This window comes from Dermacentor variabilis, chromosome 1 (assembly GCF_050947875.1).
Source record: "Dermacentor variabilis isolate Ectoservices chromosome 1, ASM5094787v1, whole genome shotgun sequence".
In the NCBI taxonomy this organism is placed as follows: domain Eukaryota; kingdom Metazoa; phylum Arthropoda; class Arachnida; order Ixodida; family Ixodidae; genus Dermacentor; species Dermacentor variabilis.
In genome coordinates this window covers 114,900,208-114,972,296 of record NC_134568.1, presented here as the reverse complement: position 1 = coordinate 114,972,296, position 72,089 = coordinate 114,900,208, and the positions used below count along the sequence as shown (strand labels likewise).

Sequence of the window (72,089 nt, the reverse complement as noted above, 5' to 3'; positions counted from 1 at the left end):
AAGAATGCGCGCGGCGGCGCGCTTCGGCCAGAGGGAAGCCCCTCCCGGCTTTAAAGAATTGTGAACTTTTACGTGCCAAAACCACTTTCTGATTAGGAGGCACGCCGTAGTGGAGAACTCCACAAATTTTGACCACCTGAGGTTCTTTAAAGTGCACCTAAACCTAAGTGCACGGGTGTTTAAGCATTTCGCCCCCATCGAAATGCGGCCGCCGTGGCCGGGATTCGATCCCGCGACCTCATGCTCAGCAGCCCAACACCATAGCCACTGGGCAACCACGGCGTGTCCCCTCCCGGCTTTGGTGTAAGAATATACGCCGCCTGTGTAGTCCGAGGGGTCCCGTTCGCGGTCCTTCTTTTTGACAGTTTAACGACGTCGCAGAACCGGGACGCGGTTTGCTTGCTTACGAACTCACAACTTCCTTTAAAGAGATACATGTCAGAATATATATCAGATTGCACACTTACATTCGCCAAGGCGACCTCGTATACTGCCAGGAAATATCGCCACGCACAGAGCAACACCCTGCGCATCTGCATCATGTGGCTCTCGTTCGTGTGCAGGTGCGACTCATCAGAGGGAACTCTCTCAACAGTCGGCAAACGGTATGCGCGATGAAAAAAAAATAATAATAAAAAATATCTGGACATTCGCCACAAATAAAACAAATTTGAACATAACGCAGAAGTGCTAAAACGATATAGCGAAGTATGTAGTGAGAGGAAAAGGGTACTGCAATATCGTATAGATCAGCAATGAATGAAGAAAGAAATTACGCAGTAAGAAGCTAATACAACAAAATATATGCGCTTAAATAAAAGCCCTACGCAAGACATGGACGATTACTTTGCATACTGATGGTATATACATTGTACACAAACTAGCATAGTGTCACAGCCGTAAGAAAACTCTTTTCATAAGATTAAATAAATACTTGGTTAAGACGCATCAGGAACGATATGAATTAGAGCTCTGCGAAACATATTACATACATCGACATCCATGCTAATAAATTTGTTCGAAACACGTGGTAGTATGTTACCTGAACTTTGAGTTCCGTGGTTAGTTCGGCATATCGGAACGTATCAAAGCTCCGAGTGTCTGCTCTTCTACACGGGTACATTAGTATGAAGAGGCTCCAGAGTGCATAGGTTATTGCGATTAGCTCTTATTTCTCTCCTGTAACTATCAATAAGACTAATGCGGTAAATGTCAGAAAGTTTAATAAAACCAAACCCATGGAACAGCTCATCTGGGTGTGTTAAAATACTTGCACTTGATATTGAGCACAACACATTATTCTGTAAACAATTTGTTTTTGCAATTCAGTGACAGTCGTTCCAGATTCAATCTAGCAATAATTCAGGTGTGACAAAAACATAGAATTATAAAATAAAATCTGGACTTTAGCTGGAAGGAGGTGTCGATGCCGATCTATTGTTCGTGTTATACGCGAGATCTTGGCTACAACTGTATTTACATGGTTATCCCAACTCAGGTAACTCGCAAAATGCCCATCTAAGACTTGTACAATATCTATGAAGTCAATTTTTTCCGGAGCCAAAATATAAATAAGACCATATTGAAACTTGATTACTTTTAGCCGTGAATATTGTTGCGTTGGCTTTGGACACATTGATCTTCAGTTTATTCACAGCTGACCAACCCTACAAACGTTCTAGCGCTGACTTCCTTCTTCAATCATGCCGCCTACTGTATTTGATGAAAAAAGTAAAGTTGCATCATCTGCGTAGATATTATATTCTGCACTTGTAGACATGTTAACTATATCATTTATGTATAGGTGGAAGAGGTGAGGACCAAGAATACTGCCCTGTGGGACACAAGCTGCTATTTGTTAGCCCGAGGATTTATAGTCGTTTATAGTGACATATTGAATGCGGTGTTCAAGATAGGACGAAACAAGTGCAAGCACCGGACCCCGGAAACCATATGTGTCAAGTTTTACTAAAAGCCGTTTATGATTGATGTAGCCAAAAACTCGGGGGAAATCCACTAGCATACCTAGCACAGCTTTTCTATCCTCAAGCATCGCATAATTTATTCTTTTAAATCAAGTAACAGCGATTTCTGTCGATTTGTTTTTTCGTAAAACCAAACTGTGTTTCGGTTTCACAAAATTTATTCATGCGAGTGTGAATTACTTTTTCTAAACCTTTACGAAATATAGGTAGGACCGAAACCAGTCTGCACTTTGACAAACAGTTCTATCGCCATTTTTGTAGATCGCAGGAACTGTAGCTATTCGCATACGGCGAGAGAACACTCCCGACACAAGGCATACATTAACGATGCGGGAGATCACTGAGGTTATTGCATCCATTACGTGCTTTATTGGTCTAATCTATAAATCGCCCGCATCGCAGCTCTTTCTGTTTTTTTAGGCTCACAAATACCGTGAACACCTCAGAACACGTTATTGGGTTCATGAACATTGCGCCCATATTGCTAAAAGGGCGCGGAATGTTAGTCCACTGATAAGCGCCTGCAATATACCTCGTCACAAAAGATGCATTAAATCTTCTAGCACTGTTTCAGGTGGATTTTCGCCATTAACACTGACCTCGTCTGAAGTGCTACTTTGCTGCGGTGGCACGATAGTAGTATCGACTCAGAGCAACTACGGGCTGTCCAGAGGGCCTGCGACAGGGCGGAGACCACGATCTTCCTACCCCGACGTGGATGCGGCCCGCGACGGCTACGGGGACTCCCTGAAAGGGAGGTACCCTAACGCTGTTCCTTAGGACCATTAGTAAAGTTCTCTCTCTCTCTCTCTCTCTCTCTGTCTGTCTGTCTGTCTGTCTGTCTGTCTGTCTGTCTGTGTCTGCCTGTCTGTCTGTCTGTCTGTCTGTCTGTCTGTCTGTCTGTCTGTCTGTCTGTCTGTCTGTCTGTCTGTCTGTCTGTCTGTCTGTCTGTCTGTCTGTCTGTCTGTCTGTCTGTCTGTCTGTCTGTCTCCTCCACAGTTTTTGTTTGTCCCGACAAGATTGAAATGTGATGTCATAATACTCTTGCCCAAATCTCTTGCCCACCTTAGCTGTTTTCTTAGTTTGTTTCTATAAAATTTGTATGTCACAGGAAGCCTGGGATCAAGTGCATAAATAAATATTTGGTACATTTTATCTCTGCACTGTTTCTGCGCAGCAAACTTCGCGTTACCCATTCCATGCGGGCTTTCATCGGTGGAATATCTTTGTCTTATAAAGCAAATGCTTGCAATAAATTGCTCTAAATCTACGAAACACTTTAACGTACGCGCTGCTTGCGTCCATAAGCAAAACAACATCAGACACACTAGTATTCATAAGTTCCTGTCGGAAGCAGGCAAGGCTAGCATCAGTAGCGAGAGAGAGAGAGAGAGAGAGAGAAGTTTAATGATACGAAATGCAGAGAGGTTGGCCTGAGGTATATTCCTCTAGCCAGCTACTCTGCGTTGGGGGAAGGGGAAGAGGGAAATAAAGGGGGAAGAAAGAGGCGCATGATGGGTGACGATGACGAAAGAAGGAATGTAAAACCTATTGCAAGAAATTTGGCGTACTCAAAGCCTACAGTCCAGGTCCGTACTTTTTAAAAAGTTCAGTAATGCCTGGATGGCCTTGAAACTCGATTGAGCGTCTGGCCAAGGGCCTAAAATAACCTCCCCTGACAACGGTGGGCTGTCGAGACGCGTAAGGTCATTGTTCAATTTTTGACGCTCTTCCACGTACTTAGGGCGGTCACAAAGCACATAACCTATAGTCTCATTCACATTGCCCAGCTCACAGTCTGGAGACTCAGTGCGTCGCATGAGGTGCACGTATCAGCGCGTAAACGCTACCCCGAGTCTTAGTCTGTGCAGAAGACTGGCACAGCTGCGTTAAATTTTCAGTGGTAGCCTAAATTTCATGGTAGGGTCCAATCTCTGGAGTCGTTTCTAGTGATTATCCGGATTGTCCCAGTGTTTTTCTGACGATTTTCGGATGACACTGGAGAGGAGACAGTTGGTGTCCGCTCTTGAAAAAGGAATTGCAAGCAGTGACTCTGGTTCTTCGAGTGCTTTCTTCGCTTCGGCATCGGCCATTTTGTTGCCGTGTGTACCACAGTGACTGGGAATCCACTGAAATGTGATGTGGTGACCGTTTTCCTGCGCTAAAGGGTAGAGCTCGGCAGTTTGAAGAGCCAACACTCTGTAAGCGCTTTCTTTCAGCACCACTCTAAGTAGTTACAGAGCCGATTTTGCGTCACTGACGACTGTCCGTACTTGAGGAGGCTGTCGCGAAATATAATGAACGGCCTCTCTGATTGCCACTAGTTCCGTAGATGTTGTAGTCGTCTTATCACACAGACGAAACCGTCGAATGACTTGATGCGCAGACACGACGAAAGCCGCACCAGACGCATACGACGAGACCGATCCGTCTGTATACACATTCACCGAGGAGTCATATTATTTCGACATATATTCAAGTGTTAAATATCTGAGGCCGACGGTAGGTATTCGCGATTTTTTAGAAATTCCGCGAATAGATAGACGTACCCGTATTTTGGACATTACCCATGGGGGTATACGTGGGCAGTCAGCAGGGGCAAAGTATAATGGTATGGTAGATTCTTGGCATTTGATGGCTCTTGAAAAAGTGGAGTCCGGCCGTATATCGGCAAGTGTCGATAAGGAGTGGTGTCCATGACGGCACAGCAGTCGCAGGAATACTCGAAGAGATTCGCATCGTAGATAGACAGGTAAAGGGATGACACGAGCCTCCTCAATTGTTCCGTAGGTTGAGATGCAACGTGTAACACCGAGACTTGTTTTCAGCATCTGTGCCTGGGCATTTTCCAGCGTACGCAAACATGACCGGCTCATACTTGATAAAACTGGCAGGCTATACCGAATGTAGCCGACGTAGAGAGCCTCGCACAGCCGGAGTAGCGAATGCTCAGATGGACCCCACTTCATACCGGCCAGAAAGCGAAAAACTTGAGCAAGCCCAGTTAATTTTTTTTGTTTAACATTGCCACATGCTTCGATCATTAAGTACCGTAGTCAATGACAACGCCGAGGTATCTGTGGTGGGTCACATATTGGATGACATTGTCATTGATCATAATTGGATACCAGGACATAAGCTTCCGTATGAACGCTATCGCAGCGCACTTATCTGGGGCCAGTTGCAGTCCTTGGCACTGTAGGTACTGAGACGTTAAAGAAACAGCTCGCTGCAATCTTGCACGAATTCCATCAGTAATCACTTCATAAACACGAGGGTATTGCTGCTTCTTTCTTAACGGCGTACTTCGCTTGCAGTATTATTGGAAAATGGTCGCTGAGGTCACATTCGAGAGTACAGGTGGGGCATCAGTGTGTGTCAAAATTGGTAATAGGCAGATCAATCAGCGACTGTGTAGTGTTTGTGACTCTATTATATGAAGTAATGGTATTAAAGCAGCCATTTGCTGCACTTAATGAGATAAAATCTGTGAAAATGCTACCGTCGGCTACAAGGTTGATATTAAGCTCACCTCCCGCAATCACATTATCCTTATTTCCATTTACGTAAGCAAAAAAGCCATCCACGAAAGAAAGAAAGAAAGAAAGAAAGAAAGAAAGAAAGAAAGAAAGAAAGAAAGAAAGAAAGGTCGATAATAAGGCCATCACGAGGGTGATAACACAAGGAAATGAGTGATTCGCCAAATTTAAGAAAAATGACCTCAAAATCAGTAGTTATGCATGAATACTCGGATATTATTTCACAAGCGTGAGATTTACATACTAAAACACAAACACCCAGGCCGCGGCCGAACGACCTGTTTACAAAACATTAGTCATATTCTTGTAGCCTTATTAAATCTTCACCAGTTTTTACCCACGTTATTGTCATAGTCATGACATCTGTCGCAGCAGATGGCTAAAAAAAATTCGAGATCAGCTATTTTGTTTACAGCAGTGCGATCATTGACATGCAAGTACCACAAAAAGACTACCTGTTACGACCATATTCTACTTAAATTCATTTAGTGAGGTATAATCTGTATCACACATTCCCCTGACACGCCAATGTAGGCACCAAGATTTATCTTTTTCTACGTTTCCAATTTGATGAAGTCGTGTAGCACTGCATCACACGCGCCAATTCCCACTCCTGACGCTCTACAAACACCCACGGCCACTTTTGTGACATACAAACCGATAACTCTTCGTTCAGTTTGAGGTAAAAAGCAAACCTGTGCCTTGTCTAGTCCTGTTTTTCACAATATGTACCTTCGCTCAAGCCTTACTTAATTTGCTGTGATTTTACGAGCAAAGGTCACGAGTTTCTTGGTTCAGAAACCTGACAATTGTGACTAAACTTTCCCTGGTTTTGCTGACAAGTGGTGAATAGCCGCAATTTCACAAGCGTTCAGAGAGGGAAAAGTTAACTTCGAAGCACGGTCATTGACTTCTGACAGCAAATTTTAGCGTTTACATCTCCAGATTGCCATGAAATGCCAAGTTTATCGGGTGGCTGTGCCATTCGAAATCATTTGTTTCGACATTTAGGTACGCTACTATGTCCAACACGTCTGCCCTTTCAACAATACTTTCAACGACCTCCAGGTGTTTTTTCACAGCTTTCACCTCATCATCATGCTGAGAAAGAGTCGTCAATACATCATCGTATTTGCTTCACAGTACTGCGATATTCTCTTCAATAGCACCAACAGCATTCACTACCGGCAGGAGCGTTTCTGGTTTTGCATTCATGTTTGTGAGCATTTTCCGTATGTCGCGATCTTACCGAGCACTGTCAAGTGCATCTGTAGGAAGTTGAACATTTCCATGTTTTCTGCGGCGCGATCCTTTTTTTGCCGCAATTGTTGGTACAGCAATGCCTGAACATGACTCATGGTAGGACAGGCGACATTTAACGTAGGTCAAGAAGGCATCGCACTCAAGAATTTCTTTGGTGCACTCCGGACACACAGCATGATTCGAGTTCCCGTCTATCATCGCAAACGTATAACCGCTACTGGGAAATTGTGGCACAATACACAATTTCGATACGCTAGTGGTGACGGGGCAGTACAAGGAGAAAAAAATGCAGTAGGAAAACAAACCTGAAATGGCAGAATGAGAGCACCTTGTAGATTTATAGCTGCTACTGATGCCACCGCCGCCACTGGTCTGAGATGCTGAGGCCAACTAGCATCCGCGTTGAAACGCCTTCACGGGTTCTAGTCGTCTTTTATCGTTGGCATCGTACGTTGAAGACGACATGCCTAGAGCACTGATGCACCAATGACGGATCGCATTTTCACAGTACGTAGTTCACCGATCGAAACTTGTAGATTTGGCGCGCGCTTCCACAGGCCGGGTCGTCGAGGTGAGGTCTACGAAATCATCATGTGAGGCTGAACAATGGCTCACCGACTTTTATCGATAGGGGACGCCGCCCTTAATGATTCACCTTGCGTTGGCGACACAAGACACAATTAGTATGGTAAAGCAAGTCGCACACTTGCGCTTCTGATCTCCTCCTTATATGGCTCAAACCATGTCGCAGGCTCGTACGTTGGTTTGTAAGATGCTTTATTTACGAACAGGGTTAAATTTCGGCGGATACTCGCTGAGCCGAGTGATTAAGACACCTGCCGCGGTGGCTTAGCGGCTATGGCGTTGCGCTGCTGAGCACCAGGTCACGGGATCAACTTCCGGCTACGACGGCGGCCGCATTTCGATGGGGCCGAAAAGCTAAAACGCCGTGCCCTGTGCATTGGGGGCACCTTAAAGCTCCCCTGTTGGTCAACATTATTCCGGAGTCCTCCAATACGGCGAGCCTCATAACCAAATCGTCGTTTTGACATGCAGAACCTCATAATTCAATTCAATTATTCATTAGGAATGCCTACACTCCCACTCAAGCAGTTTCATCAAGCAGGCCAGAATTATTTAAAATTAAATTATGGGGTGTTACGTGCCAAAACCACGGTGTGATCATGCGGCATGCCGCAGTGGAAGACTCTGCATTAATCTTTAGCACCTGGGGTTCTTTAAGGATCACCTAAATCTACAAGTACACGAGTGTTTTCGCATTCCGCCCCCAACAAATTAGACCGGCGCGGCAGGGATCGAGCTCACAAGCTCGAGTTCAGCAGCACTGCACCATAGGCAACGGGCTACTGCGGCATGTATCAAGCAGGTCACATTTCAGCCATTTGTTTGGGAAAGGCTCCTGAAACCAGATTTAAAGCTTCCGCAACTTCGAGCAACCAGACCGCGTTTACAACGGAGAGCGAACGCTCACAGCGGCCACCAGATTCGATTGTTTATAACCGCCTAGGCGCAACCGCCCGAAGGCACTCCAAGCAGCTTCGGAGAAATTTTTGTGCAGGGTTTCCCGTCACGCAAGAAGCTCACAGCGGCTTACAATAGATATAGAAGATCTTCCACGCGCTTAGCTTCCGTGAAATGTAAAGTTATAGCCGTTGTAAATATTGCCACGTAGTAGTGAAGGGTCAGAACAAAGCAGCAAAACTTTGAATAACTTAACTTTTTATAGGGCTAACCTGTGCCCACAAACGGAAGTTACAAAGCACAACGACAGCGGCGAACACAGTCGGCGATCGTCAAAATTCTTATCAGCCGGTGAAGTGCGTTGGCTTTTACGCATGAGGCATCGAAGGTTCCAGAGTAATCGCTGGTCCCCGCGTGTCTTCCAGAAAGTACTATGCACAATTCGAGTCACTCATGCAATCAGATTACACAAGCTTCGGTGACATCAGACAACGGGAAGAACCATCGATAGCATTCGAGAAACTTCCAATACATGCAGGCGCGTATTGCGCAGAGCGATAATGTTTAACATTTGTTAGCCAGTGAAAAGCGGCCACCGGTGAAAGATAAACACGTACACGTGCCAATATCCTGGAGGGCAGTGAGTATGTAAAACTGGGCGAAGGCAGGTTTTATGTTTCAGACACGTGCCGCCAAAAGATCTCGCAACTTTGTCACGACAGCCCAAAGATTGAAGGACGGGACGGCTTCTGGAAAACATATGAAGGTACAGCAATGTTTTGAATGGGAAAACATAAATTATGATGACTGCGAACATGTAGAAACGCGGTATGAATGTCAGCTAGCAAAGAAGAAATATGTGAACCATGCACGTGGAACGGAAATGTCAATTTTACCTAACTCAAAGGCGCCTTTCGAGGTTGTGCACCTCGACATTGCGTAATTAAGGAGTGACACTATAGCGTCGAACGCAAGCCGTTATCGTTTTCATTGATTAATGCAGCAGGATGGCGATAGCGAAAGCAAGGAGCGAGGACGCTATGCAACTGCTATTTAGCTCATAAGCCATGACATGCTTAAGGACACCAAGGTGGTAGTGTGAAACAATGTACCAGCCTTCAGTTGTGAAAAGCTTTAAATAATGGGCAGAAGGGAAAGGATTTGCGACTCAATATCATTCAGAAGGGAATGCTCTCGCTGAGTAGCTGATCCGGGATATTCTTAGAAAGCTAAGAAAATCTCAGGTTTCTGCCAAAATCTTCATGGAGGCTTGAAGAGTCAACTATAAACCGCCGCCGAACAGAGATAAAAAAATAAAGAGAGAAGGCAGGTACTTTAACAAGAAAAACGTCCAACAGGCTACCCTACGCTGGGGAAGAGGAACAATTAAGGGAATGAAGGATGAGGAGGAGGAGGAGGAGGAGGAGTACGAAGAGGAGGAGGAAGAAATAAAGAGAGAAGGCAGGGATGTTATCCAGAAATGCGTCTGGTTGGCTACCCTACTCTGGGAGATGGGAGAGAGGAATAGACAGATTAGATAGAGGGAGGGGAGGGGGAGGAAAGCTCTGGTGATCTCGCGCACGCATACGGAGGGCCTGACTGAGTCAAAGGCGTTCACATAGGCCAGTCGCCCTCAAGAAAGAAGTGCCTTCACAGCTTTGTGGGCCGACGAGCGACCGGACGGCCTTCAAGCAGCACCTGCACATACAACGGCCGATCGTCCAGTCGTCGCAATGCGATAGATAATGTTTGTCTTTCCGACTCAAATCGACGACATTGGCGCAATAAATGTTCGATGTTCTCTTCGACGCCGTAGACTTCGCATGCAGCACTGTCGGTCAGACCAATCATAGTGTAAGCCTTCGTGAAAGCCACTCCCAGCCATAGCCGGTACAGAAGCGATGCCTCACCTCGGTGAAGTCCTGGTGGAGGTCGAAGTTGGAGCGAAGGGTTCGGTTCGTGCAACTATATTTGGGGTGTTCCACTCTGTTAAAGAGAGCTCGCGCGCCAGGTGATGAAGCTGCCTTGCAGCGTCTGTCCTGGAAAGAGGAATGCGAACGCTGTGCTGTTCTTGATGTGACTCTCGGGCAGCTTTGTCTGCTTGATCATTTCCACTGATTCCGCAATGGCCAGGTAGCCACTGGAAAATAATTTCGTGGCCTTTCTGTTCGACATCGTGGTGAAGTTTGACAACTTCGTATGTTAGCCGTTCGTCGGCTCTCCGTCGGAGCTCACGGCTGCAGCGAGACTGGCCCGCAACAGGGCGTTAAGGCACGTTTATAGTCCGACGTTATCGGCGCGCGGGCGAGCGTCGTTCGCGGTCAGACACGCTACGTCGGTTGCGCTGCGCCAGCCGAGATTGCATGCGCCGTTGGCTGCTATCTTCGGAGCATGCGGAGAACGTTCGCCAAGTCGCGCGCCGTCCGCAAAAGCCGTCTGCGGAGTTGTGTTGGCGCCTTTTTCTTCGCGCGCAATACATTGTGACGCGAGAGGTCCGCCGAATCCGACGCGCGAATGGCTCAGGAGCCATATCGGCGCCGGGCCCGTCGGGGCGCGTCGGAAGCCGCCGGTTACGTTGGCTGCGCCGGTGCGCCCGACTATATATAGAGGGGTCGTTTTCGCCGGTGTGACGTAGCGTGCGCGCGCGCGGGCGTTACATCGGACTATAAACGGCCCTTTATGCCTGGTGTAGGTATCTGGGCGCTCTTATCGCATGACGGTGCAAATGCATGCTGCTGGCCGAGCGTTGCCGACCTTGTTCATCCATCGCACGCGTGACAGCAGCATAATAAGTGAGCAAGAGCCCCGTCACGTGGTATTTTTTTTTTTTCATATTTCGCGGGATTTCTTCGGAACGTGGAAAAAAGTATCACGTGAGATATATCGCGTTGGAAACAGTTTATTGAGAGGTTTCTCAAGGTGCTCTAAAACTCTGCATATCATACCTGGGGTCTGCAGCCAATACTTAAAAAGGTTAAATAATTAAACATAACTAATCTGTTAAGGGGAAAATAAAAAATAGTCTGAGTAACTCTAGGCCACTGTCAACATTAGGCATCATTCGGTTCAACTCGCGTCCGGAGTGCCGTTCATTTTTAAAACTTTGGCTCAAGTTATGTAGGACAACCTGTATACATCCCACATCCCACTATTAAATTATTTTCCTCTAAAGAAACAAATTTATTCCTGAAGCTCGATCCAGACTGATTCGCATTTGGGTGAATGTGTTAGGCTTTAAATCAGAACGTAAGCGTAAGCTGAAACTGGATGAAACAAATATGGCAGAGCCACCGCGATTACTGTTATTGCGATTACAGTATACTGGATAACTTAGAAAACTGAACAAATGTCTATCATCGCTTAGCCATGTTTCTCTAAGGCGCATAATCGAGAATTGGGGTCCTCCAACGTAAAGCTATTCCAATCTCTTTTTATTCCAGTCTCCTGACGTCAAATTTACGTAACGACTGACGCAAACAATAGTCGGTAACGCCCAGCGTTGTTTGAAGAGCCCAGTAAAACACACTTTACAATTATAGGAGGTCACTTTTGTTAGCTTTTAAAACTAATGGCATTGTCTACACCAAGCGGGGTTTTTTTTTCCTTTTAACTGACTGACAAGAGGCGAAGAGCACGCTGATGTGGAGAGAGTTTTGGTAGGGCGGAGCTAGTGCAGTGAAATTAGGTGACCGGATGAGGAGGGTGGTGCCGGCGTCTGCGATTGCTCCACTTTCCCTTGCTTAGTTTGCGGTGGATGGTCGAAAACCACGACGGCGTGCAACGGAAAGATAAAAATTCCGCTAGAACCGATCCTCAGTGAACAAAAGTTGGCAGAGCGATGTCGTATACATGCCAAAAGGGCTCGGTAACGTTACACTGCCACACAAAAGTTTTTATTATGAGCAAATAAATACATACAAAGACCTGAAAAATTATAGACCGATCAGCTTACTGTGCGTTGCCTACGAAGTATTTACTAAGGTAATCGCAAATAAAATCAGGAACACCTTAGACTTCTGTCAACCAAAGGACCAGGCAGGATTCCGTAAAGGCTACTCAACAATAGACCATATTCACACTATCAATCAGGTGATAGAGAAATGTGCGGAATATAACCAACCCCTATATATAGCTTTCATTGATTACGAGAAAGCGTTTGATTCAGTCGAAACCTCAGCAGTCATGGAGGCATTACGGAATCAGGGGGTAAACGAGCCGTATGTCTATCCATTTGGCTATAGCGGTTCCAAAGCCACCGCAGTCCTCCATAAAGAAAGCAACAAAATCCCAATAAACAAAGGCGGCAGGCAGGGAGATACGATCTCTCCAATGCTATTCACACTGTGTTTACATGAGGTATTCAGAGACCTGCATTGGGAAGAATTGGGGATAAGAGTTAATGGAGAATACCTTAGTAACTTTCGATTCGCTGATGCAAAGCAGAGGGATAGGTCTAAAAATTAATCTGCAGAAAACTAAAGTAATGTTTAACAGTCTCGGAAGAGAACAGCAGTTTACGATAGGTAACGAGGCACTGGAAGTGGTAAGGGAATACATCTGCTTAGGACAGGTAGTGACCGCGGATCCAGATCATGAGACTGAAATAATCAGAATAAGAATGGGCTGGGGTGCGTTTGGCAGGCATTCTCAGATCATGAACAGCAGGTTGCCACTATCCCTCAAGAGAAAAGTATATAACAGCTGTGTCTTACCAGTACTCACGTATGGGGCAGAAACCTGGAGGCTTACGAAAAGGGTTCTACTTAAATTGAGGACGACGCAACGAGCTATGGAAAGAAGAATGATGGGTGTAACGTTAAGGGATAAGAAAAGAGCAGATTGGGTGAGGGAAAAAACGCGAGTTAATGACATCTTAGCTGAAATCAAGAAAAAGAAATGGGCATGGGGAGGACATGTAATGAGGAGAGGAGATAACCGATGGTCATTAAGGGTTACGGACTGGATTCCAAGGGAAGGGAAGCGTAGCAGGGGGCGGCAGAAAGTTAGGTGGGCGGATGAGATTAAGAAGTTTGCAAGGACAACATGGCCACAATTAGTACATGACCGGGGTAGTTGGAGAAGTATGGGAGAGGCCTTTGCCCTGCAGTGGGCGTAACCAGGCTGGTGATGATGAAATACATGCTCCCCGGCAGCTTCGAGTAGCCAGCGCCAGAACTATCGCCAGGTAGCCATCTTCTATTCCTTTCGGAACGGGGCAGTCTCCGGCTTTTCACAAAATATTCAGTTTTGTTCGGCATATTAATGCATCTTTCTGCTTGCACGTCACTTTGACATGCAAAGTGGGCGCAGCCCGAAAACCTTTACCAGTGACAGAGGGCTAATGTCGAAAAAGGCGTCGAATGAGGAATAATTATTTTTCATTTGTTTGGTATAATCACGCGTTATCAGTGTGTACACGTCATATCAGATGGGGAGTTTTCGCGGTTTTCGTGACGTTGCGGGGCAGACAAGCGAAGCGGGTACATGGTAGCCCGAAAATTTTTTTACCTATCGCGGAGGGCTGATTGCATAACTGGAATAGAAATAGTTTAGAAGAGCTTTACGTTATAGCGTCCTTGTTGTTGAATGAACAAGAGATAAGATATATCGTCAGCATGTTTACGCAAACTGCGTGCATCGGAATCGATTATGGATCTATTTTGAGAAGAAATGTTGGTCGTAAGCTCTGATGGCAGAAAATACGACGCCAGCTCGTGAGGTTGAAAAGCTGACAATGAATGAAAGCTGATGACGCAATGAGTTGTGCCTTCATCTCCTTTTTGTCATCTCTTGTTCAAGTGGGTGGACGTGGTGTCCATTTCAAGATACGCGGATATTCCAAATACCTAGCCACTGACAACACCGGCCACGTCCGTCATCTTGATTACCGCGCAGCTTCGAGGCTGGCTGCAAGTAGTGAGGCTCGGCCACCGTCACCGTACGGCTATTCGGGACGGTAAAATGCTAAAATCGCTGTCATCGTCCAGCGATTAATCCAATGTCCAACAGCAAACTTAACTGTGCTGCTACGAATCGACGCCGTTAAGTCAGCGAGTATTTTTACCACAGGATATCCTTTCGAATGGCATCCACAAGAGACGTATTGCTTTGAAAACAGAACCTACGCTGAGCCTGTTTTCGCGGCGATGTGCGCTTCGAATCTGAGCAAAGTGCGCTGAAAAATTGCTCACTCCCTCTGGATTTTTCGCGTCAAGTCATTAAAATGACCTTATATAGCAATGCAATGCCCCAGATTCCAATGTTTCGTCGGCAAGAAAAGGTGTTGTCTGTTAAAAAAAATCGAAGCTGCTGTACTATAGTGATGTCATCGAAGGCGAATTAATTAATTAATTATTTTACGCACCAAAACGACAATTTTATTATAAGGGACGTCGTAGTGGCGGACTCCGGATTAATTTTGACCACTAGGGGATCTTAAACTTGCCCCCAATGCGCAATGCAAAAAAAACGTATGAAAGAGAACCAGATAAAGAAGGAGCTGGTGCTGAAAAGTTTCAACTGGAAGAAAGCCGAAAATAAAATTCCTAAGCGCACAGCCACAGGGCTAGGCGAGGTTCCCGTTAGGCTGATTAATGAACTAGGACAAAAAATAAGGAAGCTCTGGTGAAAGCAGTGGGGAAAACTTTCAAAGATAGACGAATACCAGACAATTGGCGACAAAGTAGAATGAACTTAATTCATAAAGGTAAGGGAGCCAAATATAGAATTCACTCGTATAGACCGTTGACCATTACATCGATAATATACAGGCTAGCAATGCAGGCAATTAAAATAAAGCTGCAAGCATGGGCAGATAATAGTGGCATTTTGGGAGAACTTCAAAATGGCTTCAGAATAGGTAGGCGTTTGGATGATAACTTATTTGTCCTTACTCAGTGTATTGAAATATCAAGATTAGAAAGCAGACCATTATATGTGGCCTTTTTTAGGCATTACAGGAGCGTATGACAACGTATACCGCAACATTTTGTGGGATATTCTGGAAGCGGAAGGCTTAAGAGATGATTGTCTACAGCTTTTGAGATATATTTACCTAGAAAAATACCGTTTGCGTTGAATGGGAAGGGATGAGAAGCGAGGAAAAAGTTGATATCAACAAGGAACTGAGGCAGGGGTGCCCTTTTTTCCCCGCTGCTGTTTATGATGTACACGGTGAGGATGGAGAGGGCGCTGGAAGGAAGTAATATCGGGCTTAATCTCTCATACAAACAGGCGGGTACAATAGTAGAGCAGCAGCTTCCAGGTTTATTTTATGCGGACGACATTGTGTAGCTAGCTAACAAGCAACGTGATTTGCAACTTCTGGCTAATATCTGTGGACAGACAGGCGAGAATTTAGGTTTGAAATTTAGTGTTCGAAAATCAGCTGTTATGGTATTCAATGAAAACAGTGAGCAGATAGTGGCAATACAGGGCCAGGAAATACCTCGGGTAAAAGAATATAAATACCTTGGTATATGGATAAACGAAGGCAATATATATATATATATATATATATATATATATATATATATATATATATATATATATATATATATATATATATATATATATATGGAAACACAGGAAAAAACAATAACAGTAAAGGAGAAGAGGAATGCAACCATAATGAAGCACAGAGCGCTATGGGGATACAATAGGTACGTGGTGATCCGGGGTAAGTGGAAAGGTGTAATGGTTCCAGGACTTACTTTTGGAAATGTGGTTGTTTGCTTGAAATCAGGGGTACAAGCAGGACTCGATGGGAACCAAAGGTCAGTGGGGCGCGTCGCACTGAGCGCTCACGGGAAGACTACAAATGAAGCTGTGCAGGGTGATATGGGCTGGACTAGTTTTGAAGCGAGGGAAGCTCGCAGTAAGATTGATTATGAAGAACGACTGAGGAATATGGAAGAAGGTAAATGGGCTGGGAGAGTGCTGAGGTATCTGTACAGGAAAAACATTGATCCACAGTGGAGGAAAAGAACTAGTAAGCTTACCAGCAAGTATGGGGCCTGTAGGGTGAGCAACACAGCAACAGAGAACGTCAAGAAGAAAATCAGAGAGGCTGAAATAATCTCATGGGTGGCGGCAATGGAAAAGAAACCTGCCATGAGTAACTACTTAAGAGGAAAAAACGAAAGCAGGAAAGAAACAATTTATGATAACTCAAAGGGAAGCTCATTACTTTTCGAAGCGAGATCGGGATGCCTTAGAACACGCACCTATAAAGCGAGATATAAGAAGGAAGAAGAAGCATGTGCTTGCTGCGGTAAAGCTAGGGAAACGACGGAGCATGTTTTATTAGAATGTGAAGACGTCTACCCAGCGGTCGATTTAGGCACCACTGGCCTCCTTGAAGCCCTTGGGTTCAGCCGGAGCAGTGGTAAAGCAAACATGTCCGCAATAGGCATTAGTAAGAGGCGATTGGAGGATTGATGGAAGAAAAGCAGGGAAACGACGAAAGACGGAGACGCACAAAAGCAAAGTTCCCAATAGGGGGTCAGGAAATTTGATTGTGGGAGTTCATCGTGGTTTTTTTTTCCTTCTTTTTTAAACCTAGGTAGGACATTAGGCAGTATAGTAGCAAAAGCTTGGTGGCGCAACCTACCGCCCCGTTCCAAAGGGGACGCTCATAACATCCATCCATTCATTCATCCACGGGACACGGGCGTTTTTGCATTTAGCCCCCATCAAATGCGGCCGCCGTGGCCGAGATTTGATCCCGCGACCTCCGTGCTAAGCAACACAGCAACATAATCGTGAAGAAACCGCAGCGGGTGTTCGTCGAAGGTTGTAATGAAGCTCCATGCACGCAACTAATGATAGCTGTGGTTGATCAGTTCGGGCTGGATTCTCGCTTCGAGTGTTCGAAGAGAAGTTGTGCTAGTCATGTCGGCACATGCATGTCATGTGAAAACGGAGGGCAAAGGTGATCTACAAATGGAATGTTAATAACTATATTCCGTGGGCAGCATGTGCCAGGTTTTCACACAATAGGGCGTTGCGCGTGTTTTCTCTCGCTCGCGTTCTGTTCGCTGCTTAATTCTCGCCCTGTTGTTTATGTGCGTAAATTGGGGATTTCATTGCTCACTGACTATTCGGCTGTAAGCACGGCGCATTAACATGAGCGATCCTGCATACAAGCGCACGGCTAGGCCAACTAGCGCAGCATGTCAATACCAAAGCCAAAAACGAAGAAAACCAAGGTGATTAAATCGCCTCAGGTTTTTATTCTAAACTCAGCACGTCGAAATAAGAAAGCTAGTTCAGCATACATGGGGCTGCCCAGGAGATGTTAGAAGACATCAACCACTGACGTTTCGAGCACGCGTGGTTTCCTGCGCTCCTCAAGCGATCGGTTTCCAAGCGAATAAGTGGGCAACTTTCTCGGGGTGCAGGGTCTAGGATTCTTGCGTGATTTGGAAACTGATATGAGATCACCTCGTCAGTATAGCTACAAACTTTTTACAGTGTCAGTAGCCGCGTAACTGCTCTAATTAGTAAGATTATAAAATGTATTTACATAATCAGAGAAAAAATAGAATAATTAACCTGTTTCCTTTCCGATAATCCTGTTTCTATAGAATCGCGAATTCATCTTGAATACTCTATGTTGAGGAATTTCCGGCAGACTTCGTAAAAACATCTCGTATGTATGTATGTATGTATGCATGTATGTATGTATGTATGTATGTATGTATGTATGTATGTATGTATGTATGTATGCATGTACGTATGTATGTATGTATGTATGTATGTATGTATGTATGTATGTATGTATGTATGTATGTATGTATGTATGTATGTATGTATGTATGTATGTATGTATGTATGTATGTATGTATGTATGTATGTATGTACCGGCCAGTGCAACATACGAACGTATTATTCATTGCAACATTACAGCCAAGGTTGTCAAACAAACGTCCCATGAAAAACAGGAAATCTTGATATGCCTCTGCACAGAGAGTCATGCACATAGCACATCATTGGATAGCTGGTTCAATATAGAGAGCTCGGAACTCCGAAAAAAACGAACGACAAAATTCTCTAGCAGTCCACACTTGCACCCTACGATTGAAAGTTCCAGTCTCTACTGTTGTCCCCACATTAAACTTCTCACGTCCAGACGACAAGGATAGGTCGCGACGAAATTACTTTTTTCCGCGAATCACATGACCTTAAAGTTCTACCTGTGCGACACACGTGGATTATACTCCTTCGTCCTGTGCACGTAAGTAGTTCCTTCTGCAGACTGGAAATGCAAACCACGCCGTTTGCTTCAGCGTCAAGTCCGAAGAGGAAATAAAACGGACAATTTTTACACAGCAGGAAACATGGCCGACGTCGTTAAATATATCTGACAAACAGCATGCTGCAGATAGAATGCAGACGCCCTTGGGGAAGATCTCGTGTACATGACGAGCACTTCAAGAAAAATACCGTCATTCGCATCAACTTGAGTGTTCTTTTTTGCTATTACAGTTCAACACTGTTGGGCCGCCACAAGAATTAGAAACAACTTTCTTGCAAATTTCTTCAACAGGTAATTGACTTTGAAACAAATGCATTGCTAAGAAAAGGCTGAACCTGCCGTCTTCATAGGTTTTCCAGCCTGAGAAACGCATGCGCGGAATAAGAAAACGTTTGCAGCGTATAGGCGACCGGCCAATGGTAAACAGCTATTATGAACGAAAATTATTGGGAGTTCGACCCCAGTCCATTTTTAAAACATTATGCAGATCCCACGCACTGCGGGAATCGATGTAAGCGAAGATTTCCGTGCTGGAAGCTTTGATTGACGATAATAATGGTGATGTTGACGGCTAAAGCTTAATTTCTTCAACGTTTAGGCTAACACGAGAGTGGTGAGTTGATGTTAAACGTTACCTTGCGTGCACCACTGCTGTTTGTCCACGTGGTACAAAGAACACACAGGGAGAGGTGTTTGCTTGAGGCGTTGTTGTGCGCCATATTTTATAACCTCTGAGAGGCTTGAGCGTCGTCATTTCCTCAAATGGCACATCGCATTGTGGCAGAACTATTAAACTGGAATTGGATTATGGGGCTGTACGCGCCAAAGCCACACTCAGATTATGAGGCAAGCCATAGTGGCGGACTCCGGATTAATTTTGACACCGTGATGTTCTTTAACGTGTCCCAAATCTAAGTGCGTGTGCGTTTTCTATTTCGCCCCCGTCGAAATGCGGCTGCCGCGATTGGGCTCAAATCCACGACCTCTAGTAATGCCATAGCCGCAAAGCTAACGCGGTGGGCACAGAAGTGTTGATTTGACGGTCGACCACTTCCGTAGTGTCTCCTGGACCCTGCGGTGCACTTTGATTGATGCGGCTCTGCTCCTGCACGCCCTGCGTAAGTTGCCTGCTTGACATATTTGCATGATGTTTATTTTTCAGAAACAGCAGCAACGTACTGTACCGTACCTCGAGCTTAAACTTATCCTGCTTCCCCGCAAGTGGTGTCGTAAAGTAGTGGGGTTTCCTTGCCTTCTCACGTCACCTTCCAACCCTCTCTTGTATGGGAACTGCCTCTTCTCCTCCCTCTCATTCTCCTTTCCTTCTCTTCTCTACAGTTCTATCTGCGTCCCCTCTGGCCTCGCACGTTAGTAGACAGGGAAGCGCTGCAGTTTCTGCAATGCTTCTGAGCGGAGTCACGGATAATTACAGCTGTCAAGCGGCTAATGTGGCGATGGCCAGGGAGCTCCAGAGGGTATGGTGCACATTCGACATGGTGGGGTGAAAACGAGTTTCTCCTGTCGCCTTTCCTTTTTGACTCGCGCCTGTCATCTGTATACACGCTCTGAACCACCCCCCGACGCGGTTTGCGCGACAGTAGCAGCCACGGCAGCCCACAGCAGCTCATAGCAGCAGCAGCAGCAGTGGGAAAGTCGAAGGCAGAGGCAAAGAAAGCTTCGCTTTAAAAGCTTTTATTTTAAAGAATTGTACTCTGTAGAATTGTACAGAAGTTCCCTTCCCCTGATCCAGGACCCGTGTGACTGCTTGGCTTAGGTTAGCGCACACCTTTGGTGCTTCAAGAGTCTGGTTGCTAAGAAAATGAAGATTTATATAACGCATGGTAAAGCACATACGTAAAAAACAGTATTAAATAAAGAAAGAAACAGGCACACAGCAGCAACAAAATAACATCAGTTAACTAGATCGCAATATAGCTTCAAAAGAGTATATTTCACAACAGCAACGAGAACTAACACCTGTAAGCAAAGTGCATATCAATTCCAACTTTGGTAAATACGCGCTAGAAGAGAAAAAAAAGATTAATACACTCTTGTGGCGCCTACTCGTGATTCTAAACGCTGGAAATGGGAAAAAGAATAACATTAATGTATATGGGAAAAGAATAACGAAAACAAATAGAAGAGAGGAGAGAACTGCAAAGATAGAGCACGCATTAGGCATTTCAGTCAGTGTCGCATTTGGTCATAGAGTACAGCAGGTTTCACAAGCGCAACTAACAGCTCTCAGACTATAGAATGTTCACTACACAAGCTAAGCCACCAACGTGGCCTCAGACAGCACCCTATATTCTCTTTCAAAGCGATGAAAGGGACAGAGGAAGGTTGCATCACAACCACATATTCCAATGCCTGCGCTGTGATACCACAAGACGAAACAGCCGGAATTTATTTGATGGTGAAGCGGGTGTTCCTATACCGGTATAGGTAGCGTTCCTACGCTCATGCTGCACAATTTCCCGCTAGAGCACTGCAGAGATACGATGGGGCATCATTATACCGGCATACTAGTGCAGACGTATACGCCGATTACTGTGCGCAGAGCCAAACATGTCAACACGCAGAAGATCTATCTTATTGGCAAGAGATTGCTCCACCGCAAGCACAGCTAGGTCTCTCAGACGGTTATTCGTCATCTTGCTGCGAAGATAAGTCTTCGATCTTCGAAGGCACGAAAACGTGCTATCTCTAGATGATGGCGATGCCGGTATCATCACAGCGATAACACCTAGCTTGCGCAGGTCGTGGAAGGCTAGTTTATATTCTCCCAAGACAGTCACCAATTGCAGCAGTGTCTCTATCTTGCACTTCCTTTCAGCTTCGATGCGCTGAAGAAGTTTCGTTTTTATCAGCTTGCACTCAACTTCAACACTTTCAATGTCGCATGCATAATGCTCGGTGAAAGGCTTGAGTAAGGAGATGTCCACGAAATTCTCACTTTGTGGGTGGAGGGCGCTAACTCCGCAGATTACATCATTATTCTCCGTGAACCGCCTAGTCAGATCCGCAATCAGGTCACCCAAAACGGGTAGACAAGCTTTGACTCTGAATGTTTCATATGAATTTGGAGACTCTTCAACGGGCCGTCCTTCGCTCAATACATGCTGTTCTAAATGCAGCGGAAGGCGCGTAATTCTCTGCTTTTCTCTTTGGGATACCCCGTTCTCTTCAGAAACACATCAGGTTTGCACCCAGACAGTGTCAAGTGTGTTCTGCGAATTTCTCATTTCGGAGAACTCGTCAGTGACTGTGCGTGCCATGAGGCATGCCTGACTAATATTGCAGTCTTTACTTTGAAATAGGTCCAAAAGAACCTTAAGGCGGCTGAGTACCTTGGTAAATAGGCCTAAATGGAAGAGAAACGAGAAGTTCATTTTGCTCAAGCAAACCCCTAGCTTTCGTTTCCCACCTGCTGTTTGTAGCGATGACCTCGGCGAGACATACGAGGATAGCAGGAAAGCTTTTTATTGCCGCTGTGGAAGCCGCTATCTGGCAGGCCCATTGTGTATCGCCGAGACGCTGCAGCTCTATCACTGGCAAAGACAACCTTTTCTGCACACGTACGTAGAGAGAGTGAATTGCAGATCCACTCAGGAAAACATAGAGGCATTCTAAAAGAGAGAAAAAAATCCCTCGCCGGTTTTACCACCTTGCAGCCATCCACGATGACTAGATTGAGGGGATGGTTCATGCAGTGGACGTACAGCCGCCCTGATTTTTAATAATATAGCGCGAGCGTCGACTGAACTGCTGGTGAGCGCCTTATAACGGCGATAAGCGTGCAACAAGGCGAGAGTTCGCGCACGAGCCTTGTTGCCGTGTTGCACTCGCCTTGTTGCACTCGCCTTGTTGCACGCTCTTGTTGCACGCTTATCGCCGTTATAAGGCGCTCACCAGCAGTTCAGTCGACGCTCGCGCTATATTATTAAAAATCAGGGCGGCTGTACACTGCCTGCGGCACTTCCTGCCTCAACAGCGCTTGCACGCCCCTTGAGGTACCGCTCATGACACTCGCACCATCATATGTTTGAGCAATGAACGGCTGACTATCTATGCCGCAGCGATTCAACGGTTCCCTTACGTAGCCCAGAAGCGACCTTGCATCCAAGTGTTCAGTGTTGCGGAATCCGAGAAACCGCTCAAAGACAACTCCACTTGCATAGTACAACTGACAATTGTTCCGTCTTGCTTAGGTCCTTAGTTTCATCGACAATAAGTGCAAAGTACTTTGAGCTTTTCATCTCTTCCTTTATACTTGTTAATGCTATGTGGCTGATAATTTCGAGGATCTGGTCTTGTATCGAAGGACGAACGTACTTCGCGTTCCCTGCTCCACCATTCAATTTCTTTCTGAGAATATCGTCATATTTGCGAAACAAGTTCAAGAGCTCGACGAAGTTTCCCTTGTTTTCACTTGTGGCACTTTCATCGTGGCCCCTCTGAGCGATTCCCTGAACGGCATTGAAGGGCAAAATATCTGCGACTCTTTCTATATAGAGGCGATTTTCCTCCACCTTCCTGGAGTACGCGTCTCTAAGATGTGTTCCAAATGACTTGCTCTGTCCTCCCGACTTCACCTGCATGTAGGAAACCCACGATGTCTGGCAACACTTATGCACGAGTGAGTTTTCGTGCTTTCTTAAACCAGCATCTTCTTCTAGGGCTATTTTCCAGTTACTGTATCCACCGTTTACGAATGCAGATCATTGGCACCAGTAGAAAACATTCTGCAAGGGTAACAGAAAGCTGCGCCAACCTGCGCGATGTACTCCAACCAAGGAAATAGGCAGTACCAGTACGAGTGGAAGCTTTTGCTCAACTTGCCGTTCTTCTTAGATGGAAATGGGTTCAGTATTGGCTGTGTGGGTGAGTCTGTCTTAAATTTCCAAATATTCAACTGGTCTGCACGGTCGACATCCACATCCGAGGCAGTGAATTCGGTCGCGGAATCAGGTTCATCCCTGGCTGCACACGATGCGGAAGGCTCGTCGCGCTCCCTGTCCATCTGTACCGACGAGAACCGACAAACGTTGTCAGAAGTGAAGCTGTTCACAGTCTCCTCAAGCGGAATCAAAACGGAGCACTGAGGATTTTCTTGTTCATGGAGCATCTCTGAATCTCCCATTGTTGAAGCGGAAAGCTTGGTGTGGACGCATTGTTGCTTGGCCCGCTTGCATGCATTTAAAAAAAAGTCGGCAATGGACCTTTTCTGCGACATCCTAAGGCAACCCAAAAATCCTGTGGCGTCGACCACACGTTGGAGCCTCTTCCGGCGGCGAGATGGGCTGGCGTTTCCTCCCGCGACACGAGCACTGCTTGCGAGCGAGCAAATGAACTGGCTGAAGTGGTTGGTATCACTGCTGCAGTGAAGTAGAAGACTAGAAGGGGTCAGTGCAATGGAGCGGAACGGCTGCGCCGCAGCGCGAATGGCGCGCCCAGAAGCGATTGTAGCTGCGGCACTGTCTTCGCTCCCTGTTGAAGCTCCTGTTACATCTCAATACGAAGAAGAGCATTTCTTGAACGTTTACCAGAGGCAACCCACCTCACTTATGACCGGCCTATCCAGAAGTCAACGCAGCTTTGACGCCGACCGTTGACGGGTCAGGAAAAGATCCTCTACCTGAAAATGACAAGCTGAACTAATGGATGAAAGGGGCCCAAGTCAACGGCTACCGAAGAACAGCGCCCACCTTGGATTTCCAGGTTGTTATACGGTCACATATTTCATTCCATCGGAGGCGGAATAAAAGAAGGAAGAAGAAAAAAACAGAGGAAATTGCCGAGTAACGCGATGCTACGCGCTACAACATTCAAGGACGGTCGCACAATTCACAGGACCTTGAAAACTTCAGCAGAGCCCTTAAGGCCTTGAGGGCCGAAGCCTGTCTGGACCAGTGTCCTAGAACTTTTTCTTCTGTGAAGGGCCGGTTGTCCAGTTTCTCGAGCGCGGTCACGGGCACTTTTCTTGACACATTATTACAGTATGCATCATCCCGACCAGACGGGCTTCCGTCATACTCTCAACTTCATAACGGGGACAGTCACAGAGGAGGTGCTCTATCATCTCCTTGCAGCCGCAGATGTCGCAAGTCTCTCATCCATTCCAATGCGGAAGGAATAGGAGTTCGTGAATGCCACGCAGAGCCACAGCTAACACAGAAGTGTTGCTTCCGCTCGTGGTAACCCTGGGGGAAGACGGAGTTGCAGACGTGGACCCAATCTGTGGAGACGTGCGTTCGTGAATTCACTGGTGTTACACAGAGTCTGCGTAAGCTCGCGTGTGAGGGAGCGAATATTTGTGGCTGCATCTGTTCTTGACAGCGGTATTGGTACAATATGGGCACCATCGTGGGCCGATCAGGCAGCGTCATACGTACTGTGATTTCCCGAAATTCCGCAGTGACCCGGTATCCACTGGTAGATGATGATGTGCCACTTGTCGATTGCGTGATGATGGAGTATAACGGATGTCTGCGACTAATTGTACATTAAGTCCGTAGTTGAAAGGGACAGCAGATACTGGAGAGCTGTCTTCGAGTCACAAAAGATGGACCATGGATGTGATGATTTGTGACCAATAAATTCCAGAGCAGCACGGATAGCTGCGAGTTCTGCAGCCGTCGATAATGTAAAGTGAGACGTCTTGAATTTGATAGTGACAGATTTTGCGGGAATTACTACTGCTTCAGCTAAACTTTTAGAGGTAGCCAGCCGGTACTTACACTAGCTAACCTCCCTGTCTTTCCTCCCCTTTTCTTTCTCTCTCTCTGTCTATTGGTGGCGGAGTTCGGCGAATCGGCGTGAAATTCAGAACGCGTGTATACATGACAGTAGCACGGCAGAGAAGGGGGCGCGAGAAACTCGCTTGGACTTTGCACCGCGTAGAATGCGCACATGCCCTCTGGAGCTCCCTGGGCGTCGCCACATTAGCCTCGTGACAGCTGTAATTATCTGTGACCCCCCGCAAAAGCATTGCAGAAACTGCAGCGCTTACCTTTCTACTAACGTGCAGATTCAGAGGCTAGACAGATAGAATTGTAGAGAGGAGTGGGTAGAGGAAGCAGAGATAGGGTAGAACAGACGCAGTCGCTAAACGAGTGAATAATAGCCTTGCCACTCTTCGCTCGTAGTTCCCATTCAATGGGAACGGAGGGGGGGATAGAGAAAAGATGACATGAGAAGGCAACGAAACGTTACGACTACAGACACGACAGCGGTTGCGGGGAAACAGGATAAATTTAAGTTCAAGGTACGGTAAGATACGTCCCTGCTATTTCTGAAAAATAAACACCATGCAAGTATGTCAAGCGGACAACTTACGCAGGGCGTGCAGAAAAAGAGCCGCATTAAATAAAGCACACAGCAGGGTCTAGGCGATACCACGGAAGCGTCGGCACGTCAAATCAACACTTCAGTGCCCGCCGCGGTAGCTTTGCGGCAATGTCACATCTCGAGGTCGCGAATTTGATCCCGACCGCGGCAGCCGTATTTCGCCGGGGGCGGAATAAAAACGCCACAATTGAATTAACGTTTATTACTTCTGCCACGATGCGATGTTCCATGTGAGACAATTACAATACTCAACCCTCTCAGACGTTATAGAATTAGGCGCACAACAAAAACTCAAGCAAACACTTCTGCTATTTAGCCAAATCTATCTAGCCAAATATAAGAATAAATAACTAACTTGCATAACTAAACTAATTAGCTAACCAAACAAACAAGTGATTACTAAACTAATTATCAAACTCATAACTAATCTAACTTACTAACTAATCTAATAACTACATTAACTAACTAAACTCAGTAATAAGTGACGTAACAAACTACAGTAACAAAGCAAACTTAACCAACAAACTGCACAGTAATACTTAGTACAATAACTGAACTAAATAAACAAGGTAACTAACAAAACTAACCGAACTAATTACCTTACTTGCAAACTGGAACTATATTTATTTAAACTAACAAACCTAATTACCTATAAAACTAACAAAGCTAACCAGCTTGTTATTTGTTATTTCAGTCAGATAACTTAATCTCACCTAAATAACACAATTATTCACTAACTAAACTAATAACCTACGTAACTATAATAACTAAGCAAGTATAAGTAACTTCCTAACTAAACTAATTATTCAAGTAATTAATCAACTAATAACTAACCAACTTACTGAACTAGACAACGAAATTTAACTAACTTATACGAAGTGCAAATACAGACAGCCGACCGAAACAGCTTGTGCAAGGAAGGCTATTAGGGGGGAGGGGGGCCACGTCAATCATAAAACGGTGCCGTTTATAATTTAAACATAAACGCATCTCACGTTAAATTATTTTGCCTAAAGTTGCCATTGCATCCTCACTCTGCAGACATACTGAAATACATGTGGGGGAGGCGCCTTTCCTCATGAAAGATTTGCATGGTCGAGCAGCCCGGCCATCTAGCGCGGCAGATTGTTTCCGTTCTACTTACGCCAGTGCCTCTGGTGCCACCTTCTGTCCCTATATGAAACTTTCGGGGAAGTTTCGTGACCAGACAGAAAGTATACAAGGACCAAACGCGCTATGTCCAAAGCAACTAGCATTGTCCTTGCCGTCTTCGAACGCGCCTTCGCGTACTCACGGTGCTGAAGGACACTACGCGGAACACGAGACACACGCCACTCCACTGACGTAGATTGTCCACACCAAGAACACCACATCACGCGCACCAGGCAAAGAGACTCAACTGACACACGCGACTTCGCGGTTAAATACGCTGACATGTACTACAGCACTTGTGAAATTCGTGACTGTGCCAGAACAAATGCAACATAAACAGGCTGAAACATGTACGATCATCTGAACATATGTGTCGAGCTGTGTAAAAATTAATAATAGTAATAAAAAACATCTGTATGAAAGAATGAATTCATATAGACAAGTACAGACAGTCACATATAGACAGCACCTAGCAGATCGAATACGAGGAAGACAAAAAAAATCGAGAAAAAGAAGCCTGTGTGCCATTGATCGAGCTTGAGCCAAATCAAGCAACTTCGCTATCAATACGGCTTATCTAATCTGCCCCTAAATTCTCGAAGGCCTTTCACGTGCCGGAACGTCTGTGCCCGACGAGGTTGTAAGAGCTCGGTATCTCCGCTGTCTTGGTCGTCACGATTGTTGACTGCGCCAGCTCCGGCAACCTCTGGTTCCCGTGCCAGGTAGCGCTTGAGCATATTTATGTGGAATACCTTTGTAAATGTCGGACTTCGATTTCGTAGTCGACGTCGCTCTTTCTGCTGACAACGGTGAAGGGCCCTTTCTACTGCATTAGCAGCTTGTTGTTGTCAGTGCGCAAAAGTATCAGCGCTTCCTCGCCGGGTTTCTACGACCACTTTCGGCCTTTCAGGTTGTAGGACTTGCCGTAAAGTTCTCCCGCTTACTCCGGTTCTTTCGTGAACCAGTCGACAGGTATGCTCTAACTTCTCCCGTAGGGCAGTGACGTACGTACTTAGTCGTACATAGTCTTCAACTCTTCCGAGAGGGACGTATCCATCCACAACTCCCTCAGCGCCGCAAGTGGTCCCCGAACGCTTCTTCCGTACCAGAGTTCGAATGGAGAAAATCCCAGGTTTTCTTGAGGACCCTCGTGGTAGGCAAACAATAGCGGAGCGATGTAACGATCCCAGTCCTTGGGATTCTCCTGGCGCATGCATTTTAACTTCCGCATGAGCGTGCCATTGAACCGCTCCACGAGACCGTTCGCCATCGGTTAGTATCGGGTCGTGTGGAGCTGCTTCAGGGAGAACAGGCGTCTGATTTCCTTCATCACTTCGAACGCGGAGTTTGTGCCTCGGTCACTCAGAACTTCGCGTGGTGCACCAACGCGCAAAAACATTTCGACCAGCGCTTCGGCTACCCTTTCTGCTTCCACGCTTGGGAGCGCCGTAGCGTCGGGTTAAGGGGTTACATAGTCAACCATGATATAAGTATATACGTTACCCCGAGCAGATTTGGTATTCATAGAGGCGATTATGGGAATCTCCACTTTCTCAAAAGGGGTAGCAATAATCGGCACCCTTACCCGGGGTGCCTTTCTCGTGTCACTCCTGGGCGCCGTGCGCTAGCAAATGTCACAGGACGCCACGAAGCGTTTCACATCGGCGCCCACTCACGGCCAGGCGAATTCAATCGGAATCTTCGAGAGGGTTTTGTTACCCCCTTGATGTCCTCCCATCGCGCTGTCATGTGCCAGTCCCATCACCACGAAACCTAATTTATCGGGAACGGCAGCTTGACTGAACTCTTCGCCAGACTTCGACATGAACTTTCTCTGCAGCACCCCATCTTTTGCGAAGAACAAGTGGCGATCCCCATTCTTGTTGCATTGTCCAACATCCAACTGGTTGAAGCATGTTTGTAAGGTCGGGTCGTTTTTATGCTCCTCGACCAGTGCCTCTCTACTGCTGCCTGGGGAGCATTGGGGAACCCTTAGTTTCTTCTGTGTTACTTGCCCCGTGTTCTGCGAACAAGTAATAACGGTGTTTGCCTGAGACATTTCTTGCCCTCGTGTGGTATCGTTCGCGATGTCATCTGCTGGTATTTCCGCCGTTATGTCTCGTGGTGCATCCATGTTCCTCGCAAACCCTTGCTTTCCAGGTAGAGCCCAGCGTAAATCTGGGTCATTAGCCGGTCTTACGCCTTCAACAATGCTCAGAACGAGGTCGTAATGGGGTTTTCCATGTATTTCGCCCTAAGTCGGCCCGACGAGTACGGTGTATCGACAACCACCCAACTTTCACGCAAAATACACACACAGTGGTTCAAAAGGTAAACTGCTGCTTTAGTTCCCGTAAAATCCTCCTCATTGACCAAGATTGTTTTGAAGATGACGGTGTTGCAGCCAGTGCCTCTGAGGACACTTACTACCTTGCCTCCTACCAAGGCGGTGACCACGGATAGGCTTCCAGATATTTCAATGGACCTGTCTATGAGCCTTGCGTTGACAACGGTGGCCTTCTCGCCGTTCTTCAGTTCCAGGAATCCATCCTCGATGCAACTCGACGCAAGAAGCCGCTGACTCCTTAAACGGTGCGCCAAGGTTTGGTCTTCCCTTCTTCCAACACTTCTAACTGGGATGACCGGGCTCTCCACAACATTCACAGCATTTTCGTTTGTTCCCCTTGCCGTTGTTGGAAACCCTGCAGTTCTCGGCGGTATGAGCGGAGCGCGAGCACAAGAAACAATATTTGCCTTGTTAGGTTCTCGTTCTGGCTGGCCACGGAGTGTCGCCCGTTCTGGTCAGCCCGGTTTGCGAGCGTTTTGGGCATCACCGTCGTAGCAGCGTGCTTCGAAAAGTTGCGCCACCAATGCGGCTTTGTATATTCTTCGGCCCTTGCCACCCTATCTGTGAGTGAAGCGTCAGTCTTTTCTCTGAGGAATAGCTCGAGGGTGGTAGTTCAAGTATTCAGAAATTGTTCCTTCCAGACTAGCTCGAAGAGAGCCTCGTAATTAATTCTCGCGCCCTATATTTCGACCCACCGCTTGCGAAGGTTTCGGAGGCGCATGAGAAATTGGGAACATGTCTCACTGTTACTTAGCGTAGCTTTTCGGAATTTCTCACGAAATCTCTCATCGGTAAGGCAGAAGCGGATCATGAGAGCCTTGTGCAACTTGTCGGAGCAATCTGAGGTCGGAATTTGGCTGAAAACGTTTTGCGCCTCGCCACTCAGGAAGAGGCTAAAAGCTGTAGCCGAGTCATTGCAAGGCAACTTTTGGCTTTGTGCAAAGTACTCGAATCGTCCAAGATAAGTATCCTGGTCATCGCCCTCCTCGCTTACTTGTGCGGGCTTATGTTGTTTACGTGACCTGGCGTTCCCGAACATGCACTTTGATCCGACCGCAGAGTGGCCTGCCGCAACACTAAAAGCTATTTTTCCTCTTCCAGCTCCTGCATTCAAATAATTGATTTTTCTCTAAGTTGTTCCACCTCATGCTGAGTGTGTTGTTGAACCCATACACGCTCGGCATCGCGAGCGTGTATGGTTTTCTCGCCTGTTGCTTTCTCTATCGACAAAATCGAAAGCTCTTCTCCTGCAAAACCCAACGTTTTGCCCTGCTCCATCAGCTTCTCAAATTATGTGTCGTCCATTGCTCGCAAAGACTCGCAGGCTAACACTTGACGCTTCAAAGGCCAAGCCGTACCAGCGCCGCACGCACGCCGTCGTGCGAAAATGGACCTGAAAGAGGCTGATTTATGCTCGAGTAGCACGCCGCACCGCCAGGCTGCTGCACTCATGCAGTCGTGAGAAAATGTCGCACACTGGTGCACAAATTTCGGTTTACACTGGTTCACACTGCATGGTCCCGCACATGCAGTGTGAACCAAAATGTGCGTGCGTGCGTGGGCGTGTATGTATGTTTGTGTGCGTGTGCGTGTGTGTGTGTGTGTGTGTGCGTGCATGTACGTGTGTGTGCATGTGCGTGTGTGCGCGCGCGTGTGTGCATGTGCGTGTGTTTGTGTGTGTGTGTGTGCGTGTGCGTGTGTGTGTGTGTGTGTGTGCGTGTGCGTGTGAGTGTGTGTGCGTGTGCGTGTGTGTGCGTGTGTGTGTGCGTGTGCGCGCGTGCGCGTGTGTGTGCGTGTGCGTGTGTGTGTGTGTGTGTGTGTGTGTGTGCGTGTGTGCGTGTGTGTGCGTGTGTGTGTGTGCGTGTGTGTGTGCGTGTGCGTGTGCGTGTGTGTGTGTGTGTGTGTGTGTGTGTGTGTGTGTGTGTGTGTGTGTGTGTGTGTGTGTGTGTGTGTGTGTGTGTGTGTCCAAATGAATAAAGAGAGAGTACGACGTACGTTGGATTTGCACAGTATATTTCACTGACGTTTCGGCTGGTGGACCAGTCTTTGTCAAAGTAACATACCATGATAACATAATATAACATAATACGATAATACATAATAATAAAACCAAGTCAAACAGCATTAATATAGCGATATAGCGATACCACCGGCGAAGTTTCTCATACGGTAAGTGATAGGACATTGAGCATTACAGATAGTTGACATACATTCAGTGCTCGCGACAGTACAGTCAGATCACCCGTGACAAAACAGAGATACACTTCACAACTAGAGTATATCCAGACATGATCCGGCCGGAAATAATCACGTAATATAAGTAGGGGTGGCAGCACAGTACCCACGTGGCACACAGCACAGAGATCAATCGTTCGTTTACTGTGTATTGCAATGCCGACCACTCGATATTTAAGAAAAGAAGTGGAAATGTGGCACACACGTGGCACACAGTGCCGAAATGAATCGTTAGTTTACTTAACATTACAATGCAAACAACTTGAAGTTAATAAAAAAAATTAAAAAATGGAGAAAATAAGGCACCGCGCGAGAGTACAGCCAGAATACAGGTGAAAAGTACTGCTCAGTAATCGTCATAGCGAGCAGGATGAATAATGAGTGCTTTCATTGGCACGTGTACGGTGGAATACTGTGTCGTGTGGAGACTATGGACATTATTTGACATAGAGTTGACGTAACAGCGGGAAAAATGGGAAAAGAAGAAGAGGCGGTTCTTGAAAAAAAGCTGCTTCGCATGGCACAGATAAGGAGTCGCGGCTAATGTCAAGGATGCTTAGTTGGCACGCTAGTTAGTGTGCCTGTGCTTTCGTTAATGCCAGATGACACGGTGTTAAACTTATAGGTTAGGTAAGACTCGCGGACTTCGCGATCGTGATGGGAATGAAAGCCTGATTGACGTATATATAGGGGCCTGGGATTTTCGAAAGAATGCCCTCGTAAGCGAATATGTCTAGATAATGGTAGGTTAGGAAGCATATTAGCATGCGATCTGTGGTTAACAAAGCGTATTCGAAACGAGGTTACTGTTTGGCCAATAAACTGTTTTTTGCAGATTGTGCACTCAAGCATGCCTACAACATTCAAGGTATCGCAATTAAAAGATCCGCAATTTTTTAGGGTAAAGCCTGAGGACGTATTAATCACTCTCTCAGTGGTTTGCATATGGACACACACCTTGCAACTTGCTTTGTTGCATGGGGCGCAGCCATGGAGACGTCTTGTTGTGCTCATTTAATTTTGAGGATGTTAACATATCGCGGAGGTTCTTAAACCATCGGCACACGACGCGATGCGGTTCAGGAAAGATATCGAGAAGATGATCACGTTGGGAAAGGATATTGTGGTGGCCGTTTCAATATGGAAAAAACTTTTGGCGCTGATGCCGAGAATGTTACTACAAGATTGGTGCTGGTACGTCTTTCGGGTAACCGGTTTCCGCTAAGAATATCGGCTTTGTTTACGTGATCTGCTCGGCATATAGCGTCTTCAATTAAATATGACGGAGCCATATATATATATATATATATATATATATATATATATATATATATATATATATATATATATATATATATATATATATATATATATATATATATGAGAATTAAAGAGAAGTAAAGCTCTGTCACCATTGATCTAACCCGTAGGCCACTATATTTTTTATCTTCTCTCATGGTATTTATTTGAGGCACGCATGACCCTTGCGGGAACCAAACAGATAAATTATCTAAAGAGTATCTTCTAATTGCACGGCGACGAAGACACACATACACAGAGCACCATAGAGTTCCTCTTCCTTCTTGAAACGCGCTGCTCAGGTAACAGTCAATCTTCACAAGAAACACTAATCTGGTGGTAAGGATAAGCACCTTACCAATACACAATACCAATGTCGACGAAATTCGATTTATTCGTACATATGTCTCAGTTTGACGATCATTTGAATAAAATTAGTTGCTGATGAAATTAGAGTTTCGGCATTTCGACCCAACATGCGTGCTTTCCACAGGCTATGCATTCCAGAGTGAAACATGTCAAAGGGTATATCGTCATAACTATTTGGCTCCAGATATGGCACGGAATGAAGATTTAAATCAGTCTTTGTGAAGAGTTCATTGAAGCACATGCCTAAATAAAATGACATCCCTGCAGCCTATACAACAATGTTCAGTCGTTTCAGGTACATCATACAAGCGAAAATTAATGGACGTCACAGAAATGTCTCTTGAATGTAGTCAATTAGTGACAGGCAAGATTTCAGATTGTAACTTGAAAAAGGTTTTTGTAGATGGAGGCAGCGGCATTTTACGCACACATCCTGTCCTGGCAGGCCAAGGTATTTTGCGCCGTAGAGTGGTGGCGGGAACATCGATATTAAATCTTTATAAAGGTTACATTACATTACAAATATTCATTCGAAAACCTTACTTTTAGAAAACTAACCGTGAAATACACCTCACGCATAAACCCCCACAGACATGGTCACAAAGAAAAATTTCATGAAACCACTACGTTAGGTAAAATATTTCCCAGGTTGACCTGCAAGAAATCTCACGGGTGAAAAATGGCACGAAAAAAACAAATGGTGTGATACCGATTGCCACACCTACAGATGTACTAAGTCCAGCCAACCTGCACTAACCGGCCTGAAGAGATTATCTCGTCTCATAGTTTCATAATTTTAACACCATATGAAAGTTGCTTGTACACCGTGAAAACGTTGAATGTACGACCTGGCACAGTGGAGCACTTGAATACATCGAAAATGTTTGTTAGTAAAAACGTGTGGCATTCCTCAACTATTCAAAAACTATTCAAACTGTTCAGGTCTGTGGTTTGGGTCCCCCCCCCCCCCCATTGCGGTCTACACCTACTCAATTCGCTAAAAAAGAGTAATCTGTGGTGCTTCCAAAATACTTTGGTGTTCCATTAAATACGCACAAGTGCACACTTTTGGAAAGAGAGAGTCCTAGCCCTTGAACGTTAGGCTAAATCCTTCGTACGGGACCATTCAATTTTCGGCTAGGCAACAATTGCACGCATCCTTCTCTCGTTCGAAAGCCAACCAGCTCTTTGAAACACTCAGCGCGTGCGTCCGCCCCACTTTGTTGTCTTCTTTCCTTGTCACAGCTAGCGCTTTAAGGCGCCGATATATGTATATGTACTTATACGTAGTAGTCGTAGTATCCATAAGGCAGTCTCATATATACCCCCATAGAACCCCATGTATACCTATGGGGTGCATCGTGTCACGCCTTACAGGCGGACAGATCTCCGAAGCAAGTAGCCCTATAATGCTTACGCTTTAAAATAAGTTTAAAACAACTTTCGAAAGGGCGCACTAGTGCTCCGAAACACAAATGAGTATGTCGTTGGCACCTCGAATGCAACAATGGGAGGTTCCAGTATGTCAAAACTGCGTGCGAGGATGTCAGATAAATTTATCATGCGAAATGTTCCGTCTAGAACGCTTTTTCGTTCTTTCCTTTAAAGACACAACTATGCAGCAAGACTCCCTTGCGCACGTTTAAGCGACAGGTATTCGTAAAAATGTCCATTTATTACAACAAAAGGCCTACTTAAAGCTCAACAGCGAAGCGCCGGCACCAAAGCCTCCTTGAGCTGCTTTCGGCACTCATTGCCTAGCATGCTCGACTGCCGTCTCATTATCAAATCTCCAGAAGGTCAACGCAAGGAAGAGAGTGATAGAAATATCGGCGTAGCCGAATGCTATTCGATTCTTTTTCCTCGCTTATGCGTCTTCCTCCTAAGCCGTCACACACGTCCTCGCGACTCTGTAACAAGCACTGACCTCCGCGCGCGCGATCGGGCCGCCGTTCTCCGTCAGAGGTGGAATATTATTCGTTTCTTGCTTCAGGTGTGCGCGCGCGACCGGGTGGCTGGCAACGGGCACGTGCCCATTTCCCTCCCCTCCGCCGCATCATCGCGACACCGTGCCCAGACTTGGCATCACGCCGCCTCTCCCCCCTCCCACTGCGCCCACCCCCTTTCTTTCTGGCCACCGCGTAAATCTCTCCCCACGCGATTTCAGGGGGGTCGCTCACGATCACGTTGTCCCCAAATAAAAGAAAATAGATGCGGAAGACCCTGCAAGTTGAAATACGCCCAACTACGGCCGTTTGGGGAAAGGGGTACAAAAAGATCGGCCCGTGTTTTGAGTAACACCAGATGCGGGTTAGTCACCGGTAGAACAGAACGTCTGTGTCAGACATGATTTCGACGCTGACAACTATGCGGACTTTCGAGAGGACGCAGGGCCTCTTCGTGTGGGCCCTGGGTGCCGTGGCCTGGGTGCTCGCCGCGGCGCTTGTCGTACGCGTGGTGCGCGGCGTGGCCGAGTGGCTGCGCATGTGCTGGTACCTGCGCGATGTGCCCAGGCCGAAGCCGCAGAAGTCGTTCACGCTGCTTGTCGACCTGTACAAACAGATGTCGGCCATGGACCCCAATCTGGACACGAAAGTCAGTGAGTACGCTTATTCTACTGCCGGAGTAATCCGCCCAGCGAATTCTGTCTTCAAGTTCTAAGTCTGGTAATGCTCTATAAGGGGTGCAAGTGCTTTTCGTGACCGGTGAAGGCGTTTAAGAATTCAGTGTTCAGCAAACCCACTCGTCGCCGAATTTAGAGTCCGCTAGTAATGCAAGAAAAAAAAATGAATGATACCGGATCATTGTTACAAATACGTGTTTATTTTTTCGAAGCATTTATACGCTAATTTATTGGAGTTCATTTTTGTGCATGCGAAGATATCATTGATAGGAATCTTAATATTGATAACAATTTTCTGCAGTATATTTCCATGTGCAACTGCTTTTACGGATGCTTTCCTACAGGCGATGTTACGGAAGGCAACCGTGGGGGAGTATAAAAAAGACCCAAGCCTGAAGCATAGCAATCATACAATGCATTATTAGCAAAGCAGCATAAATGCTCGCGTTTCCTGCGTTAAGGTGTCAGTGTCCCCACTGTGATTCGTATCCGCTTCTCGCGAACATCGGGAGTGGAGTTTTTGTGACCGCATTCGTTCACCATGCCTGACTATCACCTCTCCCATCTGTGCTAACGAAATGATGACAGCGCCGATATGGGCTTCACATGGGACAATGTAAAGTAGTGGAAATAGAAGAAAGTCAAGAAAATAAGTGCAAGTTTGTCATTTTTGCTAAAGTTGTCCCGTTACCGCTTTTAATTGATTTATTTATTGATTTTATGTTTAGCGTATACACATGGACTCACTCGGGACTGGGGGAAACAGTGCATAATGATTTGGCGGCGTTTTCAATATAGTCTCCTTGTGGCCTCATTGACCGTTGCGTTTTGCTAGCGTTCATCTGCCAGTCATAGCAGTCTTACGTAGGAGTAATATTTGTAAATAAGAACATCAATTTTCTACGCCTTGTTTTATCGTTTCATTGTACTGCTCGTCATCTCAATGTTTCATGCCTTGTCTGAGATTCGGTGTTGTCCCATGTTTCGAGGAGTGATAGCATGGCGTCGGTGCGTTTCTGTCATTCTGTTTGCGCTGCAATAATACCGCCTATGATTCCAGCAATTCCACACACGGCGCGCGTGCCCCTTGAGCAGTGCGTTGGACAAATTCAAAAATATGCTTGCATTGTTCGAAATCATCCACGCATTTAGCTTGTGATGAGATCAACTCAGATGAAAGTAGCATTCATTTTCTCATCTTCTCCAACAAACACATTCTCATGGATTGACTCAATGTTTCTCGATTCAGAGGCATTCAAGTACCTGACGAACTTGTTCAAGTCCGTTGAAGACCAGGACGTGACAGTTGCCTTCTACGGCCCGTACGCCTTTCTTCTCGGTTCCACGCCGCAAGTTGTTGAGGTAACTGAGAACCACTTGTCTAAAATTAAATTCAAGTTGTCAAGCCGGCATTACCTCCTTGTAATTTGCCAGAAACGACGTAAGCGACATGGGTGGCATACTTGAACGGCACCTGACCTCCGCTCAAGCTGCTTCCTGTACAGAGCGCCTCGGTATCAGAACATGGTATCAGAACGCACATCACATAAAAAATAAATAGTTGTGGAGCGCTTAAACCGTTGTTATCAAGATTGACTTATGCTTATTAACCGCCAGAATGTATGTATATATATACATATATATATATATATATACGAACGGATTCTAAACATCGTTGCTATTTCTTACATAACACAAAGCATAAATGCGCTGAAACTCTTGAATTGCCTAATCATGCGAATAAAACCGTGATAAAGCGAGAGATATAGAAAGGAACAACGAAAGGCTGAGAAGCTAACCAGGCAGACATCCGGTTTGCTACCCTTCACAGGGGAGAGGGTATGAGGGATTGAAACAAGAAGGAGAAGGCGAAGACAGATAGTTCACTCGCACCGTAGTAGGCATGGGGTGTCTACAAGCGACTTTCAGGTCCGTTGGTTTCATAACAGTGATGAGAACACGCTTAATTTTCTGGGTCGATGATCGACGAGACGAAGTGCCCAGAATCTTTGTATCTATAAAGGGTCGCGCGACCAGTTGACTGGGCGCGCTCCGAAGATGCAGAGGTTGGACGTCTAAGCGGGTGCATAAACGGTGATAAGATATAAAACCAGCAACGTTAAGGTAAAGAGAGCCATTGAGTTTAGCTGGCTGTTTTCGATTATCAAGCCACGCTTGCTTCTTTTTGTGGTCAGTTAGCTTGTCTATTCCGTTTTATCAATATTTCTAGCATAGTGCGGCCAAGGCATTGTAAGGAAAAAACAAAAAAGACAAAATATTTCCCTCTGAATCGGCAGCAATGCCTAAGAGAACTTACATGACCGTCACCCAAAGGTTCTAGCTTTCCAGGAGCTACATCAGGTGCCCGTATTCTCAAAATAAAAAAAGAAGTCGCAGTTTCGCCCGAAAGGCGAACCGTCGATTACGACAGCAAATTAGTGGACAGCTATACGAAGTAAGGATAGTAGTTTTATCGGGCGTAAACTCGTAAACATAGGCATACTAACTAAATTAACAAGCATGGTATCACGTGAGCACAAGCAAATATGAACACATTTCCCTCGATGACCGCGGAAACTTGCTGTCAGAACGCTGCAGTGAGGAAACGCGGTAGCAGCAGCGAGCGAATCGACCTTCGTGCTGCCGCTCGCATCAATGGGTACTAAGCAGCGAAAACACAGCGCAGCGCAGAATCTGTACCTGTCAGCGATGGCTTTCAAGATACAGCGGCGCGTCCGGGCGCTCGCGGCCGCCCGGGCCACCCGGAGTAGATCACGCCCCCCCCCCCACTTTCCTAGCCTCCCCCCGAAGCCTTGTAGGCGACGGAAGACGGCGCGCTTTCTCCCCGTTTTTCCCAGTTGCGTGCGAGAGATTAACCCGCGATCCCCGGCCCGTGGAATTTATACGGAAGCTCACGGTGACGCCACGTCGACAGCGACGGCAGAAATGCGCCTGGAGTGTCCATATAATTGGCAATAAAATTCACTCACCATCCCGGCCCTGAGAAAGTGGATCTCCAGCGAAGCTGTTGCAAAACCACCACTGCAACTGCCGAGGGGGGTATTCAATTCTTTATTGTAACGTATGCTATTCTGTGTGTTGTATGGGTGATTTCAATGAATGTATGCACTGTTCGTTTCACTTTGCTGAGCGTTTATAGCCTCTGCCTTACGGGGGTACGAGCGAGTGCATTTTAACGCGACAGCGTTAAGGCCTCGTGTTGCGGAAAATTGGCTGTCGGTCTCGGGGTCGGAGGACTTGTCTGTGAGCGAAAATTTCCGTATATATTTAGGTATATGTACATGCCCCGCCTTGGTATATGACACGGGGTATATGGGGGTTATATTGCCACACCATTCTATCACTAAAGTTGCTCACACCTTGTCTTATATTCTTGACAAAGTTATTCCTCGGAATTTTGAGAGTGACGGTCGACAAACGAATGTCATGAAACAAAACACCGATCGCGCATGCCTTTCATGTTAAATCTTCTCAGACTTAAATATTAAAGTGCGAAACAATAACAAAAACCTGAAAGTGATGTAATTTTTTGGCGCGGCTGTGCATTACCTCAGGGATCGGCCCACGCAAGAGGCCGTGTTTCTACCAGAAAGCTGGCCTTCGTGCATATCGTTCGCTGAGAGCGCTTCCCGGTAAACATTACGGTTACATAAGCTGCAGTTGCCGGGAAGTGTGAGATGCAATCGGGGATCTTTGAATGCTATCGCATTCCACTCTTAAAGGCGAAGCTTAAGCGTCCCCCAGAGAGAGAGAGGGAGAAACGCAGAGCGAAAAGCAGGGAGGTTAACCAAGGACGTGCCCTGTTGGCTACCCTACACTGGGGGAGGAGAAAAAGGGAAGAACAGATAAGGAGAGAAAAGAAAAATAATAGTTAGTCATTCACAGTCAGTCGCAGAGGAATCCCCACTGTCACAAACGTTCATGTAATCCAGTGTCCTTCAAGAAACGCAGAAGGGCTTTTGTGGCCTTTCGCATGCAAGAATGCATAGGCCATGGTCCAAGGATCTTTCCTTCTGAGAGCGCTCTATTGTCTAGCAGGTTGAGTTTCGCTTGTAAAGTACGTTGTTGAGTGCCAAAGGACGGGCAATGACACAGAAAGTGGTCTATAGTCTCATTGCACCCGCACAAATGATGATGATGATGATGATGATGATGATGATGATGATGATGATGATGATGATGATGAAAAACTTTATTTATCCCTCTTTAAAGGGAAGGTGGCAATGGAATTGCTTCCTGCAAGTTTTTTTTGCTTGCTTACGGGGGTATGAGCTATTGTTGATGGTTATAGATGCTTGTTTTTAGCGTGTTCTTTATTGAAACGTACGCTCCTCTGCACGTTGGATGCTCGATCCCAATGAATGTGTGCACTGTTCGCTTCACATTGCTGAGTGCTTTTATCCTCTGCATTATGACGGGGAGGAGCCATTGCATTTTTTGCTTGCTTAGTGGGGCATGAGTTATTGCTGACAATGATTTTTTTTCTCGGACGGACACGAAAAATGCCGACCACCGAAAGGCTAACAGCTTCGCTGTAAAAGTTCTTGCGCTAGAAATGTTCGTAAGAGCAAATGCCGGTCGGTCATGACGCTCAGTATATTATTAGCGAAGGCGGACGGCAGAAATCACCTACAAATTAAACTTTCTTCGAATTCAGCCACAGAATTGGTATAATGTGCGGGTTTCTTTCACTTGTTTCTATTTCTTAGCATTCACCGCTCGCGACAGCCCGGTCCTGGTGATAACGTAGGCGGAGCGTCGTTCGGACCATTAATAATAATAATATTTGGGGTTTTACGTGCCAAAACCATTTCCTGATTATGAGGCACGCCGTAGTGGAGGACTCCGGAAATTTTGACCACCTGGGGTTCTTTAACGTGCACCTAAATCTAAGCACACGGGTGTTTTTCGCATTTCGCCCCCATCGAAATGCGGCCGCCGTGGCCGGGATTCGATCCCGCGACCTCGTGCTCAGCAGCCCAACACCATAGCCACTGAGCAACCACGGCGGGGTGCTCGGACCATTGGCAAAACGCGAAACTGAATAGAATCAGAAAATAATTATTATTATATTATCATGATCCAGGCTGCAGACTTACCTTACTGAGCATCTTCAGTCTGATTGTCACCCGAGATGACGGAGCGCAAATAACGCAAATACCTAAAGTGATGCATTCTTAGCAAAAGTCTATTACGGGTCTTCGAACACATGCAAATAGTTAACATTGAAGGAATCCTGTTGTCAGTAATAGAACTACAGAGACACGTGGAAAAGAAATCGTAAGACATTGCGTGGTGCGCACTGTTTCATATATCATTCCTGCTCGAAGTTCAGTGACATTCTCAAAATCTGTTTAAAAAATCTAGCACCTAATTTCACGTTACTTTGCATCGCCACGTAGTCACTCTGACGCAAGAAGGAAACCCACGTTGCTTTTCCATCAAGGAGAACACGCCTCTGCCTCATTCCATTCACACAGCATCAGTTTGGACGGCACTAACAAAACGTAAAGCGAACTTGATAATGCGTTCCATTTGTCATACGCAGAACAATTTTTTAATTGCTCTGACTTCCCAGCAGTACCTTAAGGTCCTATACCAGTTTTACGTTTTTCAATATTAATATAAGCCATTCATTTGAATTAAATCTCGAAGGACAGCTCATGAAGTCACATATACATGCCTGCGATGTAAAGCAATATTTTATTAGCCATAAAAAGAAATCGTAAGCGTTGTGCTCTACCTTCTGCAATATCAGGGTTAGTCAATGCAGAGAAGCTTGAAACGAAATCGCTGAATCAACTACACGCTCAGGCGCGTATGAAGCTCGGATTGTTAAATACTGCATGCAAATACACACAGCATAACCTTATAAAACAGATGCAGTAACTATCTTCCAAAGGAGCTATTCATTTGTTAATTAATTCGCTTGGTATAAAGCAAAACTTAGACTCTGAATTCTAAAAAGACAACGAGGCGGTGGCAGCTCCTTTTATCGAGGGCAAGTCGTCTTCTGGTCGTTTACTTCATTCTAGAGAGTACTCGTATAGCCTGATGGAGAAGGCTTGCCCCGCTTGCACCTAGTCAGAGTTAACCTACTTTGTTGGGAGACTTATCGTGTATCCCAACAAAGTAAGTTAACTCGCACTAGGTGCAAGCGGAGCAAGCTGTCTCCATCGGGTTATACAAGTACTCTCTAGAATGAAGTAAACGACCAGAAGACGACTTGCCCCCGATAAAAGGAGCTGATTGGGGCGACAAAAGAAACCGATTTCACAAATAATAATTGAGGACACATCAATAACTAATGACGAAGACACAGCACAGCATTTCAATGAGTACTTTTAAAGTGTCTTTGCAGTGTCAGACGTTTGCATTAATATGCTTCCAGTAAAACAGGAATTTGATGTGGATTTTATCTCTTATGCTGGAATTGCCAACATGTTGGTAAACCTGAAAAACTAAAAATTTCTACGGCCCTTACGAAATCCCGAACGTCTTCATAAAACAATATCCTGAACTTATTGACAGGTTTCTTGTAAAAAAAAATTCTGCTTCACTACTGTCGGGACAACTGCCGAATGACTGGAGGGTGACCAGAGTTGTTCCAATATTCGAAAAGAGGGATCGATTTAGATGACAAAATTATCGTCCCATTTCTCTGACATCACAATGCTGCAAACTCTTGGAGCACACTGTGGAAGACTATATGAAAGAATTCTTGGCTGTAAGCAATCTGCTCACGGAGCTTCAGTACGGCGTCAGGAAGGGTTATTCGACTGTAACACAATTGGTATCAGTGATTCACTCGTTTTCTTTATTTCTCGACAATAATGGCCAAATGGATGTAATATTCCTAGATTTCACCAAAGCCTTTGATAAAGTTCCGCAGGGCAAATTAATCTTGAAACTTAAAATTATTGGCATACCTGACATTTTCATAAACTGGATTATTGCTTATCCGACCAAACACACCCAGTACATTATTATTGGTGAACATAGCTCGGCCACTCCTCCAATCACGTCAGGGGTGCCGCAAAAGGCACTTAGGTTTATATTTCATAAATTCGCAAGGCTGGACTCTCCCTCTAAAATTATGTCAGAAAATTCTATACTTACTCTTGAATCACGCCGAAAGCAGCTGAGGCTTGAATTCCTTTCCCTCCTTCTCAGCAACAAGCTTGAAATGATCCATCGACTTGCATAATGCCTGAAATAACACGGCACATAAGACAGTATCACCCTGACTCACTAACACCCTATTGTGCTCGAACTGATACGTTAAAATTTTCCTTTTCCCCGAACAATATCGGACTGGAACGACGGTTTACAGACACACTGTGACTAAAAATTGTATAAATTTGTACTCGTTTGTTCCTGATTTGTTCAGTATTATTTGTGCGTATTCTAGTGCCCCTCTACTAAGACCGAAGGATCTGCAGTATGTACTAAATAAATAAATAAAATACTGATTTTCTCGTGTTACGCCGCGTCTGTAGCCGAAGTAATGCGCATTCAGCTTGCATGCAAGGGTTTCCTTGGCGGAGGCAGTGACACACTAAGATATGAAAAGGCTGTGCACTGCAAATTTTTAAATTTGGGCGCGGCACCTCGCAATTGCGAAAGTTACTGAAGCTGGTCGGCAATGTAAAGACAAAGAGCTTGAGTCATGGGTTCAGTTCCTTGTATGGGGGCGCTGCTCAAATTGCTTCACTCTCGCTCAAGCAATATCCACACATAGTGCCCTGTAACCGTGCTTGCTGTTGAATCAGACAGTAAAAGATAAATTTCTAGATGGCCCCTTACGTGGAGTCGAAGACTGCATCTCTTTCGCCTTGTTCTCTGGACGAGTTGCTTATCTCCGCCCTTGCCCTTGACTGATTGCTTAGCGAAGGCTTGCTTGTGCCCATCGGGTTAAACAGCCACTCCACATGTTGCATGCGTTAATCGCGTTTCACGTGGCCTCTGTGTCTTTGCGGATCAACGATACGGGCGCAGAAAAGGCGCTAGAAGCAGTGCTGGTAGACGGCAAAAGCACGGGGTACATATGTAGTAAAGAGTAAAATTTTATCTTGCTTACTCAAATCAAAGGTTCGTTCAGTGTCCGATGAACAGCCACGTCACTTAGTGTAATCAAAAGAAAAAAAGTATTTCTACTTATATATAGGGACCATTTTCTACCGTTCTGACGCCGAAGCAGCTCGAGTGATAGAAAATCATGACATATACAGGGAATGCAGAATATGTGCGCGCGTATTGAAGGTAGCAACAAACTGTGCAATGTGAATGAGCAAAATAGCATTTCTCCCTGAAACTTAATTTGTTGCGCGAAAACCAGTGGATATAGACAAACAAACGAACATAGACAAGAAGGAGCGTCGGTACCATTTGCTTACCTGCGACGTTTTGAATCTTATTTCAGGCCTATCTGCATTCATCTGTAACAGACACTGTCATAGAAAGAAAACGTTCGCTAGGACATGTATTTATTGGTCAGACAGAAACTAATGGATCGTGCTGTCCGCATTATTGATGTCAAGACCCACCTCACGAACAGGCTAGATGCACACTCAGAAAGAATACACAAGGGGTGCCAGCGAAGAGATGTGAAAACCTAACGGGGTAGCGGTGTCCTTACTGAAGTTATTTGCCTTCTTTTTATTTCTCATGCGCGCTTCTCGTCAAAGGACCAGGCGTCCGGCGCTTTTACAGACATAAGCTTTCAACTACGTCTGACGCATCACTAATTTATAAACTATCCGTTGTAACATAGCACCTATATACACCTATTTGCCTATAAATACGGATAGCGTGCACGTTATTACACTAGCTTCCTTTTTTTCCTCTCCAACGTCACATTTTAATCATCGCAAGTAACAACGAATTCACTGTCATTTGCTTCCATTTTAATAAGGTACACAATTTTCCAAATCACATGTCCCTTTACCGCAGATGTAAAAAAAAAAAATTTGAGTCATATTGTCCACCACATTGGAGGGACGATTCTTCGCGCGGAAGATAAGCCCTGAAGATTCGTTATAAAACAGCAAGGTTAAAAATAAAGTAAATACGGAGACTAGCTTTCGCTATTCTGGTAAATTACGCTTCTAGAACTCCGAGGATTTGTTCGGTGTTAGGTAAAAAGTTACTTATTGTCATGGAGAATCGCAGGTAAACGTCAAAAAATGCCAAACCCACAGCAGCAGTGACACCATTGCGTAGCCTGACAAATTTCGCGGTCATTGGACAGGTCGCACATGAAACTTCGCTGGTAAAGTTTCTCCTGACGTTCGAATAAATCCATGTATCCTTTAAGAATCAACAAATAACTAGCTACGGCCAGTCGCTTCCAAAACTTGTGACGCCTCAAAAGCTGCTTCGGGAAGTCAATGATGGGCGACTTTTTGAATGATGGGTCTTTCAGAGCTTCTTCTTTTCCGAACACATGACACAATACGAGCTGACGTATTGTCATTGAGAAGTTTATAGTCGACCCATACAGTTGAAATTAATACTTTCCTTTGGAGTGACTTTAAACACCTTTAAGTAGAATATCAAGTTAACTTTGCAGTGTTTTGGAAGAATGGTTTTGCTGATACTAGCTGGAATCACAGAGGAAAGATCATCCCTGTTTGTTTACATGCACTGTCATGCAGGCTATCTTGGGAGACACGAAGAACGTGAACAAGGCCTTCTTCTACAACATGATGAAGCCATGGATTGGCGAAGGTATACTGACGCTGTGAGTTTTTTTTTTTTTTTCACACAAAGTGCTTTAGAATTGCTGCTGTTTGACGCGAAATTTACTTGGCACGTATGCGTGGTTACGCTAATGTCGGATAGTATGTGCAAAATTATGGGAATTATTTAAAAACATGTTTCGAGAAGAACTTAGCAGGAAATATTTTTCTCGTGCCTAAGCAGAATTAATTGCACGGATCAAAGCGTTGTTCGAGCCATAACGCATTCTTTGCTGAATCGACAGCGTCCACAGTAAATGATGTATATTACCTAACTGTCTCGAAATTAACACCTCACCTCTACTTTTCCTTCGTATCGTACAACGGGTTCATCTCGTACGAGTCGCAGTTTCCACCACAGCAACGTCCGTCTGACGTAGACCTCTGTTACAAGCGTATTGTACGGCCACTCTTGGCTAAGAGATGACAAATTATAGCTCTTATGTTTTTATATTCATATTCTTCCACCAAAGCGCTGCAGCAGAACATGAAGGAATATTTTCCGGCACCTAAGAACTGATAAGCACGTTGCTTTCGCTTTTAATTTGCCTCCTACCAGAATCACCTGTTGATGCATATGTGCTAATGTATTCGCTTAAGCAAATATGTACTTTTTCTTATGTATACGCGCTCCTTTTGTAATGGAACCCAAGCAGCGAACAGTCGCCCCTCAGAGTGTCGACAGCTGAGATAGAAGGGCAATGCTCCAAGTTTTCACTTTCGTGTAGCTGCTTACACAACTCTATCAGATGGGTCACGCTCCAAGTTTGCGATGTTGCACAATCGCGACGTGACGCATAACGGAGAAGCGTCACGCAAATGTGCTTGTGCAAGCAGGCTGCTCACTGAATAGCTGTGATGTGCATTCTTTTAACAGCGTTCTTAATATTAGCTACACAGGGTGTTTCACGTAACTTGATCCAAACATTAGATAATGCAAATGCCACGTAGCTGGACCGAACCAAAGTAATGTTATCTGCCTTCGCTTGGAAACACACAAATTATTCTTGCTTTCCGCCTAATTAGTTCATTAGTCCTAATTGATTAATTAACTTCTCAGTTATTATAATTAAATTAAAAGTGTCAATGAGAAAATTGTAGTGCAACACGAAAAATTCCCGATACAGCTTTCTGTTGCTCAATACGTGCTACATAAAAGTGTTTTTTCCGAGCATGAAAAAAGCTCGCGAATATGCACGAATTACCGCGCGATTGGCCGCTCGAGGCGCTTTTCGTGTATTTGCGGGCTCCTTTCACGCTTGGAAAAAAATTATCCAGCACGTATTGAGCAACAGAAAGCTGTACCGGGAGTTTTTTTTTTATTTTGCTCTACAATTTTCTGACACTTTTTATCTAATTATAATAATTGAGATGTTGATTATTTAATCATCACTAATTATCTAATTAGGCGGAATGGAAAAATAATCTGAGTATCTCCAAGCGACGGCAAACAACACTACCTTGGTTGTGCCCTAGCTGCCGCGTAGCATTTGCATAATATTAAAGTTTGGTTCAAGTTAATTTAAACGCACTGTACATTCACCACCTGCAGCCTTTTGTTACGTTTTTTAAAAAAAATGTGTATGGTACAAAGCTTTAGGAATTAACGATGCACCGGTTGGACGTTGATTTCATACGAAAAAAAAAGTGTGAAGGGTTCGTGATGTCCCCGAGCATGATGTAGTTTGAGCAAAATGCCGTGTTTGCTAAAATCTAACCACCCTCTTTTTTTCGTGCCCTTGATAAATAAAGAATTCACAAAAATTTCACTCATAAGGGTCAGTTGCCATTGGCCAGCCGCCTTCGTTAATAATATTGTCAGCATCAGGATTGGCCAGAATTTTTTCTTAAGAACAATTCTACCGTAAGAGCTTTTTGTGCATACGTGCTGCGATGACAACCATCGCTTTAGGAGCTACAAAATCCTCGACGAAATAACAATCTGGCAGGTCAATTGCGCATCTCGCGCAGAGGTGTAAGCGTGACAACACAGACAGCATGCAAAGAAAAGAAAAAAAAAACAATCTCAAGCATAAGGGGCCCGGCAATATGTTCTTCGTAAGTGCACCGAAGTTAGCAGAAGCCATTCAAACTGATCGCAGTACTAGCTGCTACGGCTTCCATGGTCTATATGACCCATCCCACTCAACTGCGCGGTACTCTATGCACGTTAATGTGTAGTTGAATGACGCCGCTTACGCTTTCTTCATTCTTTCTGTTGCTTTCTCCTGTCAGGGGGGACGAAGCATGGAAAGCACGTCGGAGGGCAGTAACGCCTGCCTTCCACTTTCGCATTCTCGACGATTACATACCCATCATGAACAAGAGAGGCGAGAGGCTCGTGCACAAGGTGGCCTCCATGAACGGAGAATATTTCAACGTCCTCCCCATTGTTCGCGCAGCTGCATTCGGAGTGCTCTTTGGTAAGTTTCTTGCTACATGCATTACTATATGGACATAGCTCGCGCTTTAGCAAGGCGAAAAGCTTAATGTAATGGTAGCTGTAAAGGCTTCTACTTGTGGAAGAAATTAATTGTGATGTTAATATGCAAGAATAAAGTTTTGCCTTCCTACAGAAGTCGACCAACGGTTCAATTTAAAAGATGGACATCTTCTCGTCCCCCGCTCCTCAATTATTGCAATTGACAAATTTTACTTTCGTGCGCACATGAGATAACAGGTGAAGGTAATTGTAAAAGCAATGCTAGAAAACGCCTTGCATATTTATTTAAATTGCTGCTAACGTTCATACAAAGAGAGATTAACGTTTTTCTTTTCTTTCTGTCTTTCTTTGCTTTTGCAGAAACATCGATGGGTATTGATTACGATGAAGATGACATCGAACGTACCGGGTACCTTAGAATTCACGACGCGTAAGTCGTCATCACATTCTTGTATAAGTAATCAACATTCTATATTTTGTGAAAAATAATTACTATAATGCCCAGGCATTTGTTTCTTTTCCTTTTTTGGACCCTCAGAATCTCGGACACCATGGTGAACCGCGTTATCAACTTCCACCATTGGTTCGATACCATCTATGCATTCAGCAAAGAGCACAAACAGATGTTAAAACACGTGGAAGAGGCAAAGGAGTTTGTGAATAACGTAAGTGCCCACTCATGCGCACTAACTTCTGCGTGCTATTTAGAGCCGCATTCAAGCCCCTATCCAAATGTTCAAAGAGGAACTGTACGATCATCTTACCGCTGTAACAAATTTGATAGGCCGCATTATTTCCATTTCAATGTCATAGTTTTTCAGAATATATTTCATTAATTGTTTCCTAACTAGGCTACTTCGCTTACAAATGGGAAACTAAGCGTAACTCCAATTCATTTTTGGCAGATCTTGAGGGCGAATATATGTGGTGCTAGTGTAGGGCATATGCTGCTAGTCTAGGAATTTTCGCTCGGTGAATATGACTTCGTTGCTATGCGACTTCATTTCTGCAACGACAATAAGTGCCCTAAAGTGGATAAATATAACTTATTCCCTGAAACTGTTGTTAATTAACAAACTTTTCATTGTCATTTGTTGCGCAAGTAATTCCGGCGTGTCCCAGTAAGCTGCACGAAGAGACAAATTTGCGCTATCTGCCACAGTGTTTTTCTTTTTTTTAAATGCCTCCGAATTAAATAAAGTATAAAGGGTGTAGTCACGTATAAGTTACGTCCCTGCAAAGCTTTCTTTTTTTTTTATCCAATATCCGGGCTTTATAAAATGCAACTTCAAGATTACGCATTTTGCCGGTGTTGCAGCTTGTACGCAAGCAAGTAAAACTAGTAGCGCAAAATGCATTCTCGGCGAGCAATCTTGGTCAATTTACAGATCCTGCAGAAGAGGATAGCCGACTACCGAAAAGGCATCAGAGACCCTGTTTCGAAGAATTCTTTCCTCGAAATTCTTCTCCGAATGTGCCTTGACGAGGGCACAATGACAGAAATTGCCCTCCGAGACGAGCTGCTGTCTACTCTAATTGGGGTAAGCCTCGGAAACACCACCGGTCACAGCCTATGGCGCACGTGAAGCTGTATAGCTCATACTCACATTATAATAGGAAAGAGACGAATACTGATTATCGGTAGAGACCTTACCCTTTCTTTAATGTCCGGCGCTCAAAAAGAGATCACTAAACAGCCTCAGCGAGTCAGTTTGGACACGTATTCTTTCGAAACTATATTTGCATTACGTTGATAGAAAGAGCTTGGTTAGTTAGATAGAAAATGAACTCCCAAATTCATTTAATTGAATTTAACGCGTCATGGTAACTTGACTGATTTAAAAGTTTCTTTACGCGTACTTGGTTTTTTTTTTCTTTTTTGTGCTGACAAAGTTCTCAAAGTTTGCCAAGTATAGTCTTTGGTTACTTTAGAAAGCAGCGTAATCTTTATTTACCGCCAAACGTTTACCTAGTCTCGAGCGGACGCAGCCGTAAAAATCGATGACGTCACGGACCAGTTTCCGCAGGAGCTTCAAGGCGGCGGCGCCATCCGTCGTTCAGTATTGCAGCGTTTCCCATTTGCCCAGCCTCTGGTCAAGGTAAAACTGACTACTGTATTTATTCGAATATAGGTCGATCTTTCTTTCTCTCTCTCAGAAATGTTACCCAGAATGAGCTATCGATCTCTATTCGTGACCAAAGCTTGCAAAAGTACGGAGCTAACAGGGTTCCTGCATCGTGCCCGCCGTAAAGCCAGTCTGGAGACGAATCGTTTATGTGGCCGAGAGCGCCTGCGAAGCATCCTAGGAGGACGACTTCTCTGGAATTTCCGCAGAAGATCTAGTTTGTGGCATCAACTAGCGAGACTTACTAGCAAAGCTTATGGTAAATAAAGCTGTGTCATGTTGAAAGTTCTTCATTTTTCGAAAAAAGATAGGGGTTGACCTATATCGGAAAAACTTTTTTTTATTTATCGGCGAGTTCAATATATAGCGGTCGACATATTCATCTTCGACCTGTATCCGATTAAATACGGTAGTTTTGAGTACTCAGTGCGTGCAATTTACCCCCATTTCAGCATAGATTGACATTCTTCGAGTGTTCGAGCAGGTGCAGACCATCCCTGTATTAAGTGTCATTGTGAGCGCGCGCAACGTGGATCCACCTCAACAATCTGTTTGTTGCCGGCCTGGACATGTCTTACGAGAGACGTGTTTCTTTTTTTTTAAGCAATGAAAAGAAAGGAGTCGTACGGCGAAATACAATAATTGTTAGAAGTTCCATAAACGAAAGCTAACGCACGTTTCTCTTACGCTTCTGCGCTGTGCGAGCAAGCACCCCTTCGAGTGGCGGTCTTTATCTTTTAAAATTGTTTGACCCCATGGGAGGCGTTTCCACTGATAATTTACAGGATGCAGCACCATGTGCCGGGATGCTGTCACCGTACACGGTGACCAGCCCTGGCAGAGTCATCGTTCGATTTGTTCCCATTTACATACTGAGACGAGCGAGTGGTCTATAGTTTATTTTGTCCCAAAGAAGATGCAATTTTAGTTGCTCTAGCGCTTTGGTATCGTTCTGAAGTATTTCCATGTGCAGTTTTCTCAATGCGCCCCCCCCCCAGCCCCGCTCCGCACTGCTGCGCCATATTAGTAGGATTCGTATTCCCATAATGTCAGAGGTGATTAGCTTCCTCAGCATTCTAGGATGACTGCAAAACGTGACTCTCGCGATTCCTCAAATCCAGGGCTTCGACACGACGGCGACAAGCCTCGCTTACGCGCTCTACCTTCTCGGTCATCATCCGGAAATTCAAGCTAAAGTTCAGGAGGAGATCGACATAGTCTGCGGAGACGACTGGGACAAACCCCTTACCGCGGAGAAACTGAAGAATCTCACCTACATGGAGTGTGTGCTTAAGGTACGTCGTAACCCCTACTCAAGATGTCAATCGTAAGCAAAAATATATATTTTTCCCCAGCTCTAACCTTCAAACAATCACGTTCAGATGGCAAAATGTAAATGTTCTATAGAAGAGTTAACTGCTGGGCTAGTTGGTGATCTTGCACACTAAAAAGATTTTGCGCCAAAACAACACACACAAAAAATACGACGACACCACGGGCGCTTTCTTTCATCACTTTCTTGTGTGTGTTGTTTTGGTGCAAAATATTTTTAGTTTGCAAATGTTCTACATTAGGCGAGCCCAGATTCCAATTGCCTGTGATGATTGTGCGAGATGACAATGAAAGAAAAGGAGTTCCCTTAAAGGAGACTGCATGTTAGCTGCGCAGCAGCCTTCGCACGGTCCTTTGTTTTTGCGACAAGCTTCGTGAAGTACTACAATCAGAACTTTATATCTTTCAGTATCATGCTGACTGCTACAGTTGAACCGACGTCAAAGCACGATGCTTATTTATTTGCATTTGCATTCTTCGTAACCATTAGTCTAGAGACTCGAACAAACTGGAATGCAAATTCTCTTGCTGCTGTGTCTGGCGTCCATGGTGATGTCTGCGCTATCTATAGTTACAAATGTGTATTTAAGTAAAATTATGCAATTCTTTAACATTGAAATTGAAATCCCCCCCACCAGGTTGTCTAAACTATCTGTACATAGTTCGTATGGAAGGGAGCAGTGGGCGTCTTCGTGATCGCGACGCACTTCCTGATGTCCGTTTTCACAATGTGCTCTCTTTTTACACCTATTTTAATTCTTGTGACTTCGTCTTACATCCTGAAGCATTGATTAACCACTCGATTATTTGCGCGTATTAAAGTTGTCGTAAGAAGAAGCCTCACGTGGAAGGAGGGAACTTCAATGCATACATTAGATATATCTTTCACGGTGTATCGCGCCTGCCCCCGATCTTCCCCAATTGTTTTTGTGAATACATCATTATCTGTGATTTTAAGGTTTCACATATTCAAGCAGTCAAAATACCTGATCGACACAGTCTGAAGTCTGGTTTGCTGTGGTGCACAGAGTGGGGTCATGTCGTACCTTAATCAAGACTTTTTTTTTAACCCTTTTCGTAGGAGGCCATGAGGCTTTATCCACCAGGGTCTATTATAGGTCGCACCGTCGCAAGGGATCTGAAAATTGGTAAGTGATGTACGAAATTTGATCTTCCCTTTTACCAAAATTGGCGTTGTTGAATATAAGATGAACACCAAACGTGCATCAGCTACCACGCGCTGTGCTAAGGAGTGCTATTTGACGTTTCAGAAATCACTTTTTGCTTGCGGCGAAACCGAGCTGAAATAGTTCAGCCCAGACACCATTCTGCCATTGTAACAAAAAAGCAGTTACTAGCTTCAGACATACGTGGAGTCGAGTGTTGCCTTTGACGATTAACTTAATTTCTCGAAATTTTTGCAGGAGATCAAATTTCACTGTTAAGTCTTCAGAAATTACCCAGCAGAAGCTTTTCTAGAGTGTCGGACTAGCTAGAGTAGTAAAATTATGTTGAATGCCTAATTTATTGCCTTGCTTTGCCGCCCCCGTTGTGCCATCTTCTCGCTGTATGTAACTCAGATCAGAAGGCGAAAATGCGCGTTATCGTATGCATGTTTTTTTTTTTTTATCTTTCGAAATAAAACATAATGGAGCAAAAAGCAATAAGGTTTATACAGACACCTAGGCTGTGCTAGAAATAATGGAAAACCATTATTTTAGTTTAGGACTCCACCGTCTAAAAGCCTAAACGGTGCGGTTTTTACCTCGAGGTTCCTGTACTTTCCCCTCTGTTCACGGCAACTGTGCCGTCACTTTCTGTCATGTCCGTATTAACGGAGCAGCTTGTGTTAGAGAGCAAGCGGAAAGAAATGCTGCACAAGGCGCTATCATACCCTCATTCTTGGCGCGCGAGCAGCTGCTCTTGCCAAGAAATGTTATTTATTTATTTATTTATTTATTTATTTATTTATTTATTTATTTATTTATTTATTTATTTATTTTTTAATTTATTTAAGTAGGGTTTCGAGAAGAATGTTGGGAACAAAAGAGTCAAGAAATAGTTTTGTCCGGGAGAATGGTACGTGTATTTTACGTTGGTGATCGGCTCTGTTTGATATATAGGATGGTTGTGAAATGAGATGATGTTTTAGTTGTGTATTATGGTAGATCTTATGAAATAGTAGTACAACGGAACGTTTTCGACGTGATGAAAGTGTTGGTGGGACTAAAATTGTTTTAATGGATGACACACTAGAGGTGTGCGAATAGTCTGAAGAAATGGGATATGTGCACTGTGATTTTGGGCGGATTCCAAGATATTCACGAGAATGTCAATAGCGGGATACCAAACGGAGCCTGCGTACTCGAGCTTTGATCGAATAACGGCTTCATAGAGAAGTTTAAATGAGTAAGGCGCCTAAATATGTCTGCGTAGATACCGAAGTGACCGATGGCGTTGTTAACTGCGTGGTTGACATGAGTCTACCAAAACGTATTAGAGATAACATTATTGCCTAAATATTTACGACATGAAACATTTTCTAAGACTCAGCTGTTAATAAGATAATTGGGAATCTTAAGTTTGGTTCAACGTGAAACTCGCATTAACTTACATTTATTGCGATTATGTCGTCTGCTCCATTTTGCGCACCAGACGAAGCTTTATTAAGGTCTTGTTGTAGAATTATGCTGTTAGCAGTGTTAGAAATAACTCGGTAAATTACGCAGTCATCAGCAAAGAATCTAATTCAGGAATTAATTGTATTAGGCAGGATATTACTATATGGGGTGACAATTTTTAAGGTTTACAGAATGTTTAAAAATTGCCTGTGGCAGATAGTATCCTTATTGTCCTTGAGCTGGATTACTCAAAGAGGCGAACATTATACTAGCATGAGACATAGAAACACATATTCAACTAATTAATTAGCGAAAATTCCCTAATTTCTTCTGAAATAATTTACGTCACATATTGCAACTTACGGATCCTTGCCGTAGAGATTGCAATACGTATCCACTTGAAATGAATTTCCAGGGTGACACTAGTTTCGGGATGATATTTCCCCAAGTGAGGGACGAAAGACACAGGCGTTCCAATTATTTTCGTGCTTCAATGCATAAAAGAGCGTTTTGTTAAAAAAATAAGCGGAACAGTGCATTTTTACGGTGGCATTGAGGCGCATATGACAAAAGCCAAAAAAAAAGTACTTTTATGCTGTTCATAAACAGGCACGGCAAATTTCATGCCGTTCGGAATTCAGCAGAGCATTTTTTTCCTTTCTTTTTTTTTCCGTTCTTTCAGGAAAATACACCATTCCTCGCGGAACTGTGGCAGTCGTGGCTCTCTACTTCCTTCAGAGACACCCGAGGTACATCAAGGACCCGAATAGCTTCAAACCCGAGAGGTTCATGGACTCGAAAAGCATGCACACCTACGGGTTCGCCCCTTTCTCTGCGGGACCACGAAACTGCCTTGGTAAGGGCTAGCATTATAATATCGCTTGCGTCTGAACTTCGACGTCAGCTCTCGGGGCCGCGCATTGACTATGGTACAGTCGACTGGTTCCTACCGTGCTCCGACTCGGCTAGGAGCGATGGTCTCGACATTGGAGCCACAGAACGAATGCCCAACGTTTGGCTCGGGCATGCGCGCTTCCTAGAGCAATTGGGGAAGCCACGTGATCGGCATTCTAACGGATCGCGATCACGCTCCGAGCTGGAGCACGGTTCTCTGAAGGAACGAGGCGAATGTACGTGTTCCCTGCGCTCGATTACGACCACCTGAATGTAAACCGCATTAGGATTGAAAGCTGAGCAAGCTCGTACGTGTTCGTCTTGTGATTTTTGCAGTGCTCGCGAAACTCGCAACGTCAGAGACGACGGAAGCGACAGACGTCCTGTGCACTTCCTGTTCTGTCGTGTCGAGTTTCGTGGGTGCTGCACAAATCACAAGATGGATGTGAACCACGCCGCGCGGTCCTACTATATAGAGCACTCGAGAGCGACCAGTCTAATGTACGTACATGCTATGCGCGTAAAAGGACATATGCTTATGTTGTTGGCTCATTCATCGCGAGCTTGGGTACCAGGCGCCGCATTTTGTTCGAATCCTTTTCGTCCGATTCGATTTATTTTTCATGATGAATCCCGCAGAGTGGCCGATCCCGTGCCGATAGCGGGGATGCGACTTGTGCAAGACATTGAAGACACGTAAAGAGATCCGGTAATTAACAGAATTGTTACAAAATACGTACACACGTAACGCGTACAAAACAACCAAATAAAGAAAAGGTGCCGCATAATCAGAGAGCGAATTCAAGCCGCTTTTCTTTCTTAATGATTGCTTTGCCATTAGCCAACCGCTTTCGATATTGCAGTTCGCTACCCCGATTGGCCGGCACATGTTCTTATGAGATGATATAGCTTACGAACTGTGTGAATATAGACCTCCGTTGCCCGACGTACAGAGCCAGCCATACTTCAGAAAATTGCTCTTACGAACATGACCTCGAGTTTGCAGGACGTCGTTCCTAAGAGCCTTTTTATACTGGTCCCCCGCCTTAGCGTGTTCTTACAAGGCACTCTATCGCGTACGAACTGTATTGTTCGATACGGGAAAACAGCTCTATCGACGGTTGAACATTCCTGAAAGCAAATAATACCTGTTGACGAAATTTTTATTTCAGCGGGCTAGTTAGTAGCCCTATTTGCAAACGCCTGGATAGTACGGCGAAATGCAATGTGTTATACAGTTTAGAGCTTCTTGCTGGGCGAGTTGGTGCATGGCTATGTTATGAAGAGTTACGCCTAAGAAAGAACGAACACAGGAAAAATACGACGTAGGTTTCCGTATACCTCGGTTTTTTTTTTTCTCCTGTGTTCGTTCTTTCATACTCGCAACTCGTCCTAACAAAGTATAATACATGGGCTGGTATAATGTAGCAATTCCTTCCGCACGATTCTGCGCTAGTCTTGTCATCCACCGTTCACGGTCGGCTGATCTCATTGATAACGCGGGCAGAGCGTCGCTTTCACCATTGACGAAGCTCAAAAAGCGTGAAAAGCAATGGTATTTTAAAAGGCGTCGTTACAATATCGCAGCCCTGTTTAACATCACAATGCAAAGACAGCTGATATACAGCACTAAAGAATAAACTCTATGCAGTATACTGAATTTATGCTCAGTATAACACCGCCTTTTAAAGTGTTCTTTCTTTTTCGTTATTTTTGTTCTCTCTGCAGGTCAAAAGTTCGCACTGAGAGAAGAAAAAGTCCTGCTGACGCACATTATACGTCGCTTCAATGTCAGCTCGAAAGTCCCCATCGACGAGCTTGAACTGTCCATGGAGCTTATACTCAAGCCCATTCAAGGCCTTGAAATCAAATTAACACCTAGGAAGCACCCTTCGTTGAACTGAAATCGACGTAGCATAACACCAGTCACTCGGCCGTGCCATATAATGAACATTTGTACAGTATTCATCATCATCCATCATTGAAACGTTGCCTATATATTTAGTTCCTACAAAATAAAGTTATTTTTCGATACGTTTGACTTTGTCGCTTATCCTATTAGCTTTAGCAGGAATTCTAGGTTTATGATAATTTAGCGTATACACCGAAGGTACGGGGTCAAAAACCTTAACCCACAGCGAGTACACGTTTCTACCATTTGGTCCAAAGAAGATGCGCTCGTAATACACAAAATCGAAGGTAACTGGGGGGGGGGGGGGGGGGAGGCGTAAAAGGATGTGAGAGCCCCAGCTGTCTTCAAAGCACTGGCACTCTTGCTCGAGACGGAATAAGAAATGCTCATTCGTAAGCTTATACAATTGTGAAGCTATTAATTTTAGCACTCAGATTTGTACGTTTGAAATAAATTGAATTAAATATACATAAGGCAGAACGAAGAGTGTTTTCCTCTTTCTTCGATCTTATTTTCCTCTTGTACACTGACAATGCAAATTTTCAGTTTGACATAGCAAAAATAAAATTTAGTTATCAAGAAGACATTTGCAAAGGAGGTTCCTATTAAAAGCTTTCGATGAAATGGCATTCACTGAAATGCCCATGCCAAGGTAAAAAGGACTGATGAACTTAACGTTTTCACAACAAGGCAGTTTCCACAAAGCTAAGCAAAATATCGCAATATTTCTAAATTTGGGCAAAATCGTTTCGGCATTTAGCAGGTGTGCTTGAGCAAAACCTCAGCGCCGAAACCCAACCCTCTCCCGAGCTCCCACAATAAATGTCAAGCAATAGCTTTCGATTCTAAGACGAGAAAATTTCATATCTATGTGTACATACGTTCATATATAGAATGCACTCAAGCAGGGTAGTGATCTCTGTCATTTGATCAGTAAGTTGGAATGAAGAAAAATAAAAAAATATTCTAGAAAGAAAGAAAATCACCGCCCAAGCACTACATACTGATGGTTAACCAGCGAAGCTGAAACGTGCGGCCCCGGTGTTTATAACTGGGTTAATCCCGTCGGTTCATTAAACGACGGCTTGTAGGCTGCGCAGTTGCTGCTTGCGCTCGGCTGCACGAGCCTGTTCTTGTGCCCGGGCGGCAGCATCGGCACGGCGTAGACGACCTTGTTCCCGGTTCTGCTCGCGGCGTTGCTGATCGAACGCTGCCTGCTCCTAAGGAATACGTATGACGCGTGGCCTACCAATTAGGGAGCCGGAGAGAAACTGCGGCGCGTGCGCTCGACTGTGACGGAGAATAACGACATCACTACTGGCGTTGCTACTCCAACACCACCTAGATAGCACAAGGCCTTTTCAATCCGATCGATGACGTCACGTTACCTCGCCCGACTGCCATAGAATATAATGGGGATCCTCCCGAGTAGGCAACAGTGATCTTGACATCACCGCTTTCATCACGCCAGCCTTGTCAGTGGAAATTTCGAACCAAGCAGCGCGACATCATGGATCTGAGTAAACAGACCTTGTGCTATACCTAGGTGGTGTTGGCTAATCGCGCACCTCTCTTTCTCTCTCTTTTTTTTCGCGCATGCGCATGGGGTTATGATGGAGGATTTTTCGGCGTACAAAAACGCCGCATTCTCGACATGGCACCAAAGCGGTGTTAAAGCTGCCACCAGTTGTTACGGGGACTGGGTTTCGGTGACGTTCAACAGCGTCTGCTTGGAGCTCGTACCACGTTGACCATGAGAGGGGGTTCAGCAGGGAAGACGAGGTGACGTAAAGAAAGTAACAGAGGTTTAATACATCATTACGGGTGAGCAGTGCGCTCCAAGACAATAAAAATACAGCAATGTTCAGTGTGCATGCTTCAGCACACAAGGGCAGAGAAGAACTCTCTACGTGGCGTCTCGCTGGTCCTTTTATACCCTCCACCATCCGGACAACCTCATTCGCTCTTGCTCCCTGATAGGTCATTGCTCCCTGATAGGCCTTGTCAGGTCATTTCGGGTCCACTCACACAGAGGAACAAGGAGAGAAACCGCTCTTGGGCGCAGAAAGGTTGAACGTGGGTCATGTCGGGTCAACCCACGGAGAGGGACACGGAGAGAAACCACTATTTGGTGTAGAAAACCACTCTTTGGCGTAGAAAGGTTGAACGTAGGTCACATCGTGTCTCAGGCATTTGGCATCCGTTCCATTCACTGCCGCACAGAGTGAACCGTAACAGCGGACATATCCTGAAAAGAAATATTTGTTTTTGCTCATGCCGTACACGTATTACGGGGATTCAAAGTGAGCAAGTGATTCATCGAATGAATACGTCTCTACAAACAATTACATCGCATTCTTAGTAACCCTATGCCTAATAAAAACACTAATTTGCTAATATCTCGCATTTGGTAATTGACATTAGCCGTTCCATTCAACTCCCAAGCCGCGACGGCAGCGCTTACACTGCAGTTACATAGAGAGCGGGGTGAAATGTAGCTGCGTGCATGGCATGCAGGGTGACCCATGCAGCTAACATTAGCCAAGCTGTTAACTGATACAACACACTATATAGACTTACGATGTTCGGTCAAGTCCTCTTCCATTGAGGAAAAGTTCTGCGAAAAATAGTTTTTTGAAATAAAGGCGTGATTTCCGATGGAAAAGCAGTTAGTGTGTCCTAACACATCCCCCTTGTTTTCAGTCGTTCTCAGTCGTTTTCGGCGCGCTATGTCCTGCGCAATTGTATTTTCCGCGCTTTAGTCGTAGCGTTCGAAACACGAAAAGCACCGCACGCGGCGACACACGCGTGGTCCTGAAAGTGATAGGTGCTCATTGTTTGACTCGGCAAGCGCTTGGCCATTGCGTATACGCTGCGATCGTCACGGGTAACACGCAGGTCGCGGGCGATCAGTGGTAGCCGACACCAACATCGACAGCTTGCCGCTTCCAGGTTGTTACCGAATCAGGCAATGAGCGGAGTAAGTTCCTTCAAGTCACTTTTGGGGCGTCCGGAGTCACAGCGCGCGGGAGCATAATGACGCGACATTTTTCGTATTTCTCGCGGCGCGACTAAAGCACGGAAGAAATAATTACGCAGAACATAGCGCACTGAAAGCGACTGAACGGACGAAATAAATTTATCAACGAAAGTCATGCTCTTAACAAAGAATTAGAAGCGTTCCATATTAATCTTTTCTAATTTTCTAATTATAATTATCTAATGTTCTATCTAATTCTAATTATCTAATAATTCTAAGGAGTGTACAATAGAAGTCGGTGGTAACTTCGTTAGACAGGATACCAGTAAGCTATCGCAGGAGACGAAATATCTGATTAAGAAACGCCAATGTACAGCTAGAATAGAACTGGCAGAACTTCCCAAGTTAATTAACAAGCGTAAAACAGCTGACATAAGGAAGTATAATATGGATAGAATTGAACATGCTCTCAGGAACGGAGGAAGCCTAAAAGCAGTGAAGAATAAACTAGGAATAAGCAAGGATGAGACAAAGCCGGCAATATCATTGCTAATGTGGATGAGATAGTTCAAGTGGCTGAGGAGTTCTATAGAGATTTATACAGTACCAGTGGCACCCACGAAGATAATGGAAGAGGGAATAGTCTAGAGGAATTTGACATCCCACAAGTAACGTCGGAAGAAGTAAAGAATGCCTTGGGAGCTATGCAAAGGGGGAAGGCAGCTGGGGAGGATCAGGTAACAGCAGATTTGTTGAAGAATGGTGGGCAGATTTTTCTAGAAAACCTGGCCACCCTGTATACGCTATGCCTCATGACCTCGAGCGTACCGTAATCTTGGAAGAACGCTAACATAATCCTAATCCATAAGAAAGGGGACGCCAAAGGCTTGAAAAATTATAGACCGATCAGCTTACTGTCCGTTTCCTACAGAGTATTTACTAAGGTAATCGCAAATAGAATCAGGAACACCTTAGACTTCTGTCAACCAAAAGACCAGGCAGGATTTCGTAAAGGCTACTCAACAATAGACCATATTCACACTATCAATCAAGTGATAGAGAAATGTGCGGAATATAACCAACCCTTATATATAGCTTTCATTGATTATACGAGAAAGCGTTTGATTCAGTCGAAACCTCGGCAGTCATGCAGGCGTTACAGAATCAGGGTGTAGACGAGCCGTATGTGAAAATACTGGAAGATATCTATAGCGGCTCCACAGCCACCGTAGTACTCCATAAAGAAAGCAACAAAATCCCAATAAAGAAAGGCGTCAGGCAGGGAGATACGATCTCTCCTATGATATTCACAGCGTGTTTACAGGAGGTATTCAGAGACCTGGATTGGGAAGAATTGGGGATAAGAGTTAATGGAGAATACCTTAGTAACTTGTGATTCGCTGATGATATTGCCTTGCTTAGTAACTCAGGGGACCAATTGCGATGCATGCTCACTGACCTGGAGAGGCAAAGCAGAAGAGTGGGTCTAAAAATTAATCTGCAGAAAACTAAAGTAATGCTTAACAGTCTCGGAAGAGAACAGCAATTTACAATAGGCAGCGAGGCACTGGAAGTCGTAAGGGAATACATCTACTTAGGGCAGGTAGTGACGGCGGATCCGGATCATGAGACGGAAATAATCAGAAGAATAAGAATGGGCTGGGGTGCGTTTGGCAGGCATTCTCAGATCATGAACAGCAGGTTGTCATTATCCCTCATAAGAAAAGTGTATAACAGCTGTGCCTTACCAGTACTCACGTACGGGGCAGAAACCTGGAGGCTTACGAAAAGGGTTCTACTTAAATTGAGGACGCCGCAACGAGCTATGGAAAGAATAATGATGGGTGTAACGTTAAGGGATAAGAAAAGAGCAGATTGGGTGAGGGAACAAACGCGAGTTAATGACATCTTAGTTGAAATCAAGAAAAAGAAATGGGGGGGCATGGGCAGGAGATGTAATGAGGAGGGAAGATAATCGATGGTCATTAAGGGTTACGGACTGAATTCCAAGAGAAGGGAAGCGTAGCAGGGGGAGGCAGAAAGTTAGGTGGGCGCATGAGATCAAGAAGTTTGCAGGGATGACATGGACACAATTTGTACATGACCGGTGTAGTTGGAGAAGTATGGGAGAGGCCTTTGCCCTGCAGTGGGCGTAACCAGTATGATGATGATGGTGGTGGTGGTGGTGGTGGTGGTGGTGGTGGTGATTATGATAATGATGGTAATCTTTTATCTGGCTGGTGTTGTCCAACTCTGGTTTCACAACCACGAAAGTAACGTACTCACGTGGTCAGCCTTCAAGAAAACCTTTACGGAAGTGTTCGGCCGACCCGCTGTTCGCAAGCTGCGGGCTGAACACTTGCGCGCCCGAGCACAGCAGACGGCAGAAACGTTCACAAGCTACATTGAAGACGTCGTGGACCTTTGTAAACGAGCCAACGCCGCAATGTCCGAAGCTAAGCGAACTCACCATATACTGAAATTCATCGATGACGGCACATTCCAGATGCTCCTAGCCAGGAATCCGCGCACTGTGTCCGAAGTCGCCAGCCTATGCCACAGTTACGATGAGTTAAGGGAGCAACGCGCTTCGACTCGGCGTGCTCTAGGAAGCGACGACTTGCTGGCGAGCCTTGACAGCATGTACGACCCATCCTCATTCTTTCCGCGGGTCAAGGACTTCGTGCGTTAGGAAGTTGCCCGCCAACTTTCTTTAGTCCCCTTCACTGAGGAGCCCACCTCCCGTCTTCCAAATAAGCTCCGCACTCTCATTTCCGAAGAGGTCGCTCAAGATGTCCCTTCCACACACCATCAGCCGCCTGCAGCCGCGAATCCCAACTCTGCGCTGGCAGTGCAGCCTGTCGCCACGCCTCTCGTGCACCTATGCGCAGCCAGTCCTGCCTGTGGCCGCGCCTCTTACGTACGCGAAGGCAGTACGCAGGCCTCCGCCGGCGTCTTTCGCGACCCAGTCCCAAACGGTGCCACCGGAAGCCCATGCTGCATCTTGGACCGCACCGAGAGCTAATTCTTAGAGGACGCCTGCCAATCGTGCCATCTGTTATTCTTGCTGCACTCTCGGACACGCCGCCCGATGTTACCGCCGTCGCCCTCAAGCGTTCGGCGACGCCTCTCGGCCCTTCCAGTACGGCAGCCAGCCCTTTCGCCAATACGCCGCTCCTTCCCCCCAACCGTACGCTTGTGCTGACCTCCCGGAATTTATTTCGCGTCGCTCGCCATCCCCTCGCCGACGCTCGCTCTCCCCAATGCGTCGGCGACCCGCACCTCCTGACCAGGAAAACTGAACGTCGCAGTTCAAGAGGCAAGAACTGCGCCCCATTCGAACTGTCTAAGTCCTCGCGCCTGTCCTGCTAACGCGGTCGAAATTTGTGTAGGTGTTCCTGCATTCGCTCTTGTGGATACCGGCGCAGCCGTTTCTGTGATAGCCGCCAAACTGTGCCGTTCGCTGCGCAAGGTGACCACGCCGCTTTCTTGACTGTCGCTTCGTACGGCAAGCGCGCAGCACGTCACTCCGCACGCAGCCTGTACTGTACGTGTGCTTATTCACGGCATTGTTTACATCGCCGAGTGTATTGTTCTTCCCACCTGCTCGCATGACGTCATCCTCAGATGGGACTTCTTATCCCGTCATAAAGCCGTGATCGACTGCGCACGCGCCTAAGTTGAATTTTCCCCTTGTGATGCACCCTTGGACGAAGATTGTGACCGCCCTTCTAAACTTACCGTGCGCGAGGACACAGATATTCCACCTGGCTCCTTCGCCCTCGTACCCGTCTCTTGTGATGTCATCACTGATGCAATAGTCCTCTTCACATCGTCCGACGTCTTCATGAGCCCTAAATCTCTCCCACTACCCCACTACCCTTCGCGACGCTTGACATGGCTGGCGGCTGCAGCAATATATACTTTTACAATCCCCTCTGTGCACCTATTACGCTGCTCGTTGGTGAATGCCTTGGCTTCGTGGAACTGCTCGACTCTTCGTCTTTGGTTGACGTCCCCAGAGGCTCTTTTGATGTCGACTCCGGCCAACCATCTTCGATTTCCGCGCTTGAGGAGACGTCCAGGGGTGCGTTCTCGAATGCCATCGCTGATACCCTCACACCTGCCGAACGCGCCGACTTTCTTGATCTCCTGCACCACTTCAGAAGTTCATTCGACGTTTCACAGCCTCACCTGGGCCGCACGTCGGAAGTGCAGCACTACATTGACACCGGTTCACATCAGCCGTTACGTCAACGACCGTACCGCGTCTCTGCCGAAGAGCGTCGTGTCATTACCACCCAAGTCGAAGATATGCTGCGCCATGATGTTATTCAACCTTCGGACAGTCCCTGGGCATCTCCTGTCATTCTCATTCGCAAGAAGGACGGGTCTATTCGCTATTGCGTCGACTACCGTCGGTTAAATAAGGTAACGCGCAAAAACGTTTATCCTTTGCCGCGCATCGACGACGCCCTCGACAGTCTTCAGTGAGCAGAATTCTTCTCGTCCGTTAGACTTGCATTCAGGGTACTGGCAGGTCCCATGGCTGCGGCCGATCGCCAGAAAACCGCATTCATTACGCCTGACGGCTTATATGAATTTAACGTGATGCCTTTCGGGCTTTGTAACGCCCCTGCCACATGTTAACGACTCATGGACAACACGCTGCATGGCCTCAAGTGGCCTATATGTCTGTGTTACCTCGACGATGTCGTGGTTTTCTCGCCTGATTTTCCGACTCACCTGCTCCGCCTCAGACATGTTTTGGCCTGTCTAACGAACGCTGGCCTTCAACTCAACCTCAAGAAGTGCCGCTTCGCCGTGCGAGAGCCCACCATTTTAGGCCACGTTGTGTCCAAGCACGGCGTTCCACCCGATCCTGCAAAACTTCGAGCAGTCGCCGAGTTTTCGAAGTCTCAGAGCATCAAAGAACTTCGAAGCTTTGTGGGCCTATGCTCATATTTCCGGCGCTTTGTTCGGAATTTCGCATCGATCATGGCGCCATTGACTCAGCTTCTACGCGGTGACGCCGACCTCTCCTGCTGGTCCCCTGCATGTGACTCCGCCTTTGCTACGCTGCGTCGTCTTCTCACCTCCCCACCCATTCTTCGCCACTTCGACCCGTCAGCTGCAACTGAGATACATACAGATGCCAGCGGGGTCAATCTCGGCGCCGTCCTCGCCCAACGTAAGCCCAGCTACGCCGAATACGTAGTCGCCTATGCGAGTCGCACGCTGACGAAGCCTGAGGTCAATTACAGCGTGACCGAAAAAAAGTGCTTGGCCTTAGTATGGGCACTTGGCAAGTTCCGACCATATCTGTACGGGCGCCCATTCCACTTGGTCACAGATCACCTCGCGCTTTGTTGGCTCGCCAACTTGAAAGATCCCACTGGCCGCCTAGCCCTTTGGGCACTACGCATCCAGGAGTACGATATTCGCGTCGTATACCGCAGCGGACGCACACACTCCGACGCAGACGCCCTGTCTCGTTCACCTTTACCTCCAGGCTCGGCCTGCGGAACAACTTCCACACACTCCGTGTCATCTCTCGACATGGACTCCTTTGCCATCGCACAGCGTCGTGACCTGTGGATCGCTTCTCTTTTCGACTATCTTTCTGGATCATCGACCATCCCTGTATCCCGAACCCTCCGACGCCAAGCAGTTGATTTCGCCATTCGTTACCAGCTGCTCCACCGATGCAATTACACTCCTGGAGGCCGTCGGAGGCTTCTGGTGGTTCCCCGCAGCTTAAGGTCTCAATATGTGCCGCTTTCCACAACGATCCGCAGTGTGGCCACGCCGGAGTATTCAAGACGTGCGAACGAATTCGCCAACGCTACTACTGGCGCGGCATGTACAATTTTGTACAAAAGTTTGTTCGGTGCCGTCTTGACTGTAAACGGCGCAAATCGCCGCCTTTACGCCCGTCTGGTGCCTTGCAGCCGCTCCCGTGCCATGCCACACCCTTCGATCGCGTCGGCATCGACCTGTACGGTCCACTTCCTATGACGCCAGACGGCAATCAGTGGATCGTAGTTGCTGTTGACCATTTGTCACGCTACGCCGAAACTGCTGCTTTACCAAGTGCTACAGCGCGGAATGTCGCCTTTTCGTCCTACATCGCTTCGTGCTTCCACACGGCGCACTTCGAGAACTCCTCAGCGATCGAGGTCGCGCCTTCCTCTCCGAAGTCGTCGAAAGTTTGCTTTCGGAATGCCATATTATTCATCAGACAAGCACCGCATACCATCCACAGACTAACGGGCTCACAGAGCGATTTAACCGCACACTTGGTGATATGCTCTCTATGTACGTGGCATCTGATCATGGTAACTGGGACCGCATCCTTCCATTCATCACGTTCGCGTACAACACCGCGATCCAGGCCACTACGGGATTTTCACCTTTCCTCCTCCTGTATGGCCGCGAGCCTACGCATACCATCGACACGCTCCTTCCATACCGTCCTGACGCCTCCGAGTGTCTACCTGTGACCGACGTCGCCCGACAAGCCGAAGAATGCCGCCAGCTAGCGCGCTCCTTTACGGCAGAGCAACAGCAGTGCCAGAAAGAAAACCGCACCGACACGCTTCCAAACACCACCTACGCTCCAGGCGTTCTTATGTGGTTGTCGTCCCTTTCCAAACGCCGGGGCTTTCCTCGAAACTCGTCCCAAAATTCGAAAGGCCTTACCGAGTCTTGGAGCAAACATCCCCGGTGAATTTTCTCATTGAGCCACTGTCACCACCTCAAGACTTGCGCCGGCGTGGACGTGACATTGTCCATGTCTCGCGTCTCAAGCCCTACCACGACCCTCTGCCTCCCGATTCTTAAGGCGCCAGGATGGCTCTTTTTGTCCGGGGGGAGATTGTGAAGACGCGCCTCGCGGCACAGCCGCATCACCAACGCGCGGCTCGGCTCGGCTCGCGCTGTTGGTTGCTGGCGTCTTTTTAAACAGTGCTTCGGGCTGTCTCGCCGTTCCCGGTCGCGTATTTCCATTCGCTAGTAGGTACAGCGGGGCGTGGCACTTGCGGAGACGACGGACGCTTGTGCGCACGCGCGAGTAAGAGCGGGTGCGAGAGAGGAAATGTGGGGACTTTTGCTCCTTCAAGATACGACTCTGTCTAGGTACTACGGAGGAGTTTCTTGGCGCGCGTTGTATGCGCTTGTCCCCAGGCGTGCCGGCAGTAGTCGCGGGGCGCGGTAGTGCTGAACTTAGCATCGCAAGTTGGCGGTTCGACGCAATTATATTTATTCAATCATGTTTTTACTAATGAAAACAACGTGTCATTATTTCGCCTTATTGGCAGCGCCTCCCGGACACCAAAGCGACAACGGGGACATCAAAGCTAGAAGCCGGACTAGTCCGCGTGTTGGGGCTCGCAGAGGCCTGCGCGTGCCAGGGGAGTATAAGATTTTTTATGCGAACACTTCCTGGCACGCTTCGGCCTCCGTCGCCCCAACCCATGGGCCGCCCTGCTTCCAGCTTTGATCCCCCCGCTACCACTTGGGTGCCCCGGAGATCCTGCGCCGGTCGCTGTACCCTTGCATTAGGAGTCGCCAATAAACCTCTTCTCAAAATAAATGAGAACGTAGTTACCTTTGCTGTTTTAGCGTCTTGACATGAATGCTCTGGCACAGGTGAAAAAGAATGTTGATGTTCTTTTCTGTGGCATGACGGCACAAATGAACCAACACAACGCTTCGGCTCACCGAACCTCGCTACGTGCTTTGTCAAATTGTCTGTGTGTTAATTTGGTTTGTCTCACTGTATGATCCCATGTACGACTATAGAAAAGTCATTGCACATTTGGCGTCATATGGTTATGACATTAAACCCGCAGTTCCAGAATTGAAAATTTAAAGCACGACTTTGGAAATGTGAATGCACCTTTCGCATCAAAATTTTATGAGAACTTTTTACCCAGAAAGTCTCAGAATTGAAATCAATGCGCTCCTTAGATTCCGCGGCCTCCGCGAGATGCCGCGATGAGCCCGCTCGCCATCAAAACGCCCTTGAAACTGTGCTCGGATGGGGCTCCTTGCTTTATGATATGTGACTCCTGGTGCATGGGCGTTGCCGCGAAATCCGGTCCGATTTCGCAATGTTCTTGCTGAAATGTCTTTTCGAGCATTTACAAGGACAGTCTAGACAAAAATGCAGCATGATTTCCGGCGCCGGGGGTTGCTTTAGTCGGCGGTGCATGGAGCACGAAAAAATTTCGGGAGGTGGGGGGGCTGAAGCCCCATAAGTACCCCCCCCCCCCCCCCCGTCTACGCCCCTGGCAAACATATGGATACGGCAGGACACTTAGGAGACCGAAGCCAAGAGCGAGCTTTTTTTTACCTTTTGTTTTTATTTTGAGCAAAGCAGTGACTTCCTAGAGAAGAGAGTTTGGGTGTCCATAACACAGTACTGCAATACTCAAGGGCACTTTGCATCTATGCACTTCACAAATGGCTGCACAGTGATTCTACATCACACACCAGGGTAGTTATCTGTGATGCTTTTTCCACATGCTTTATCTTGATTATGTTTAAATTTATGCAGCTTGTATGTACTGTATAACACCAGTGAAGAGTATTACTTATATTACTTGTGTCTTATTTCTTTCATGAATTGTCAGTACAATACCTTGTATCTTGTAAAAGTGCTGTTCTTATGATACAAAGACCTACTGAAGATTGCATTAATTGAAAAAAATAACATATACAAGTTTAATTAAATGCAGTAATAGTTGAGATTATACATCACAGCACATTATGCAACTGCAACAGAAAGAACCACACAAACAGTAATGGCATGCACTCTGGTTTATGTTACTTTCCCTTTCATAGAACAGTGCTGTAACTACAGCTGATTTTTCTACATACTCAAATAAAAACGAATACTAAAGAAACCAAACAGTAAAACAAAAAGCTCTCTCCTATGCCCTACACAATGTATTCAGCATAAACACAGGAAAACATACATAGTATGACAGTATGTAACAGCATTTGATCAATAATTAAACATGTTTCATGCCTTGTCCAAACAACACCTTTGAAGGTGAAAATGTCCGATTGGGATCCAACAGGTCTCAGTTAGGATCAAGTCTGGAAACCAATTGGTCCAAATTACACACCAACTGGCCCCAGTTGGAAACCAACTGGGTAGCAACTGCTTCCAGTTGGGATCCAACTGGAGCTATTTATAGTTACACTGGGAGTGACTGGACCTACTTGGAATCCAAATGGAACTGTGACCAGTTTCACTGGAATAAACTGGTTCCAGTTGGAACTTTGACCAGTTGTATCAGTAGCAACTGGTTCCAGTTAAGATCCAACTGAAACATTGGCCAGTCGTACTGATAGCAGCTGGTTCCAGTTAGGATCCAAATGGAATGGTGATCAGTAGTCTAACTGAAAGCAAGTAACATGCAGTGCTTGCAAAGACAGGAGTAGCTAGTCCTAGTTATACTGAGCAATTAAGGTTGGAAAGTGAAACTTAAACCTATTTCGAAGAAACCATGTGCGTGGCTGATCATTATAAACACAGGTGGACTTATTAAAGCAGGACATGCCATTTGAGCTTCCAACTGGAAAGTAATATTAATTAATTTAAGAGACACCAAAACTAGGATGCAAGTATTCTATTTGTAGGCTAGGAAAAGACCACATAAAAATCCAAACGGGATACACACACTAGTTGTACAGTCGAACAAAATACACTTGCTTACAAATAGTACAAGGCAAAATAAGTTGGGCAGGAAAACAGTGGAAAATTTTAACAAATAGTTCTTGTCCGATGCAAGTTTTTTTTTTTTTTTTTCTGTACCCTGATGACCCAGATGGCAAAGACTATGTTGAGACCAGTTTAACACAACACATAATTACAAAGTTAATATAGTGAATAAAGCATACACTAATCAGGTCACAAGGAAACGACACCAAATGAACATTCAAATGCCTTGAGATAAGTGTTAAGAGGTGCTGAAATATGATGAACATGGTTATTACGGAACTTTCTATTCTACTTCATTAGTGTATAAACGTACGTACTTTGCACGCAAGTGAAGTAAGTGAGACATTATGGCAAAATACATAAGCAGCTAGTAAATAAGAATACAAAACTTTTAGTTTGCATCACATTCCACAAGCCTCATTTATTCTTAAATACCTAAACAGTGTTGATTGCTACTATAGACAATGCAAGGCAATTGCAGTCTATATGTGCTTCAAATGAATTCATTTTATTCACTGGATGACAAACATAGGCACATCAGCAACCTAATATATGCAATTAATGCACTGTGAAATCCATGTATGTTGCATGGGATGAAGGGTTATAGACATGAATAATCATGCAGTCAACTCTGCACAGCTTCAAACGGAATCATGTATAATGGGGCAGCCATAATTATGAGGCATATTCAATTTTCAAGCGTACAAATGCTTTATACAGAGGCAACTTGAGTTCCGACGGATACAGGTGGCATGAAATAATTTATGGAACCGTGCATCCGATTAGTGTTGGTAAAAATGGGCGGGACATGTGCACGCCAGGAGAGGCTGGGCGATAGATTTAACGCAGGACATTTATGATATAACAGAGCAATGGGGTAATGTTATATACTACAGAACGAGGGGACAATTTGAAAGTGAGTCATATTTTGCATTTATCTGTGTTAAGAGCCACCTTTCACTTAGCACCGCTCAGAAATGATGTTAAGGTCGATTTTTTATTACTTGTTCTGGTATGCAATCACCAGCAAAGTTTACATGATGATGTGAGGTTGCCAGGCAAGTCTTACGCATGTCAAAAATGACAAGGGAACAAGCAGAGCATCTCGGGGTAGGGTGGAGACCACTAACAGGGAAAAGTAATGACTATTAGCACGTACGTATTGTGAACAGTTTTACTGAATGGTTAATGTTCAGGCTACCCACATTCTAAAGCAGCAAGTTCTGACAAATGCTTTGCACAACCATGAGTGTAAGCTCAATGTCAAAGTTATCAAGACATGGATAGATGTGTTTTACACAAGAAATGCTTTCAAAGTCAGACTGGAATGGAGTAAAAGAAAGAAGACTCAAGAAACTAAATTAAGAAAATTTGCACATGATTATTTATCAAAGAGCTTGAAAGCTCAAACTACAATGGGAACACCTAAATGGGACAACAGTTAACTGCTGAGTGTTTTCGCGACATTTATGGCATGGAATCATGCAGCATTTCTTCCACTCTCCAGGTAGGTAACTTGCCATGCCAAAGTGTTTTTTTTTTTACACTAGCGCAACTCAAAATGATTGAAGAAAAAATAGGCAAATTAAGAAAAAGGAGACAGGAGGCGCACTAAACTGTCAACATTTTATTACATGTCACTTGTAAATTGCTTTTATACTGAGTGAACAAAAACAGATCACGTGACATGTGACAAAAGATCAAGAAAAACTTATTTTTTGCATGATAAAGATGCAGACGAGCTCATACACATTTTTCTGAATATTGCCAAGGCTTCTGCTTGTTAACCTCATGCATAAGCTGATCGTCGTGCATCTGAATGACAGATTGCGCAAACACAACAGCCAATGTTAGGAGTAAAATTTCAGCCACTGGTTTTCGTAATTTACACTGCAAGAGTTGTGCCTGCGCCCACAACTTCAGCAGATCTATTGTTTATGGTAGTTACTATCAGCTTACAATTGAGATCACAGAAGCAGAAGCTATAGCATGCATGATTTAGGAAGACCTGTGTGAGCTTGCCGGCTGCATCTTTATTATGCAAGGAATTGGGATTTCTTGGTCTGTCAGAAAGTGTTGTATGAGCAGAACTTTCGTTTGCACACTTAGCATAAAAGCAATTCACAGGTATCACGAAATAAACAGTTGGAGGTTTAGCTTTACCCTTGTCTCCAGTTTTTTCCTATTTTTCCTTCACTTTAGAGTTGTACTAATGTCAAAGAACATCGTGAAACACCACCTTGCCCAAACCACCCCCATTGAGATTGAACACTTGAAAACTGAGGGGGCGTTTGTATCTTTAAGCAGCTTTGTTTGTACCATCGGGTCCACATGATGTCAATGATGTTAACAGTGCCATAAAAATCAAACTTGCAACACTGCAAA

At 45.5% G+C, this 72,089-nt stretch overlaps 1 protein-coding gene and 1 pseudogene across 1 annotated transcript; one reads left to right on the top strand and one right to left on the bottom strand.

The window, feature by feature from the left end:
- Positions 1–21,052: 21,052 nt before the first annotated feature.
- Positions 21,053–23,670, bottom strand: LOC142581901 (uncharacterized; annotated as a pseudogene).
- An 11,862-nt stretch (positions 23,671–35,532) lies between these two features.
- Positions 35,533–57,113, top strand: LOC142583256 (cytochrome P450 4V2-like). The gene is made up of 11 exons (XM_075693651.1): positions 35,533–35,878; positions 37,152–37,264; positions 45,580–45,665; positions 47,899–48,086; positions 48,467–48,536; positions 48,645–48,771; positions 49,495–49,647; positions 51,354–51,527; positions 52,646–52,712; positions 54,868–55,041; positions 56,808–57,113. Exons 1-11 carry the CDS (start codon positions 35,626–35,628, stop codon positions 56,981–56,983), a joined length of 1,581 nt encoding a protein of 526 aa, XP_075549766.1. The 5' UTR covers positions 35,533–35,625; the 3' UTR covers positions 56,984–57,113.
- The last annotated feature ends 14,976 nt before the right edge of the window (positions 57,114–72,089 follow it).

Coding starts and splice junctions, on each gene's coding strand:
- LOC142583256 (XM_075693651.1), top strand. CDS start 35,626: ATGATTTCGACGCTGACAACTATGCGGACTTTCGAGAGGACGCAGGGC. Junction 35,879..37,151: donor CAATCTGGACACGAAAGTCA/GTGAGTACGCTT, acceptor TTCTCGATTCAG/AGGCATTCAAGTACCTGACG. Junction 52,713..54,867: donor CGCAAGGGATCTGAAAATTG/GTAAGTGATGTA, acceptor CCGTTCTTTCAG/GAAAATACACCATTCCTCGC.